The 72,089-nt window shown below is 42.5% G+C and overlaps 1 protein-coding gene across 2 annotated transcripts; it reads left to right on the top strand.

Annotated features, from left to right (window-relative positions):
• The first annotated feature begins 20,538 nt into the window (after positions 1-20,538).
• Positions 20,539-61,039, top strand: CAPN10 (calpain 10). Of its 2 annotated transcripts, none has more exons than XM_075861865.1 (13): positions 20,539-20,680; positions 20,938-21,068; positions 21,163-21,294; positions 34,608-34,804; positions 35,349-35,539; positions 41,114-41,255; positions 43,804-43,970; positions 46,705-46,967; positions 47,203-47,405; positions 51,531-51,780; positions 52,194-52,381; positions 52,565-52,610; positions 60,706-61,039. In XM_075861865.1, exons 2-13 carry the CDS (start codon positions 20,943-20,945, stop codon positions 60,730-60,732), a joined length of 1,932 nt encoding a protein of 643 aa, XP_075717980.1. In that variant the 5' UTR covers positions 20,539-20,680; positions 20,938-20,942; the 3' UTR covers positions 60,733-61,039. The 2 variants fall into 2 exon arrangements, with proteins under 2 accessions (XP_075717980.1, XP_075717979.1); XM_075861864.1 differs by having other exon boundaries at positions 20,539-20,857.
• The last annotated feature ends 11,050 nt before the right edge of the window (positions 61,040-72,089 follow it).

Raw genomic sequence — 72,089 nt, 5'->3', positions numbered from 1 at the left:
TGGTCAGACAGCCCTGGGGTCCGTCAATAGACCCTGGGCTGTCTGCCCATATATGGTATGGCCCTCGATCGCGTCACAGGAATTCCCTGTGATGCGATCCAGGGGCATCCCCCCTTCTCACTTTCCCCTGAATGCTGCAGTCAGCTGTGATCGCAGCATTCACGGGAATAACGGCGGAGATGAGAGGTTCTCTGATCTCCGGCGTTATAGAGCGGGGCTGCGGCTGTGTAATACAGCCATTGCCCCGCTCCTGACAGGAAGTGCGCGCGCGGTCAGCATGAGGAGATGCGGCCGGCGCTGCACTAATGAGCGGCAGTTCAGGCACTGAAGACAACATGGGGGTGCTTTGTAGCGCGCCCGCCATGTTCCGTCTTCAATGCCGCAGATCATTAGTGCAGCGCCGGCCGCATCACATGATGCTGACCCCGCGCGCATATGTCAGGACTCAGGAGCGGGGCTGTGGCTGAATTACACAGCCGCAGCCCCGCTCTCATAGTCATGTGTACTATACTGAGCTGTGCGGCTGCAACGTGCATCCCTCCCATAGACAGGTAGGAGCCCTGTCTGCGAGCCAGATACGGCCATCAAAAGAGCCATATCTGGCTCGCGAGCCATAGGTTCCCGACCCCTGCTCTAGACCCTGCGTCATCCATTTTCTAGCTGTCTCTGAGCACTAGGAGCTGCCAGTTGCTCTTATCCCCAGACTATACATATTCTGTGTCTCTTCCCTCACAGCTGGTGAGGTTTACAGCATCAAACAACATGTCATTTTTATTAACCTGACCCATGTTTACACATCACACACTGTCATTGGGGTAACATCCAATCATGGACGGCGGCATTCCTAGCCTGAGATCTGTTTTCCACAGCGCTTCCCTCTTTGAATATCTTACACGGGTAAACAGACGGAACCAATACCCACGCTGCTATTACAAGAACGACAACTCCAGGAGAGTGAGGGTTAAGCGCTAGAGAAAAGAGATGGGACTGCAAGGCCAATAACTTCATCTATCTTCAGATCTGGCATCGTTTTTGAATGGAGACATATACAACAGTCCAGCAATTTAGTCAATCCTGATATCACTTGATGTTTGATAAACTTGTCATTAAACTCTTCTTCTAGCTCATCATTTAGACAATAGGTAAAGTAGAGATGACAGAAGATGAAGGTCAGCTGGAGCTTGACGAGACCCACAGTTCATCATCGTGATTGAGGACCTTTCAGCAGTGACTGGCATGTCCAAGTTATTTCCTTCCAATGTAACGGATGTGGAAGTTGTGAGCTGGACTTGGTGCGGACGTCACAGTGCGGCTGTGGTGCTTTACGGTGTCTCTTTAAACACGCCAAGTCCCCGGCTGTATACAATGTCCTCCTTTCGCTTAGGTTCTGGAATGGAATCATAAACATATTTATACATCTGCGTGAGCTGTTTCTTCAGAGCTCCCACATAACGGGTGAGGTCAGAGGGCAATGGGCAGGCGCTCAGTCCAGGGTTTATGGGTTTCTGCCATGACCTTCTGGATTTTTAACTTAAAAGTCCCATTCCACCTTTCTACCTTCCCATTGCTCTTGGGATACAGGGTGTGAAAAGCTGCTCTATGCCCAGGACCTGCAGGATGTCTTGGAGTTCCTCTCCAGTAAAGTGAATTCCTCTATCACTTTCTATTGTCTCAGGGACCCCATATCTACATACCACTTCTGAGAGCCATCTTTTACTTTTGCTGTGGCCCACGTTACTGGCCACACCTCAGGCCACCCAGAGAACAGATTTACATGGACCGGTACATGTTCATACTGTCCCACCTTTGGTAACGGAGTCAATCTGCAATCGCTGATATGGGTAGTCTGCCTTTACCATATGCCTTTTTGCAACTCGCACAGTTTTGCCTATGTTATGGCAGACACATATCATGCACCTCTGGACAAATCTGGCAGCGGCACTTGCTGAAACCCCGGGGGTACCCACCATTTGGTCACCATTGCACTCATTCCTTCTCTTGACACCTGCATTGGTCCGTGCATTAGTTGGGTTATCATGGGGAAGAGGACTCTGGGTAGGCACATCCTGTTACCCACCTTCCATATTCCATCCTCCCCTTCACTGGCACCTTTTGTCTGCCAATGTCCTTTTTCCTCTTATATGGCTTGACTTTGTAATCTACTTAATATTATGATGTCTATGGGACCAGATACTATGCTGGTCAAGAACACTACGTCCTCCTCTATGAGGGACATGAGAGCTGCAGCATTCGCAGCCTTGTCTACTAGTCTGTTTCCCCTCACTTCGGGGGTAGCTTGCATTTTAGTAAGAGCTTGCACTTTACGTATATTTACCTGCTTTGGCAGTGTCAGAGCCTCAAACAGTTCTCTCACTCTCTCAACATTATGGGTTTACCCGTGGATCCAGCAAAATCTCTGCTCCTCCAGATTAGGCCATAATCTTGTGCAATACCAAAAGCATATCTAGAGTCAGTATATATATATTTGTGGTTTTACCTTCAGTCAGTCTACACACCTCAGCGAGTACCTTCACCGCCACCTCCTGTGCTGACACGGAGGATGGGAGTGGTTCTTACTTTATTACCTCTGTTTCGGTGGTGACAGTATATACCCAGTCTTGTAGCATCCTTCATGGTGGTACCTGTAACCATCTACAAAAGAAACTCAAAAGCTGGATTAGATATTGTATCCTTTGTTACATTTTCTAATATTTTCATCTCTATTGTTATTAATTCAAGACAATTATGTTGGTGACCTGTGTACTGGGGAATCAAATGTGCTGAGAAATAAATTTCCCACCAGGCTGGAAATTCACTGTCTACTGTTTCCTGTGACTTATCCCATTCCCTCAAGTCTCCCATTGACCATATATCCGTCTCTTCCTCTTCTGTTGAACCCTGCGGAAGCAATGAAGTAGGGTTTAACACTGTACATCAATGTATGGTTAGTTTTATATGGGGCCATGAGACTGGTCTTATACTTAGTAGACATGTGCTTAGTGTGTGCTTGATGAAGAATCTCACTAACAGCATGGGGCACCCTGAGAACTAGAGGCTAATCTTAGCACTATGTCTATTGTCTTGTCTTTGAGTAGAGCAGCTGCTGCTACTACACAGATACAGGACGGAAGGTACAACGTTGAGAGAGGGGCTTATTATAAGGACATACACATTTCTTCAGTACCTCGGCCTCCAAATACTGTCTTATCTGGTTATCAATACTTTTCAACTGTGGGAGGTTTAGAGGGCACTGCTTCAACTGAGGTTTGGGGATGTTTGCAAACAATTTTAAGTCACAGGGGCCACAGACATACGTCCTACATCTGTTTACCCTGCGCCCAGAAGGAGGGCAGGACCGCCCTCAATGCCTGAGATGTGAGGTCCTCCTCCTCTCAGTGCAATCCCCATAGAGTGCTGCACACATAAAATGTTGCATATCATCAGTAACTTCAATCTGTCCATCAGCCTTATATTGGATGACAACCTGAATTGCTGCAAGGATGTCAGAAACTATAAGATTGACTGGACAGCTCCTGTTAATGCTGTAATCTTATTTGCATTTTCATTTCATAAAATATATTGTGTGTGTGTGTGTGTGTGTGTGTGTGTGTGTGTGTGTGTGTGTGTGTGTGTCATGTGCATATGTAATGTATATACCATCATTCAACAGAAAGGATACTCTTATAATTAAATAATAGAACTTTGCAAAATAGCAAAATACTTGTTTCCTTAATTAGTATATATCAATATTAAATAAACCAATCCATTAACACAAATGATGAAACATATCGTGCACTATATGTGTCATCATATGTCAATAGAAACTTTTAATATCAAATAATCATAAACTAAAATGTAACAATGACATAAAAATCTTTCTTGTTGACTCACTTCTCATGTGGTGATTTCAAAGAAACCATTTCCCTTTAAAAATAGTTCAGCACACACACCAGTCACTCACAATACCAGCTGTTCCCAGACACTCTCAGTACTGAGAATCCAATCTCACACATTATATACCTTTTGTGTGTGACCTTATGTAAAACAAGTATATAACTAGAATGACTGTGTATAATCTCCTATTCTTGGATTCTTCATCCATTGAACTATAATCATTTAGTAATGCGCATCATATTAAATTTAAATATGAATGAAGTTTTCCATTGTGGTCGACACATAAAACACAAATAACATAACATATAACATATGAACATAAAACATATAATACTCAATCCTGTATTCTTATTAGGCTTTTTTTCCTTTCTTTTTTTAATCTTTAAGTCACAGTTCTTATTTTGCACTACATGTGCACTTTCTGCAGACACAGCTAAACTACAGATAACAGAGAATGTAGCATTAACCCCTTACTAGCCAAAACTTATGAGCTACAACGTCAAAATGTCACCATGTGCTCCTGTCAATCAATGACAAAACCTCTTCACATGTTTTTTTCCCACAATGGATATCTGAGGCATGCTCTTGTAAGTAACACACGTTCTCTTATCATTAGTTCTATTAGTCTAACACGGTTACTATAGATTAACAATAAATCTTGTTAGACATTCCATGCAATTATTAAAATGACTGTTAAATAAACCAAAAAGGAAAAAGATTTACAGTAAGGCCTCATGCACACGACCGTAGCCCGACCGTAGCCGTGTGCACGCCCGTGATTTTCGTGTCGGCCGGCTGCGGACTGTCAGCGGACTGTCAGCCGCAAGCCGCCCGCACATGCACATGGCCGGGCCATTGTTTTCAATGAGCCCGGACCGCAACTCCGGACCATAATAGGACATGTCCGTACTTTCTGCGGTCCGGGTTCCCGGGCCGTGCACGGACCGCAAAAACTAGGGTCGTGTGCACGGCCCCATAGAAAAGAATGGGTCCGCAATTCTCCCGTGGATTTGCGGGGGAATTGCGGACGCAAAAACACGGTCGTGTGCATGAGGCCTAAAGTTTAAAATGTCTTGGAAAACTCGTATAACGAGAGGAAATTTCATTAGTGACAATTTAGGACAGATGATATACAGTATATTCCAACAAGCAGATCTGGATAGAAATACATAAGAATCTTCACTTTATCAATCTCACGTCTTCTACTATCCGTGGTCATTACACTTACAATGATCCTATTGGCTTTAACTCTATTTCTAGCCAATTCCTAATCCACGTCCATCTCTCTATCAATAATCCCTGAACATTTCAACCAATGTTTCCTTTTTAGGAAGTGAAGAGTTAATTGATTCCTTTATGAATTCTGATGACACCTTTCTCTCTATGTTTAGCTAATAACTGATCGCCTGTCACCCCTGGAAACCTCTTGTTTCTGTAAACCTTTGGTTTATAAAGCTGTACATAGAAGAATTATATGTTGGCACATTCTTTTCTACTGGAATGTCTCTATCTATAGAATTAGACGCTGGTTAATTCTTACTGACAACTGTGCTTCCATGTGTTTTTTTTTTTTTTCCCCCTATTTTTATCTGGTTTATTCAATCACTTCTATCTGTTCTCTGCAACTCTGTCTACTAATCCAGGGCCCATCATCTCTCAAGAAACCATCCCATCCAGTATAGCTGAAAACTACCTGCTTGGACATTCTCGATTTCTACGTTATTTTCTCTAGGTTCTAAACTAAACCTTTTCCCACTTAGTTTCCTAACAATATCTGCTGCTGTTTTACCACACCCTGTACCTTGGGTGTTATGCCCCAATTCCCGGCTGGCCAGCACTTTACCTTGGGCATACTTTGAATCAGAAGTCCCCATGCCCTCTGCTAGACTTTCGGCTTTCTTAGTCTGTCAATGAGAATTCCCTAGGCACTCTGCTAACTCCTGTGTTTAGTCTGTCCGTAGGACTACTCAAAGCACTCTGCTAAATCCTGGGCCTATTTCTAGTCTGTCATGGTGGTTTCCCCCTCACGCGCTCTGCTAAATATTCTAGACTGTCATGGAGTTTACCCCCCCACGCGCTCTGCTAAATGTTTTAGACTGTCGTTGGGCAACCACGTCTCTGATCCGGTCTCCTAAACAGCAGCCAAATCACAACTATTGTCAACAAGATCACAATTATTGCAAGTCCCTCGGTGCAGTGTACGTTAACCTACTTTATGTTGTATTTAAAGGGATGGGTGTGATTTATAACTCACTGTCTCAGGCGCACATGGATATTCCATAAACTTTCTAGTTACAGAGATGTTACTTAATAATCAGCAACTCATTCAGTTCGGGCATCCGAGGATTAGCCCACATACGTACTCTTACTTCCGGCCAGGTGCGCCTCCTATGGGTCACAGTCTGGATATGCGAAAGTCCTAACAATCACTTGGGCGGGGATGGTTACCCGTCACTTCTGCAAGGATCAATTTGCAACCTGATCTTAATACATACTAAACCCAGGGGCCGGAGGGAACACTTCGGACAGGCCGTTTAGTGTTATCTCGGTATTTGGTTGTTTTTGTATGTTTTGGGATCAGAAAACAAACCCTCCCTTATCTCAGCCTCTCACAGATACACTCACAGATTCATTTCTACTCACACACCTATTCCTATAATTCATACATACAACTCATAGACAAATGGTGTTCATGGTTCCCAAATAGTCAAAAGAGACAATACCTGGACGGCAGCCAAAACAAGAGAGAAGTGCACAGTAAGAATAACATTTCTTACTCACCGGTTTTGTGTGCAGTTCTCCGTTATCTTAGCCGTCATCCACCTTCGATTGTCGCCTTCGATCTGTGTTGAGAATCCCGGACAAGAGCCCCCAAGTAATGTCGCTGCAGAATTTACATTGTCCATTAACGTTGGACATTATCTGCATTTGTCTATGAGTTCCAAATTAATGAATGCTCTCTCAATGGTGGATCTGAGAGAGGCCGGCCGGAGAGAGACCATGACACGCAGCTTCAGTGTTCAAACAGTCTCTGCCCACAGGGGGCGATCCATCTTTATTTATAAGAAATGAGAGTAGGTGGTAACTTCATACTTGCAAAGCATGAGCATTCTAAATATGGTAATATCACAAAACTCCACATATATCTTTAGCCATAAGAAATACAATGTCAGCACGTTTTCTCACGTTGCCTTTGTAACAGCTGAAATGCAAAGCCATAAACTAAACGACTTGAAATAGAATAGCCATCCCCCCATGTAGGCTCTTGTTTCAGCAGGTCTTTGAGCTTTAGTGACAACTCAACTGTCCATTTAAAGCAATATATGTTCACACATATAAAGATAATTAAAATATCTTTGACAATATGAAGAAAAGGCAGATGAGTAATCATGAGTTGATTTATTATGCAACGCGTTTCAACGCAGGACATGCGTCTTCGTCAGGCAAAGAAATCGGTATAACAGAGCAGCACAGTGTACAGTTTAAATACACAAAGGAAGATGGGGAGGGGTTAAAAAAAACGCCAAAAGACACATAGTAATCAAGAAAGTAAATAAGACCAGGTGTGTCTGACAGCATTAGGTACATATTCACATTTAAACATTGGATGCGTTTAAAAAAGTACATACATAGGGGTATATATGGATCAACAGCAGTGACAGCAGAGATAGAAACATAAAAACAGTCCCAACAAAGTGGAACAGAGTATTTAAGGAACAGATGATGAACGGATGTAGAAGACAAAACGGGGAGGGTAGTAGACCAGATGACATTTCAGAGCCTGAGGGGATTAGTACAATTAAGAGGCTTACCGCAGTTCAGAAGAGGCAATAAAAGGATGAACAGACAAATGAGAACACGATCGGCGAAGAACACCGAAGTGCAGAGAGATAAGGCAGCAGTAAACAAATGCCGGCATAAACGTAGTCAAGACGACCACAGTAGCTACGGTGGCCGCAAAGGGGAAAAAAAGGTAAAAGGCAAAGGGACAGCACAGACAGAGGATGTATCGCTACATGGCGAGGAGTAAGATAAAAAAGAATTATTACATTGTGATCATATTTTTTGGGGAATACAGAGGAAACAATGGTAAAGGGTAGTAAAATAGTTACAATAATAAGATTATCAATCCGATAAGAAACATTTTTTTAAAATAAAAGGGAAAATGGAGAAATAAGTTCATTCAGAGAAAGTGAATATGAAGGAAATATGAAATAAAGCATATATATAATAATAAATATATACCAATAAATACATATGAATAATAAATATAGAAAGATCATATAAGATTTGACATCTTGATGTATTAATAAAAATAGATACATAAATGTAATGCATAACTTGGTCAAAAGGAGCACAAATATAATTCGGATAGGCTAATAGCAATCAGTCCAATGCAGATTCTGAAATATCATTAAGACCGCAAGGCTGCAGACACGACAACTTAAAAATCCAATAATTCTCCCTTTGTTTAAGTCTATTGTACCTATCGTTATCACTAACCGGAATAACTTCAATGGGGGTGACACAAATATTACTAAAGTCCCTATTATGAACAGTTAAGAAGTGTCGTGAAACACTATGTTTTAAAAAAACCGGTTTTCACATTGAATCTATGCTTGTTGATTCTGCACCGCAGTTGTTGGGTTGTTCTCCCCACGTATTGCAGGTTGCAGGAGCATTTCAGGAGATAAATGACGTAACTATTACTGCAGTTGATAAACGTTTTGATAGGAAAAGATTCGTTTGTGACGGCTGAAGTAAAGGACGTGTAGCCATGGGTGATGTTACTACAGCACAAGCATCTCTGGTGGCCACATCTATAAGAACCAACAACAGGTGGAAAGGGGTTAGACTTTTTTACAGATACTTGTTTCAGTCTACTTGGTGCTATAATATTGCGTATAGTCCCCGATCTTCTATAGGTTATTTTAGGTTTATCTGGTAAAATTTCTTTGAGATAAGGGTCACTTTTGAGTATGTGCCAATGTTTATTTAAGATTTTAGTACATGCATTACTGCCACAATTAAACGAGGTGATGAAGTTATGATTAAAATTACTAGCAGAGGCAGATGCCGTTTTATTATCATTTGATGAAATACACAAATCTTGTGTCAGTAAACTGGCCTTGGACATGGCACCTTGGATGAGACTAACGGGATAATGCTTATCTTTAAAACATTTTTTTAGGATATGACACTCTGATTTGAATTGCCCATTATCTGAGCAGTTCTTCCTAATACGTCTGAATTGTCCAAACGGTATATTTTTTAGCCATGAGGGATGATGTGCACTTTTAAAATCAAGGTAACTGTTCACGTCCACGGATTTAAAATGCGTTCGTGTATTAAAAATACCCTTGTTATCCTTATTGATGGTAAGATCCAGAAAGTCTATTGAGGTGGTGGAAAAATTGTGTGTGAAGGTAAGACCAAAGTCATTCTGATTTAAAAAGTTAATAAAAGCAGTAGCATTAGTAGCATCACCCTTCCAAATAAAAAATAAATCATCTATGTAACGACGGTAAAAGATAATATTGTCACTAAAAGAATGGGAGTCACCAAAAATGTGGGCGTCCTCAAACTGTCCCATGTAGAGGTTGGCATAAGATGGTGCAAATCGAGACCCCATTGCACAACCTCTAATTTGCCTGTAGATTTGGGAATTGAATGAAAAAATGTTGTGTTGTAAAATGAAATCTATACAGTCTAAAAGAAAAAAAGATTGGGAACGAGGTATGTGTATGTCAGATGTTAAAATGGTTTCTATAGACAGCAGGCCCTTGTCATGTGGAATATTTGTATAAAGTGCTGATACATCAGCTGTTAAAAATTTTTAATCTATAGAGAGATGTGTTTTGTTCAAAATGGTTAGATCCCTAATTAATTGTGTTGAGTCTTTGAGGTAAGAGTGGAGTTTCAAAACTTTGGGCTGGAGGTGTAAGTCAATAAAATGAGATAAGTTACTTGTGAGAGAGCCTATACCAGATATGATAGGACGACCAGGAGGATTGATGTGGGATTTGTGGATTTTGGGAAGGTGATAGAGGAAAGGTAAATTTGGATGAGATATATTTAAAAAATTATATTCTTTTTTGGATAGAAGACACTCATCATGACCACGTTCAATAAGACATTTGTATTCAGTAATATAGGAGGAGAGAGGATTGCTAGACATTATTTCATAGAAGGAGTCATCAGACAATAATCTTATGGCCTCATTAATATAGTCGATCCGGTCTTGTATGACTATGCCACCTCCTTTGTCTGCTGACCGGATAATTATGGATTCATTTTGGGACAGGGTTTTAAGTGCCCCTCTCTCTAGTTTGGTAAGATTATCTTTACAGATGGTCAAGTGGTCAAGTAATTTGAATTCAGTATTCATTAAGTTGGAAAAAGTTTCCAACGCAGACCCACGATGGTAAAGGGGGTAAAAACTGGACTTAGGTCTTACATCAACACAAACATGTGGAGTAGGATGTGCTGTAGTCAGAGAGATGTTATTGGTGGCCGACGGTATTGGTGCCATGGCAAAATGCCTGGCTAAAGTCAGTTTCCTTACATACCTATTGAGGTCCATGAATAAATCAAAGCCTTTTGGGGTTGTAGTTGGGCAAAAAGATAGGCCTTTAAAGAGAAGATTTGTTTCGTTAGTGTTAAGTGAATACTTGGACAGATTGAAAATTTTTACGGTATTGATTTGGTTTGCTTTGTTAACTGTTGAGTTTTCTGTCTGATTTTTTGTGGTGGTTCTAGTTCTTTTCTTTTTACCTCCTCTGCATCCCCTGTATTTATGTCTATTTTTCTTTTCAGGGACAGTTTCTGTATTTTTGGAAAGAAATGTGTAATGGTTTGAGATTTTGGGCTCTTTAAAATGGGCATCAGAAGTGTAGTAGATTGGGTAGTCGGAGTTAAAGGTGGCATGGTTAGTTGTGATGGGAGTCCTAAAAAAGAAATGGATGAATGTGTATTGTTGGTAGCATCAGAAAAAACATCAATAGAGGAGTTATCGATGTAACACAAGGGTTCATCAGAGGGTAACGTGGTAGACAGCATAGGGAACATGGGAGTGGGTAACAGCTGGGATAATGTGGTAGATGTATTATCATGAGTAGTGAGGTTGAGTAATGAAGATGAGAGATGTTCCGACACGGCCATGTCCATGGACTCATTGAAAATGGAAGTATCAGTGTGAGGGGGCCCAGGTGTATGTGTGGGAAAATTGAGAAGTAAAAGTCTGGCTTCTAATTCGGAAGGATTAAATGCATGAATGGGAACTGAACAGGTGAAGATGGGAGATTTAGTAATAAAGGTGTTGGTGCTATGTTTGGAAACAGTGTTGCCTGTGTGTTCTGGCTTAGTATTGAGAGAGACAGAAGTATTAGTAGAGACAGAGATATTACTGACTGTAGTAGCAGACCTGACGTTATTAGCATGTTTATTGACGGTAACATTTAATTTAGGGTTCCTAAATTGTTTCTTATAGTGATAAGGTGTGCGATAGGCACTAGTGATAGAGTTTTGGTTCCTCATTGCAAAGTCAGCAGGGGCTGAAGTATCAGTAGTAGAGTTAGTAGTATAGAGACCCCTGGGGTTAGTAAGGTAATCAGACCTGTCACGAGTAAGTTTTTTGACTTTTTTTGAGGGTGATTTCTCGTTCATGTTTGTTCAGTCTATTTTTAGTGGATGTACACAGTTTTTCAAAATCAGGATGGTCTGTGTAAATTCTCAGGTTTTCTCTGATATTCTCTATGTCAGTAGCTAATTTTGTACACAAGGAGACCCTCTTATCCAAAATTTTTTTCAAAAAACCAGATGTGCAGAGGTCCACATAGTCGAACCAATCTTTGCTGAAGGTTGGATCCTTGGAAAAAGGTGTATCAAGCATTAGTCTAAGACCCCTAGGGGAAATATTCTCCGTGATATATATCTCAAGAAAACGTCCATCAATATTAGAGAAAGCTTCATCTTTAAGGCAATCCTCCAGTTTAAGATAAAGATCAGTCATTAATTTGGTGTCATCAGTGGAGAAAGGATTACTCACAGTCTCGCAGATATCCAGGGTTATTGTACCAGTTAGTTCCGAGATCAGGAGATCCCTAGAGAGGATTCTTGCATCGATGAAGTCCAACATAATTTCAAGATGTTCAAACAGATTCAGTACGTGGTGTTCAAATGGAAACAACAGATTGTAGTCGTCCAGAGGTAACTTGCATAGGAGAGCGGCAGCTAGTGATCTGAGGCAAGTGAAGGCTCACCAAACCATAAAGATATTGGAAGCAATTGGTTCACCTCAGCAGCGGGAATGCTGTCACTGCTGTTGATCCATATATACCCCTATGTATGTACTATTTTAAACGCATCCAATGTTTAAATGTGAATATGTACCTAATGCTGTCAGACACACCTGGTCTTATTTACTTTCTTGATTACTATGTGTCTTTTGGCGGTTTTTTAAACCCCTCCCTATCTTCCTTTGTGTATTTAAACTGTACACTGTGCTGCTGTTATACCGATTTCTTTGCCTGACGAAGACGCATGTCCTGCGTTGAAACGCGTTGCATAATAAATCAACTCATGATTACTCATCTGCCTTTTCTTCATATCAAGTAGCGCTCTCCAAAAAATATCCAGTTTTATTTATATATTTCACTGAAATATACTACCCAGTACATTTTATGGTACTTTAAATGGTGTCACTAGAAACTACAACTCATCCCGCAAAAAAATAAGCCCTCAAACCACTCTACTGCCGGAAAAATAAAAAACATTATGGCTCTTGGAAAGCAGGAAAGGAAAAACTAAAAAGAAAAAGCTAAAAAATGGATCAGTCCTGAAAGGGTTAATTAATTTCTAATGAGAAAGCAATTATGACCACGTGGGGTATTGCCGTACTTGGGAGAAATTGATTTACAAATGTTGGGGGGCTTTTCCTCCTTTTATCCTTTTGTAAAAATGAAAAAAATGTTTATTCATTTTCACTGCCCAATTCTAATAAATTATGCAAAAGACCTGTGGGGTCTAAATGCAAACTATACTCCTAGATAGATTCCTTAAGTGGCGTAGTTTCCCAAATGGGGTCAGTTTTGGGGTGTTTCCACAGTTTTGGTACCTCAGGGGCTTTGCAAATTCGACATGATACCCAAAAACGATTCCAGCTAAATTTGAGCTCCAAAAGCCAAATATTATTCCTTCCCTTCTGAGCCCCGGTGTGGGTCCAAACAGCAGTTTATTACCACATATGGGGTATTGCTGTAATCAGGAGAAATTACTTTACAAATTTTGGGGTGCTTTTTTTCTCCTTTATTCATTGTAAAAAGTAGATTTTCATTATCTCGACCTAATTCCACAAAAAATGGTGTCAAAATGCTCACTATACCCCTAGAAAAATTCCTTGAGGTGTGTAGTTTCCAAAATTGGGTTACTTTTGGTGGGGGTTTCCACGGTTTTGCTCCCTCCAGGGCGTTGCAAATGCGACACGACACTGAAAACCAATCCAACAAAATCTGTGATCCAAAATCCAAATGGCGCTCCTTCCGTTCTGAGCTCTGCCATGGGTCCAAACAGCAGCTTATTACCATGTATGGGGTATTGCTGTAATCAGGAAAAATTACTTTCCAAGTTTTGGGGTGCTTTTTTTTTTTTCTTACAAAAATTTAAATTTATTATTTTTTCAGAAAAAAAGTAGATTTTCACTTTTACAGACAAACTCCAATAAATATAGCAAAATACCTGTGTGGTCAAGATGCTAACTATACCCCTGGATAAATTCCTTGGGGTGAGTAGTTTCCAAAACCATGTCCCTTTTGGGGAGTTTCCTCTGTTTTTGCACCACAAGACCTCTTCAAACCTGACATGGTGCCTAAAATATATTCTAAAAAAAGAAGGCCCCAAAATCCTCTAGGTGCTCCTTTGATTCTGAGGCCTGTGTTTCAGTCCATTACCGTACTAGAGCCACATGTGGGATATTTCTAAAAACAGCAGAATCTGGGCAATAAATATTGAGTTGCATTTCTCTGGTAAAACCTTCTGGGTTACAGAAGAAAATGTATTACAAATGAAGTTCAGCAAAAAAAATTAAATTTGTAAATTTCCCCTCTAATTTGCTTTAATTGCTGTGAAACGCCTAAGGGGTTAAGAAACTTTCTGAATGCTGTTTTGAATACTTTGAGGGGTTCAGTTTTTAAAATGGGATGATTTATTGGGGGTTTCTAAGATATAAGGCCTTCAAAGTCACTTCAGAACTGAACTGGTCCTTGAAAAATAGCCTTTTGAAATTATCTCAAATGTGAGAAATTGCTGCTAAAGTTCTAAGCTTTGTAACGTCCTAGAAAAATAAAATGTTCAAAAAAACTACGCAAATATAAAGTAGAGATGGAATATGTGAAATAGTAACTATTTTGTGTGGTATCACTATCTGTTTTACAAGCAGATACATTTAAAATTAGAAAAATCATAATTTTTGCAAATTTTCTTTACATTTTGGTGTTTTTCACAAATAAGCAATGAATTTATTAACTAAATATGTCACGAGAAAACTATCTCAGAATCGCTTGGATGGGCAAAAGCATTCCAGAGTTATTACCACATAAAATGAAACATGTCAGATTTGAAAAAAAAGGGGCTGGTCCTGAAGGCCAAAATGAGCTCGGTCCTGAAAGGGTTAAACGTTTGAGAGCTACAAATCCTTTGTTCCATGGCCTTTCGGGACAGATTGAGGATTGTCCATGATGATAAAGCCATCTTCTCGTAGAAGATCACCACAGTGCTGAATTTATCCTTCATACCTATTACCAGACTGCCCTACATGAATTTCTCCAAGATCTGCAGGTCTGGCCCTGATATGGACGACATTCTCTTTTGGATAAGTATATGATATACCAGAATTATAATGCTTCCTTCTTGAGTTATATGTTTAAAAGTGTACACTCACTGCAGTTGCATTGCCTATATTGTTATTAAAATGTTCAAAGAAAGAAAGAGATAAATAGGTGCATGACCCAACCAACTGCTATTGCGAATATAAGTGGATGTAACTGTAGTTACCTGTCAGTAAAGAGCATGTCTATGTGAGAATAGGTTTTGTGTGTGTTGGAATAAAAGGTGTAGTCCCTTACTGTCAAATGCTGAGTTCTCCGAACATCCAGTAATCTGATACAGCTCTTATGGAGTATCTGGTGGGTTCCCTGCCGATAAATCTAAAGACTGCCGCATAGTTTTGTTAAAATCCCCATCCACGATCACTGCCCCTACCTTCTGTCTGTCAATCAATTTCAGTACCTTCATTAAAAAAAAAAATCGAACTTGGCCGGTGTTAGGTGTATACAAAGATTCTATAGTATAGGGAATGTTAGTGAGAGATTTTTTTAATCCATTTTGTGAACTTCAAAATTGCTTAAAGGGAATGTGTTGCCAGAAAAACATGTTTTTTTTTTAAAAATTAAACATTTAGTGTGTGGGTGATTAAACATTGTTCAAATTTTTTTTATTTTTTTCGCGAGTCAGGAAATATTATAAATTATTTCTAATTTATAATACTACCCATTTTTGGTCACTAGATGGAGCTAGTTCCCAAAATTGCAGCATTGCAACATTGGGTTAAAAGCCCTCGCTCTAGTGAGCTCTCAGCATCCCCCCCTCCTTTATCCTGGCTAGTGCCGGGATAAACGAGGGGTTTGAACGGTGTAACCTCCTACACTGTGTCGCCATTTTTTGAGCTAACACACAGCGTAGTAGGTTTACATACAGTAGTAAACACACACAAACACGAACATACATTGAAATCTCTTACCTGCTCCTGCCGCCGCGGCTCCCTCCGGCCCGTCCGCTCCGTTTGCTGCCGCTGGTCCAAGTGCACAAATCCGGAAGCCGCGACCGGAAGTAGTAATATTACTGTCCGGCCGCGACTTCCGGTCCACAGGAAAATGGCGCCGGACGGCGCCAATTTCGAATTGGACTGTGTGGGAGCGGCGCATGCGCAGTTCCCACACAGACGCCGTACACGGAAGTCAATGGGACGGGAGCCGTTCACAGTCCCTATGGGACTGTGGCTGCCGTATTCCATGTCTGTATGTGTCGTTAATCGACACAGACAGAAATGGAACAAAAAATGGCAGCCCCCATAGGGAAGAAAAAGTGTAAAAATAAGAAAAAGTAAAACACAAACACACAAATGAATATAAACGTTTTTAATAAAGCACTAACATCTTTAACATATAAAAAAATAATTTGTGATGACACTGTTCCTTTAACAGGATGGACAGTTGTAACTCTAAAACAGCCTACAGAGGAGTATGGGTATTCTATTCTAAAGGCCCTTTTAGAGACATCGTTGATTGGCGCTCGTTTGTTCCTGTCACACGGAGCTATGGATGGGGACGAGAGGTCGTTACTACCATCGCTCGTCCCCTTCCATTATGTCGGCAGCGTGTCTCCTTGTTTACACCGGGAGATGTGCTGCCGACAATGATATTTTACTTTTTTTAAACGATACGACCAGCAGATAATCGAGTGTTTGCTCGTTCATCTGCTGATAGTTGTCCTGTGTAAACGGGAACAATCGGCAACGAGCGTTCTATGAACACTCGTCTGCCCGATAATTGTCCTGTGTAAAACAAGGCTTCCGGTATATGACACAATGACCTTGTATTCACCTGTTACAAAGGCGGACGTGACAAGACTTGATGACGTTTGCATTTTGTTTTGGTCAAAGATATATACTAAAACTAGTCTGTATTTAACCATATGTGGAATGCATGAGGGTAACGCCTTATCTCATTTACTTATAAATACAGATGCATCTGCCCCCCCCAGGGCAGAGATTGTTTTAATAATAAACTTTATTTATATAGCGCCAACATATTACGCAGCACTTTACAATTTATAGGGAACATGAAACAAACCATATCAGACATTACATAGTGACAAATTTAATTTACAATTCAAACCAGAGGAGTGAGGACCCTGCTCGCAAGAGCTTACAATCTATGAGGAAATAAGAGATACAAAGTGTAACAGTGTTTGTTCTGTACAATAGTCCAGCCATTTTTATACACATGGGTTGGTACACATAAAGCTGCATGAGCCAGTATCCGTGTATGACAGACATGAAGAGAAGGAGTGTGAGGGAATCTTATTCTGATGACTAATCTAAAAGGGGGGCCATAGGAAGGGGTCAGTTCAGGGAATGTTAGAGGCCTGTCTAAATAGATGTGTTTTCAGGGCACGTTTAAAACTGTGGATATTGGGAATTAATCTGATTGTCTGGGGTAGCACATTCCAGAGGACTGGTGCAGCACAAGAAAAATCTTGGAGACGGGAGTGGGAGGTTCGGATTATGGAGGATTTTAATCTAAGGTCGTTAGCAGAACATAGAGCGCGAGTAGGGTGGTAGACAGAGATGAGGGAGGAGATGTAAGGAGGTGCAGCACTGTGGAGAGCTTTGTGGGTGAGAGTAATAAGTTTGAATTTTATTCTGAAGGGGATGGGCAACCAGTGCAGTAACTGGCAAAGATTAGAGGCATTGGTGTAGCGGTTGGTCATAAATATGAGCCTGGCTGCTGAATTAAGGATAGATTGGAGAGGGGAGAGTTTAGTGAGAGGAAGACCGACTAGTAATCAGTTACAGAAGTCAAGACAAGAGTGAATCAGAGCAACAATGAGAGTTTTGGCTGTTTCCTCCGTAAGAAAAGGGCGGATTCTGGAGATGTTTTTGAGGTGAAAATGATAGGAGCGCGAAAGTGATTGAATGTGAGGAGTAAAAGAAAGATCAGAGTCAAAAATAACCCTGAGACAGCGATTATCCTGCTTAGGAGTTATGGTAGTGCCAGACACTGAGATGGAGACATCTGGTTTAGGGAGGTTAGTAGATGGTGGGAACACAAGGAGCTCAGTTTTAGAAAGATTCAGTTTCAGATAGAGAGGACATGATGTTAGAGACAGCGGATAGACAATCACTGGTGTTTTGTATTAGAGCAGGGGTGATGTCACGGGAAGAGGCATATAATTGGGTGTCATCAGCGTAGAGATGGTACTGGAAGCCAAATCTGCTGATAGTTAGTTCAATAGGGGCTGTGCAGAGAGAAAAGAGGAGCGGACCTAGGACTGATCCCTGAGGAACCCCGATAGCAAGGGGAAGAGAAGTGGAACCAGCAAATGACACACTGAACGAGCGGTCAGAGGGATAGGAGGGAAACCAAGAGAGCAGTGTCCTTGAGGCCAATAGAGTGGAGCATGTTAAGTAGGAGTTTGTGGTCTACAGTGTCAAAGGCTGCAGAGTGATCCAGAAGAATCAGGAGAGTATTTACCATCCGATTTAGCCGCCAAGAGATCATTTGAGACTTTACACTCCACAGAAACTGTTGTTACTAGAGTGCGGAAACCAGATTGTAAGGGGTCTAGAATGGAGTTAGCAGAGAGATAGCGGATAAGGCGAGAGTAGACCAAGCGTTCCAGGAGTTTGGAGATGAAGGGCAGATTAGAGACTGGTCGGTAGTTAGCAGCGCTGGATGGGTCAAGAGTTGTTTTTTTCAGTAATGGGTTTATAATGGCATGTTTAAAAGAGGATGGAAAGATTTCAGAACAAAGAGAAAGGTTAAAAATTTTAGTCCGGTGACTAGTGAGAGCGGGGGAGAGGGACTGAAGGAGGTGTGAGGGGATAGGATCACTAGGGCAGGTAGTAGGACGAGAAGAAGAAAGGAGCCTGGAGACTTCTGTTATTGGGTCAAATTCTGAAAGTGAAGAAGAGGGAGTGCGGGAGGGAAGGGGATCTATGTTACTTGGGGACTGGGAGATAATATCATGCCGGATGTTGTCAATTTTAACTTTAAAATAAGTGGCCAGGTCTACAGCACTGAGATCTGTGATTGGCGTCTGCACTTTAGGACTAAGGAGGGAGTGAAAAGTATCAAAGAGGCGTTTTGGATTATTAGATTTTTGAATGCCAACCCCGAGTGTCATGGTCTCTCTCCGGTCGGCCTCTCTCAAATCCTCCAGAGAGAGAGTAATAATTAATTTTGAACTCCTATCCAAATGCAGATAATGTCCGATGTTAAGGGACAAAGTAAATTCTGCAGCGACATTTCGGAATAAGGAGACAAATAGGTATGATATCTTCCTTTAGGGTCCACCAGAATCCTGGTAAGAGGAAATGCATTGGAATGTTTATCAGCAATTGCTACACCTCGGGGAAGTGAAGATATGCAGGTATTGTTTATGTTTTAATCTATGAGAATCCGAGGGATTGAGGCGTCTCCCTGACACAGAGTATGTCTGCAACAGACTGCTTTGCGTCAATCCACAATAAGGAGGGTTTATACGGGATATCAAGACCCTTAGTAATAAGTATCAGCATCATTTTTAAAAGAGGGGGGGGGGGGGGGGTGGAGGCTGTGCACACAGCTTGGAGGGGCAAATGGAATCTCCAACCCCTGGAAGCAATGAGACCATAAGTGCAAATATTTTCAGGTTCAGAAAATAACCAGAATGTAACCGACCAAAACAATGAAATGAACCATGCATAGAATAGAAACACAGTTGTGTAATAATGAGTATGTGATTGCCGCAGGTGTAGTGCATAGGGGGAGTAGAAAACCTCTACCTAGCAAACGAAGACCGTATCCGGGCATGAAATAAAGTAGTAGCGGACCCGGAGATTATGTAGTGTAGGAACACACCGGTTCCCATAACTGCTATATACTACCATGTTTTAACAAGCCACATAGGCCAAACTACACTTTGAAAAGAAGCTCCAAAAACGGCTGGATGCAGAGGCCATTTTCTCTTGAAATCAGCCTCGTATTTTTCTGCATCACACACATGCCGTGTGAACATACCCCAACCTGGTATACGACCTGACTCAGTCCTTAGGACGATTGCTGGGGGATTTGCTCTTCCATTCGTTAAGGTCAGGATCACACACACCGTTTAGCTGTGGTTTTTGTGACCGTTTTAGCAAAGACCTAAAGAAAAGAGCGATACATCTTCTTTCTTTTGTGTCCACTTCTGTGTTTGGCTAAAAAAACTGCATCAAAACTGTGTGCGATCCTGGCCGTGGTTGAGGCTGCTGCGGGAACCTGGAGGTCGGTGCGGTGTCCATTAGATTCCATTCCTGAAACAGCTGTATGGCTGGAAATGGAGACTCAACGACGATCTTGGACCCATTTTTGGTGATCACCAATTATACAGGGGAGCCCCATTTTTATAAGATTTGATGGTGCCCTAGGGTTTTCGTTGCGATAGAAAACTCCCAACTATGGGACAGGGTGGTTGCTGAGAGATCGGCGAAAAGTCTGATATCCTGGAGTCTTCCTGGCAAGTACTTTGCTGCATACATTATCATACAGGCCAGCTCCTTAAGTAGTTGAAATACTTCAATGTTCTGCACCACAAAATTTCCGCTTAATAAATATGGTGCATTATTCAAATGTATTTAGCTACAGTTGCAAAACTGTGAAGTAGTCAAAAAAATACCAGTAATTTTTATACAAATAATTTGTGCCATTTTTTTCTTCACACTTTGAATGCCTCCCATACATTATCACCAGCACGACTACCTGGCGACTTCGATGTGTCTGAAGTCGCCGTATAGCCGGACCCTGCTCCACTGACAAAAGAGAATGACAACTACACAGCAGTTAATAGCTTCCCAAAGGATTCTGGGAGGTGAACAGCTGGAGGACTGCAGCTCCCGCCTTCAGTGTAGAAGCCTATCCGGCCGTGGCCTGCGACTGCATGACGCTCGAAGGATGAGGATGTCTGCAGCGGCCCAGTCAGCCAGAAACGGGTGAGGGCGCCGATGTGTTGTGGACCGCGCCTGTGTGTGGGCGGGGCTTATGTGCTGTATGTCTATTAGAATCATGGGATACTGCTGTCGGGATGACTGACGCTCGGTAAACACGGAGGACGGGCTGCTCGTTGTCGCATAGGTCTGTACGTCGTGGTGAGCTCCATGTTGTGTCAGGTGAGCTGCCCGGTCCTCGTTCTCCATGTCTGTCACGTAGTAGGCCGTGTGTAGACGATACACTTGTATTCTCTCCGCAGATAACATGCCTCCGCCCGCTACCGGGCTGTTCGTGGACCTGGAGTTCCCTGCTTGTGTCTCCTCGCTGCTGGGTCGTGGTAACACCCCACTGACTCCATTATGTGACCGCATTACATGGCTGAGACCTCAGGTGGGAACAAATACATTGTTCTGTCCATGTCTCCACACAATCCTGTGCCTGCTGTACAGACTGTGGTTCTTATTCTTGTCATTTTTACCCCTAGGAGATTTGTCCATCTCCCCATCTTTTCCCAGAGAACAGGAAAGATGCTATTGGAAAACAAGGCATTCTGGGAGATTGTTGGTTTATTTGTGCCTGCTCTGCTCTGCAAAAATCTCCCTCTCTTCTGCATCAGGTAAATTTGGCGCTGCAGCCATTTCTTTTATTTTTTGTTCGTTCGTTCTTCCCCGCATTTCTAAAAGCCATAACTTTTTTTTATTTTTTTATATCGACATTGCTATATCAGGGCATTTTTTTTTTTTTTTTTTAAATCTTTTTGCAGCAGCATTTATTGTACCAAATAATGTAAATTCTTTGCAGGGTTGAATGGGGGGAAAAAAAAAATGATTCTTCTGTTGTTTTTTTGGGTCTTATTCTTACAACATTCACCTTGAAGTAAAAACGGCATGTTAACTTTATTCTGCGGGTCAATACAATTACGGAGATCCCAAATATATATAGTGGGTTTTTTTAAGATGCCGTTTAGATGCTGTGGTCACTATGGACTGGGGTATCTAAGTGTTTGAACCGCCGGGATCAGAGTGAATGGCCGTTACAGTAAAGTGTCAGCTGTAACACAGCCGACACCCGCTGCGTATAGAGCGGTGTCCACCCATGAACCTGGGGCCCCCCCCTTCCTGACCCTGATGTACAGTTACATCAAATGTTGGGAAGGGGTTAATAGTCATCTATTTCTGAAAGGGATGTTTACGAAAGATCATACAGCAGCACATATTCAGTTGTGGCAGATTTGTTGCAGACATTTTTGCGACTTAAAGGGGTTATCCGGGGACCAAAAATCGCATTGCAATAATATATTTATGTGAAACGAAGTAACTTAAAAATTGTGTGCTAAATCGTGCAGTTAAAACCTCATGAATTATTCAGGAAGTGCTGGAGCTTTTCTAAAAGTGATGATGCTCCGACACGGCCCCACGTCACTGCACTCTTCCTTCATGTGCTGTTCCTGAACATGACCGCAAGTGGCTGTCACATTGCCTATTGCTTGAGTCCCGATCAGAGCATCAGCTAGCGCTTTACTCGGGACTCCAGCATTGCTCCCGACGTCCGTATTAATCAATTCAGGGGTTTCCTATCGCTGGAGTCTCCAAGCAGAGCATCAGCTGATGCTCTGCTCTGGGGCTCCAGTACTGCTCTGCCGACGTCATTGTCCATATATGGACAGTTACAATGACGTGGGCAGAAGTTGTGGAGTCCCTAGGCAGAGCATCAGCTGATGCTCTTCTCTGGGACTCCAGCGATAGGAAACCCCTGAATTGACCAAATATGAACGTCGGGAGCAGTGCTGCAGTCCCGTGACACATTGGACTTTATGTTACTGGCAAAATTTGCTCGATATGTTCAGTATTTAATTGTGAAAAACACCAAAATTTAGCGAAAAATTAGCATTTTTCTCAACTTAAATGTATCTGCTAGTAAGACAGGCAGTTATACCACACAAAATTGTTGCTAATTAACATTCCCCATATGTCTACTTTAGATTGGCATCGTTTTTTGAACATTCTTTTATTTTTCTAGGACGTTACAAGGCTTTGAACTTTAACAGCAATTTCTCACATTTTCAAGAAAATTTCAAAAGGCTATTTTTACAGGGACCAGTTCAGTTCTGAAGTGGCTTTGAGGGCCTTATATATTAGAAACCCCCAAAAAGTCACACCATTTAAAAAACTTCACCCCTCAAAGTATTCAAAACAACTTTTAGAAAATGTCTTAACCCTTTAGACTTTTCACAGGAATTAAAGCAATGTAGAGGTGACATTTACAAATTTCATATTTTTTTTTCAGAAATTAACTTTTAATCCAATTTTCTTTATAACACAAAGTTTTACCAGAGAAATGCAACTCAATATTTATATCCCAGGTTCTGCAGTTTTAGGAAATATCCCACATGTGGCCGTAGTGTGCTACTGCACTGAAGCACCGGCCTCAGAACCAAAGGAGTACCTAGAGGATTTTGGGGCCTTATTTTTATTACAATATATTTTAGGCACCATGTCCAGTTTGAAGGGCTCTTGCAGTGCCAAAACAGTGGAAATCCCCCAAAAGTGACCCCATTTGGGAAACTACACACCTCAAGGAAATTATCTAGAGGTATAGTGAGCATTTTGACCGCACAGGTTTTTTACAGAAATTATTGGAAGTAGGCCGTGAAAATTAAAATCTCCATTTTTTTTCAAAGAAAATGTAGGGTTAGCAATTTTTTTTATTTATTTTTTTTTTCTCATGTTCACAAGGACTAAAGGAGAAAAAGCACCGCAAAATTTGTAAAGCAGTTTCTCCCGAGTAAAACAATACCCCACGTGTGGTAATAAACGGCTGTTTGGACACACGGCAGGGCTTAGAATGGATGGAGTGCCATTTGGCTTTTGGAGTTCACATTTAGCAGGAATGGTTTGCGGAGACCATGTCACATTTGCAAAGCCCCTGAGGGGACAAAACATTGGAACCCCCCCCCCCCACAAGTGACCCAATTTTGGAAACTACACTCATTGAGGAAATTATCCATGGGTATAGTGAGCGTTTTGACCCCACAGATTTTTTGCAGAAATTATTGGAAGTAGACCCTGAAAATAAAAAGCTAAATTTTTTTCAAAGAAAATGTAGGTTTAGTTAATTTTTTCTGATTGCCACAAGGACTGGAGGAGAAAAAGCACCGCAAAATTTGTAAAGCAATTTCTCCCGAGTAAAACAATACCCCATATGTGGTCATAAACAGCTGTTTGGACACACGGCAGGGCTTAGAATGGAAAGAGCGCTATTTGGCTTTTGGAGATCACATTTAGCAGTAATGGTTTGCGGAGGCCATGTCACATTTGCAAAGCCCCTGAGGGGACAAAACAATGAAAACGCCCAAAAAGTGACTCCATTTAGGAAACTACACCCCTTGAGGAATTCATCTAGGGGTATAGTAAGCATTTTGACCCCATAGATTTTTCATAGAATTTATTAGAATTGGGCAGTGAAAATAATAAAAACAATCCTTTTTCTTCAATAAGACATAAATTTAGCGCAAAATTTTTTATTTTCTCAACAAATAAAGGAAAAAAAAGAATGCAACATTTGTAAAGAAATTTCTCCCGAGTATGGCAATACCCCATATGTGGTCATAAACTGCTGTTTGGGCACACAGCAGGGCTCAGAAGTGAAGGAGCGCCATTGGAGTGCAGATTTTGTTGGATTGGTTTCTGGGCGCCTGTGGGACCAAAACAGTGGAAACCCCCCAGAAGTGACTCCATTTTGGAAACTACACACCTCAATGCATTTACCTAGTGGTGTATTTACCATGTTAACCCTGCAGCTGTTTTGTAGAAATTAGTGTGCACTCGATGTTGCAGAGTGAAAATGGGATTTTTTCCCATAGATATGCCAATATGTGGTGCCCAGCTTGTGCCACCATAACAAGACAGCTCTCTAATTATTATGCGTTTTTCCCCAGTTTTAGAAACACCCTACATGTGGCCCTAATCTTTTGCCTGGACATTCGACCAGGCTCAGGAGTAAAAGCGTACCATGCGAAATTGAGGCCTAATTTGGCAATTTTACAAAGTATTGGTTCACAATTGCAGAGGCTCCGATGTGAAATAATAAAAAGAAACCCCTGAGAAGTGACCTGATTTTGGAAACTACACCCCTCAAGGCATTTATTAAGGGGAGTAGTGAGCATTTTCACCCCACAGGTCTTTTCCATAAATTAATTTGCTGCGGATGCTGCAAATTAAAAATTTATATTTTTCCCTAGATATGCCATTTCAGTGGCAAATATGTCTTGCCCAGCTTATGCCACTGGAGAGACACACCCCAAAAATTGTTAAAAGGGTTCTCCCGGGTATGACGATGCCATATATGTGGAAGGAAACTGCTGTTTGGGCACACAGTAGGGTTCAGAGCGGAGGGAGCGCCATTTGGCTTTTGGAGAGCGGATTTTGCTTGGTAGTAGATTTGTTTGAGTATTGCCGGTGTTTCCATTTATAATGTGAGGGTACATCAGGGGCATAGTCAGGTGGTATAATAATGGGGTAAAAAAAACAATAAAATGATCCATAGATGTGTATTACGCTGTGATCGGTCTTTTCTGCACAGGCCAGTGTCGCACTGATAAATGTCCTTCGTTATCCCCCTTTTCGTCCACACTCTGCCCCTTTTCAGTTTGGGGAATTTTGCTGGGAAGTGTTGTCCTGGTATAATAGGGGCACCCTCGCTTCCAGCGGATATGTTTTGGCCCTCCCTTTCCTGGTTCCCTAATTTTAGGTCCTTGATAAATCGCCTCTTGAAACAGAAGAAATGTTCCCCTCAGGCCGGCGCAACTGCATATTTTTTATTTCCTGACTTATTGGAGCCTTAACTTATTTAATTTTTTCATAGACGTAGTGGTATGCAGGCTGTTTTTTTTGCGGGACGAGCTGTAGTTATCATTGGTACCATTTTGGGGTACATGCGACTTTTTGATCACCTTTTATCCTATTTTTTGGGATGCCAGGTAAACAAAAAACCGCAATTCTGGCATAGTTTTTTTAGGGTTTTTTTTATACAGCGTTCACCATGCGTTATAAACTACATGTTCACGTTATTCTGCGGGTCAGTACGATTCCGGCGATACCTAATTTATAGAACTTTTTTATGTTTTACAACTTTTTGAACAATAAAATTACTTTTGTAAAAATGTGTTTTTTCTGTCGCCAAGTTGTGAGAACCATAACTTTTGAATTTTTTTGTCGACGGAGATGTATGAGGGCTTGTTTTTTGCGAGACGAGCTATAGTTTTTTATAGGTACCATTTTTGGATACGTGCGACTATTTGCCCTACAAATATTGGAATAAAAAGTGATCAAAGTGACCAAAAAACAAACTCTGGTATAGTTTTTTACGGGTTTTTTTTTACGCTGTTCACGGCGTGCAATAAATAATATAATACTTTGATACCTCAGGTTGTTGCGGTCGAGGCGATACCAAATACGTATGGTTTATTTTATTTTTTTATAATAAAGGACTTGATAAGCGAAAAAGGGGGATTGTGTTTTATTTTATTACTTGAAACTTTTATTTTTTTCACTTTTTTTTTTCACACTTTTTTTTCAAGTCTCACTAGGGGACTTGAAGGTCCAACTGTCTGATGTTTTTTTTCTAATACATGGCACTACCTACGTAGTGCCATATATTAGATCTGTAAGTTATTCACTGACAGCAAGCCGATTAGGCTTCGCCTCCCGGCGGAGCCTAATCGACTTCCGTAATGGCAGAGCGGGAGGCCATTGTGTCTCCTGTTACCATAGCAGCAGTCGCAAGTCCTGATTGCCTGTCAGGGCTGGCGATCTGCTAGTTACTGCTACGATGCAGCAATCTCTTTCGATTGCTGCATCGAAGGGGTTAATGGCAGGGATCGGAGCTAGCTCCGGTTCCTGCTTACAGGTGGATGTCAGCTCCACCGCTGATGACGCCGGATCAGCTCCTGAGCCGGCGCCATCTTGCCGGCGGCTACGGAAGCCGATCAGGCTCCGCCGCCGGGCGGATCTTGACTGGCTTCCGTGCTAGGCAGACCGGGAGGCCAGTATTAGGCCTCCGGTTGCCATTGCAGCCACCGGAACTCTATGAGCTGTAAACCCCTTAAGTGCAGCGATCGCGTTTGAGCGCTGCACTTAAGGTGTTAATGGCATGGATCGAAGCTAATTTTGGTCCACGCCATTACAGCCGGATGTCAGCTGTAAGATACCACTGAGATCTGGCGATGATGGCACCGGCTCAGCTTCAGAGCCGGTGCCAAACATTTGGTGTATGGATAGGGCAATTTGCGGGAAGTCATGGCTTTCCTTGGCGTACCCATACGGCAAATGTTGGGAAAGGGTTAATAACACCTGAATGGGGTTGTTGCAAGCCTTTTTCAGATGAATGGGACAGTCACAGAAATGTCCGCAACAAATCTACCATGTGTGAATATACCCAAATAATGCGAGCTAGAGTTTACCCCCTATTGTTGAAAGCGGATTTTCTGATACCTGCTCCCCTTCATTTGCAGATGACAAAATGCACTGCTCGTTCAAGGGAGGAAAAATAACAAGGCTATGTTCCCACCATAAATTTCCAGATGTATACTCCGATTAAGTCCATAGGTAATGGACCCCCTGACCGCTTCCTTGATTAACCCCTTCCTGACCCATGACGCTCAATACACTGCAGGTATCAGCTGTGTTTTACAGCTAACACGCTGCTCTAGGGGCCAGCAACATAGAACTATTTAACCCTTTCAAGACCAAGCTCATTTTGGCCTTCATGACCAGCCCCGTTTTCTCAAATCTGACATGTGTCAGTTTATGTGTTAATAACTCTGGAATGCTTTTGCCTATCCAAGCGATTTCTGAGATTTTCTCGTGACATATTGTACTTTATGTTAGTGGAAAAATTTGGTCAATAAATTCATTGCTTATTTGTGAAAAACACCAAAATGTAGAGAATTTGCAAAAATGATGATTTTTCTCATTTTAAATGCATCTGCTTGTAAAACAGATAGTAATACCACACAAAATAGTTACTATTTTACATATTCCATATGTCTACTTTTATATTTGCATTGTTTTTTGAACATTTTATTTTTCTAGGACGTTACACGGCTTAGAACTTTAGCAGCAATTTCTCACATTTTCAAGAAAATTTCAAAAGGCTATTTTTACAGGGACCAGTTCAGTTCTGAAGTGGCTTTGAGGGCCTTATGTACTAGATAGACCCCATAAATAACCCCATATTAAAAACTGCACCCCTCAAAGTATTCAAAACAGCATTCAGAAAGTTTCTTAACCCTTTAGGCGCTTCACAGGAATTAAAGCAAAGTAGAGGTGAAATTTACAAATTTTATTTTTTTTGCTGAAATTCATTTGTAATACATTTTTTTTCTGTAACACAGAAGGTTTTACCCGAGAAATGCAACTCAATATCTATTGCCCAGATTCTGCAGTGTTTAGAAATATCCCACATGTGGCCCTAGTGTGATAATGGACTGAAACACAGGCCTCAGAAGCAAAGGAGCACCTAGTGGATTTTGGGGCCTCCTTTTTTTAGAATATATTTTAGGCACCATGTCAGGTTTGAAGAGGTCTTGTGGTGCCAAAACAGTGGAAATCCCCCAAAAGTGAGACGGTTTTGGAAACTACACACCTCAAGGAATTTATCTAGGGGTATAGTTAGCATCTTGACCCCACAGGTCTTTTGCTATATTTATTGGAGTTTGTCTGTGAAAGTGAAAATCTACTTTTTTTCTGAAAAAATATAAAAAAAAATATTTGCAAGGAATAAAGATTAAAAAAGCACCCCAAAACTTGTAAAGCTACTTCTCCCAATTACGCCAATACCCCATATGTGGTACTAAACTGCTGTTTGGACCCACGGCAGAGCTCAGAAGGGAAAGAGCGCCATTTGGATTTTGAAGCGCAGATTTTGCTGGATTGGTTTTCAGTGCCGTGTCGCGTTTGCAACGCCCTGGAGTGAGCAAAACCGTGGAATCCCCCCTGGAGTGAGCAAAACCGTGGAATCCCCCCAAAACTGACCCTATTTTGAAGACTACACCCCTCAAGGAATTTTTCTAGGTATAGTTAGCATTTTGACCCCACAATTTTTTTGCTGAATTTAGTGGAATTAGGCCTTGAAAATGAAAATCTACTTTTTTCGAAAAAAACATAGAAATGTTTAATTTTTACAATGAATAAAGGAGAAAAATCACCGCAAAATTTGTAAAGCAATTTGTCCTGATTACAGCAATACACCATATGTGGTAATTGCTGTTTGGACCCACGGCAGGACTCAGAAGGGAAGGAACAATATTTGGCTTTTGGAGCTCAAATTTAGCTGGAATGGTTTTCAGGTGTCATGTCGCATTTGCAAAGCCCCTGAGGTACCAAAACAGTGGAAACCTCCCAAAAGTCCCTTTTAGGGGATTGGAACGAGCGATCATTAGGTCGCTGGTACAATACACTGCAGTACTAATGTATTGCAGTATAATGTCGTTTTTACAGGCTCCTGTAACAGCGCGATCGCTGTTCCTGTCCGTTAGTCCCAGGTGTCAGCTGTAATACACAGCGGCCACCTGCATAATATGGAGCGGGTGCAGCGCGTGAGCCCGCTCCATATATGACCCCTCGCACCACGACATGCTATTAAGTCGTGGTGCGCGAAGGCGTTAATGCGCAGCGGATGGTGCAAATTGAAAATTAAAATTTTCCATTGATATGCCATTTTAATGCACAATATGTTGTGCCCAGTTTGTGCCACTGAAGACAAATACCTCATACAATGTTGAGCGGGTTCTCCCAGATATAAAATATCATATATGTGGACGTAAGCTGGTGTTTGGGCACGCTCTGGGGCTCAGAAGGGAGGGAACACCATTTGGCTTTTGGAGCGCAGATTTTGCTTGGTAACTGTTCTGTTTGGGATTTTGCTGGTATTTCAGTTTATAATGTATGCGTAAACTGGGCAGAGTACATCAGGGCATAATAAGAGGGTATAATAATGGGGTAAATAAATAATAATTCGCAGATATGTGGCCGGTGTCGCACTGATAAATGGCGCCCGATCTCATCCGCTTTTGGAACACTCTGCACATTTTGCATCGCCATATTCTGAGAGGCAGAACTTTTTTATTTTTTCTCCAACGGAGCCTTGTGAGGGCTTATTTGTTGCGGGACAATCTGTACTTTTCATTGGTACCATTTTAGGGTACATGTGATTTATTTTTTTTATTTTTTTTTTAATCACTTTTTATTAGATTTTTTTGGCAAGCAAAGTGACAAAGAAACAAATTCTGACAATTTTTTTTTTGTATTTTTTTTTTTTTTTTTTTTTACAGTGTTCACCGTGCGCTATAAATGACATTTTACTTTATTCTGCGGGTCGGTACGATTACGGCGATACCATATGTATATACGTTTTTTATGTTTTGTGGCGATTGCGCAATAAAATCACTTTTCGATAAAATTATTTATTTTTTTGTGTCACCATATTCTGAGAGCCATAATTTTTTTATTTTTCAGTCAAAAAAGCGGTGTAAGGGCTTGTTTTTTGCGGGACGGGTTGTAGTATTTATTGGTACTATTTTGGGGTACATGCGACTTTTTGATCACTTTTTATTCTATATTTTGGGAGGGTTGATGACCAAAAAAATAGTGATTCTGACATTGTTTTTCAATTTATTTATTTTTGCGCTGTTCACCGTGTGGGAAAAATAATATTATAGTTTTATAGTTTGGGTCGTTATGAACGCGGTGATACAAATTATGTGTACTTTTTTTTTTTTAACATTTTCATTTTTTTCCTATAATAAAAGACTTATAGGAAAAAAAGCATTTTTTGTTTTTGTAACTTATAGCTTGTTTTTACACTTTTATAAAACCTTTTTATTACTTTTATTTTTAACTTTTTACTTGTTTTACTTGAAGACTGGCAGCGCTGATCGCTGCTATAATACATTACACTACCTAGGTAGCGTAACGTATTATAAACTGTCAGTGTGACGCTGAGAGTCACACTGACAGGAAACTTATGAGGACCAGCCTCCGGCTGGTTCTCATAGGCTGCTGTGCATGGCAGACCCGGGGGCTGTTGTATAGCCTCCGGTTCTGCCTTATAACCGATTCCAGCACCCGCAATCGGTCCCCGGGAAAGTTTGTTGTAGCAGCAAACTTTCCAGTTTGTTATAGCAACAAACTTTCCAGTTCGTTGCTACAACACACTTTCCCTGCGATCACATGACCGGGACCTGAACTAATCAGGTCCCGATCATATCTCCGGGACCAGAGGCAGGTGACAACAGCGCGATCCGGGTGTCAGCGCTACTCTGAGACACCCGGATCGCGCTTTTAACACCCACTGTGAATTCACGTCGGCGCTGCACAGAGCCCAGCAAGCGCCGACGTGAATATACAGTGGGCGGTCGGGAAGCGGTTAAATGCTGAGGTCAATAGCGACTGCCGCATTTATAGGGGTTTTCCCATGAAGGACATTTAGGACATATCCACAGGATATGTCCTAAATGTCAGATAGATGCGGGTCCCACCTCTGGGACGCACACTAATCTCTAGAATGGGGCCTCCTAAACCCCGTTCTAGCTTTTTGTGCTCTCTCGGCCACTTAATGATTACATGGTTGAGTTACAGAAACCGCGCAATTCGCTGAGCTACTCTGTTTCCGTAACTCCTATAGAACTGAATAGTAGTTATGGAAACAGCGTAGCCTGCATGCTGCTCTTCTTCCGTAACTGCCATTCACTACTTTGGGAGTTACGGAAACAGCATAGCTCAGCGAGTTACGCTGTTTCTGTAACTCGACCATGTAATCAGTAATCGCATGCGCTGTAGTGTCGATTACAACGGCAAACATATTGCTTATACTGCGCATGCGCCTATTATAGTAGGGGTGCACGCTGTCACTTCACTACGGGGCGAGTACGCTGCCTGGCCCCAGTCAATCATATCAAGCAGGGAGGGACAGGGGTTGAAAAAGGCAATGACGTGCTAGCATTTTGGAGCAACGGAGGCGCCCTTGTTGCTCCAAAATGCTAATTTGCATAAAAGTTAATAAAAAAGTTTTTAATGCAAAGCAAGCATGCTGGGGAACAAGGAAAACAAAGTTAAAATTAGGTTAGCATAAACTATATTAGCATACTTGATAGTTAAAAACGAAGTTCTGGCGACAGACTCTCTTTAAGTGGCCGGGAGAGCACAAAAAGTTAGAACTGGGTTTAGAGGGCCCCAATCTAGAGATAGGTGCGGGTCCCAGAGGTGAGACCCGCACCTATCTGCCATTTGACACATCCTGTGGATATGTCATAAATGTTCTTCATGGGAAAACTCGCAGGGTCCAACCGCCCCCCACCCCGCAATACAATTGACAGGCGCCGATGGTTGTCATGGCAGCCCGGGGGCCTAATGAAGGCCCCCAATGTCTGCTTTCTGTCTGCCTCTGCTAAGCAATGCCTCCGTCAGGGCTTAGCAGGAGCCTGTAAAAATGACAATCTACTGCAATACATTTGTACAAAAAATATAAAAAGTTAAAAAAAAAAATTTCCCCCCACCCCAAGCACAATGTAAAAACGAAAAAAATAAATAAATTTGGCATCGCTGTGTCCGTAAGAGTACGAACTATTACACTATACCACTACTTAACTCGCACGGTGAACGGCATAAAATAAAACACCAGAATCGTTGTTTTTTTTGGTCACCTTAGCGCTAAAATAAAATGAAGTAAAAAGTGATCAAAAAAATCATGTGTGTTCTCAATAAAACGGACTCTTCTGGCTTACTCCTTAGTTTGGATGCTGAGAAGGCCTTCGATCGATTGGTCTGGTCCTTCCTCTTCGCCACATTAGAAACATAGGCATCTCGATCTTTTTCTTACTGCACTACACTCACTATACTCCTCTCCAAATGCAGTGGTTAAACTACCGCACGCGACCTCCCAGCGTCTCAATATTTCCAACGGCACTCGTCTGGGTTGTCCTCTCTCCCCCCTTCTTTATGTGTTATGCGTAGAGCCACTGGCCGTCCGTATCAGGAGTAATCCCTGATGTCTATCGTTACTATTTAGCTGTACATCTACGTAGGATCCCTAGTTGGGCTTCGCTACGTGCATATAATAAATGGACTGAGATTGAGAAACTCTGGATTGCCCCAATTCATCCGAATGTTATGGTCTGGGGCTGTAGACATTTTGCCGTTGCCCTTACTTAGCTCAATGTAGTTTACTAAGAACATTTGGAGGCTTTCTAACACCTTATATTCTTTGTCCTCTTTCAAATCTCTGATGACATTCTTCCTTACCCGACTGCAAGGATGACTCATCCTTGGTCGCGAGCTGGCCTATTTTATTTTGCTGACGACATAGACCCGTGCTCGAGAATTGTTTTACCATTTTCAACGTTGTAATCTTAATATAGTCTAGAAGTTAACGCGTTCTTCAGCTATCTACAAATTACCCACTTTGCCAACTCTCTTCCTGCAGATAATAGTTTCTCTAAACCTATGCCCTTTGAAATTCTCCGCAAAACTCCCACCTCCACTAGTGGTCTAATCTCTGAGATCTACAATATTCTCTCCTCTCCAGGTGTGCGTATGGCTCCCAAGCATGGTTATATGGTTAAGTGGGCGACCTATCTAAGTAGGGAGCTCCCCCTGTCGCTGTGGCAAATTATCTGGTCTCATGCAGCAAAGTCACTTCTTTGTGCTTCCTATAAAGAGAACCAATATAAGATTCTACCCTCTAGTCTCACACGTGTTGGAGATGCCACAGTGACAGGGGGACACTTCCTCATATCTTCTGGGATTGCCGATTGCTTCGTCCCTTTTGGAGGGAGGGCAGTAATTTAGTACATACAATCCTAGGTGTCCGGATTCCACTGACAGCTATGACTTTTCTCCTCAATGTACTGCCGAAAGGCTTACGGAAGGTATACTCCCGCTTGCTATTACATGTGCTTACTGCTGCTAAATGTCTTATAGCGGCCCACTGGAAAAGAACTAGTCCTCCTACGTTGACAGATCTACATACTAGAATTAGGGAGGTTAGAAGAATGGAGTCCTTGATGGCTTCCATGAACAATCAATTGGATCGCTTCCATACTGTTTGGTCACCGTGGGATATGTATGATTCTTCTAGACCACCCTGATACTGCATACTGCCTGTACTAATCTCCTTTTATTTACCCATGTACGACTAGGATATCTCTTTGCTCCTTCCCCTCTTTTCCTTGTTGTGCCAGTCTATTGTCTTGTTCTATATGTATCATGTGTTCGCTGCTTTTTGTTGACAGACTCTACCTAGATAGTAGGGTAATATGTGGAGTTTATGCCCGCCCCCCCCCCCCCCCCCCCCACAACATGTTCTTCACTGGGTGTTTCTGCAACATTATCGGTTTATTATATAGAACCCATTGTAGAATATGCATTGTTTTGGCTTTAACCATGTCATACCTTCCTACCATTATTGTCTTGAACTATACTCTGTAGTTTTGAGATATCATGTATGTTATGTTCTTTTCAAAAACAAAAATACATAATTATAAAAAAAATTAAAAATCTTATTTACCAAAACATGGTGCCAATAAAAGCTACAGCTCGTCCCGCGAAAAATAAGCCCTCACACCGCTCAATCGATGAAAAAATAAAGTTATGGCTCTCAGAATGTGGTGAAACAGAACCATTTTTTATTTTTTTTTAACAAATAGTATTTTCTTTGTAAAAGTAGTAAAATATGATTATTTTTTTTCCCTATTTTCTGTTGTCTAAAACCTGGGTACGTCTTACACTCAGGTGCGTCTTATAGTCCAAAAAATACGGTACTTCTATACCGCTCTTCTTTTAATTTTGCAAGCTATATTGTTCTATAAAAACAGACTGTTCAGTTTTTGCAGCCTTTTCTGCTTTACTTCAGTTTAATTTATTTTCCATAAAGGTTTTTCCTGCTGATCAGTGCACCTGGGAGGATCAAGGGTACACTGGATGCTTCGTATGCCGGTTTTGGAGATTCGGTCGCTGGGTGGAGGTGACCATTGATGATCGTTTGCCATGTCTTGGTCACAAACTCTGCTTCTCCCATTGTCAAGATCAAGGAGCTTTTTGGCTTCCACTCTTAGAAAAGGCATATGCTAAGTATGTGTAGAAGAAGAAAACTCATTGTGGCGTATGTATCCATCACTGTGAAAAAATATTTTTTCCATTAAGTACCATCTGCTAATGGAGTAGCTAATAATTTGTATTAGAGCAACAGATGTATCAACCAATTCCACTAGTTATGTGAGCCGAAATAGTGTTCATGTGCAACAGGCTAGAACTAGAAGATCTGATAATGCACAACATTTTCGATAAATGTGTCTATTTTTGTGTTCAGCTTTTGTAAGTGATATTTTCATAGCTTAAAATCCATTTTTATGTTTTCATGATCATACTCATAAGGCTATGTGTAAATCCAGTTGTAATACAGTTTTTGAGCCAAAGCCAGGAGTATATTTTAAAGAGAGAAGTGTCAGTCTTTCCCCTATATCTTTTAGAGCCACTCCTGGCTGTGGCACAAATAAAATTGTATAAAAATTGCAAATGTGACTTCGGTCCAATTTGATCAAATCATTTTAGCTGTGCATTTTGACACTTGTGTACAAATGGTTCAATATTTAACTGTAAATGTATGTGTCTACAGGTTACATGGCTGCTATGAGGCTCTGTGGGCTGGCCAGGTTGTCGATGCTTTAGTAGATTTAACTGGGGGTTTGGTGGAGAGATGGTCGTTGGAATTTGCAGAAGAGAGTTTCAGAGAAGAAATGCTCAGTAGGATGCTAGATTTAAAGGACAGATGTGCAATGAGTTGCTCTGTGCTCCACAGCAAAGAAGGTGAACATCAATTTACATCACCAATTTCTGTTGTGCTACTGCAGTAATTTACTGCTACAACAAGATTTTACGTTGTAGTGAACAAATGTCACAATAATTCCTTTTTACAGTGGTGATGGACTCCTGAACACTTTTAAATCAATCTCATGCGTATTCTGACTAGGGTTGTCACGATACCAGAATTTGGACTTCGATACCGATACTTTGTGTAGTATTGCGATACTCTATACCAAAACGATACTTTGTCAACAATAATTATAATTTAAAAAAAGTTCTTCCATTTTCTGATGAGGCACGTGGCGTGATTAATTTTGAACCTCCATGTGCCTCGCATTAATAGTAATTAACCCCATCATGTTTCTCAGTCATAATGGACAACATTGGGTTAATGTGCGAGGTACATGATTGGGTTAATTAATTACTATTAATGTGAGGCACATGGACGTTCAAAATGCAGAACACCTCGTGCCTCACGTTAATTAGTGAAAAAAAATAGCAGTTTTTGTTATAACAACGTAAACCTACATTACGCTATAAATGTGTTATGGTCGCAACAATAACGAATGTGTATATTTTATGTATTGAGACTTATCTTAATGGTTATTGTAAAAAAAAATTGTTTTTTTTTATTTATTTAACATTACTTTTATTTTTTTTAACTTTTTATTTTTTTACTTTAGTGTACTTTCATACATCTGTCTATATGCCAGTACATTAGCCTGTGTACGGATAGTAGACAGGCAGTTGTTAGGACATAACTAAGTATGCCCTAACAGGAAATATGGTCAGACAGTCCTGGGGTCCTGTCCTGGGGACCCTGGGCTGCCTACTCATATATGGTATGTCCCTCGATCGATCCACAGGATTCCCTGTGACGCGATCCAAAGGACATTCCCTTCTTATTTACCCTTTGACTGCTGCAGTAAGCTTTAATCGCAGCATTCAGGGGAATAGCGGCAGAGATGAGAGGTTTCTCTGATCTCCATCGTTAGAGCGGAGCTGCGGCTGTGTAATAGTCATTGCCCCGCTCCTGACAATAAGTGCGCGCGCACAGTTTGGCAGGAGACTGCGCTAACGGCTCAGTACTGCATGAGAGGTAAAATAAGTACATATGAAGAGGTTCTCAAAACCTCTTATGTGCTTATTTAAACGCCTGTACTAAACCGCCAGCACGGGACTGGCAGGCGGCCCATAATGACATCTGTGTGACATCATGGCAGTTCAGTGAAACGGTTCACAGAAGCAATTATGAAGAAATGTCTCCTTCCCCCTCCAAGTAAAAAACGGCGCCTTGCTAATGAAAGTTAGTACACATAGATATATAATATATAGCTCTCTATAAATAATGCATTTGCACCACACTGTGGACTGACCGCAGCGTCCACAGCATATATATGTGTCTGCATATTAGTAATACAGTGTCTACTGTAAGTGCTGCGTGAAATATATTTAGTGCTACCTGGAGATTCTAAAAAAATGGTTAAAGAGGTTGTCCACTACCGGACAGGTCATCAGTATATAATCAGTGCGGTATAAATATAAGCAAAACAGAGTCTGTAGCCGATATATTGTCATTGGGGCGCACACAGTAATCATCAGGACATAGCTTAGGACACTTCATGGGTAAGAATATCCTGGCCATCCCTGCCTTTCAGGGTATGGTTTAGTCTCACTCTTCAGCACACTGCTTTTTATGGACTATTTATGTCCCCTACTAAACATTAACAGATGCAGTGAGTTTTACTTTCTATACTTTATACCAGTTATATTCTTACTGCTAACCTATACAACTAGGGTATACTATGTATGACTTCAACTTACCTGATGTATTCCTATGTCACTTACTACTGAGTCTCTCCTGTTATACATATCTTTTTAAATGTTTGTTATCTTGCATATTTAAATAAAGTTCTGTTTTGATACTTTTTTGACAATATCGGCTACAGACTCTGTTTTGCTTATATTTATACATCTATTATAGAGTTGCGTTTCACCGCCTGGAAGAACGATTAAAAAGTAGTTTATTAGTTAAAGAGGCTCTGTCACCAGATTTTGCAACCCCTATCTGCTATTGCAGCAGATAGGCGCTGCAATGTAGATTACAGTATCAGCGTTGCAGGTAAGTCGATGTAGCTACTTACCTGCAAACGCCGATACTGCTGCAGAATCAACTGTAGCCTCTGGTGCCGGTGTCCTCGCTCGTCTGACACGATGCAGGACCTGTGAGTGACGTCACAGCGTGATCTCTCGAGAACACGGCTGTGACTGCACTGCCAGAAGCTGGGCGTTCTGAAGAGAAGTGGATGATACTTCTCATCAGAACGGCCAGCTAGTAAAAGAAGTAAAAACGCCCCGATGTACGCACCTAATACACGCCCACTTGGACTTTTACTTTTAAACACACCCACTTGGACTTTTGCAAGCCTCATTTGCATAAGTACAAAAATGGTCATAACTTGGCCAAAAATGCTCGTTTTTTAAAAATAAAAACGTTACTGTAATCTACATTGCAGCGCCTATCTGCTGCAATAGCAGATAGGGGTTGCAAAATCTGGTGACAGAGCCTCTTTAATTTCATAAAATAGTGGCTCTACCAGCCGTTGATACCAGACCAGGCTTAAGCAAGTGATTAGCGACAAGAAAGGTGGTATAGAGTGATTGATGTCTCCTTTCCACCCAAAACACCACCTATCTGTTTGTAGTATAAATAACGCTATCTCTTTGCCATTGATAAATGTCTATCTAAATCCTACGCGTTTCATCATCACATACACGGTGATGCTTCCTCAGGGATTGATAGATGTAGATTTATTTCAAATCTCGTTAAATTCAAAAGTAGTGAAATAACAATTTTGCAGCACTGGATAGCACTGTTTATGTGCTGATTCGTAACCTCCAGACGCATGCACGGCTCTGATACACTGGCCGTACACGCGCCGGAGATCCTAAGGACTTAAAAGGCTGAGAGCCCGCCCTCCAAAGGTCTTCCCCTGAATGAGCCGCCAATCCGCATATTACACGCCAACCAGTGACGTGCCGGAGGCGGCGTCCTGGGAACCTAGCAACCTAGGAGGGTTGCTGGACGATCCCAGCGTCCATGGTAACTAGGGGATGCTAGACGCGGCTCCTTGGTTGTCAGTAAACAAAAATACATCGTGTGAATATAGTGGTAACACAAGGCCCTGTGATCAGACAAGGCCGTGTGGATGCAGGAGGAGGGACTCAAAAGTGCGGAGAACCGTCTTGTTCAAAGACTATCTTCTCAACTGTGACACCACATGTGTCTTTATAGTATCCTAAATACGCCCGGAATCACAAGGAATAATGTCCCAGGGCATCGTGGTCCGGAATAGAAACGGGCAAGACCAAAAGGGAATTTAGGAGAAGGATACGGGGACCACATTGGGGATGTCAGAAGGAAAGTGGACACCCCTGTATCAAGACATGTGTGGTCCTGCCATGACGGAGATGCCAAGGCTCTTGTGTTCCAGGGTATAGAACAAGTGAGACCCCTCCCTAGAGGTGGGGACCTGGATAGGAAAATACTCCAAAAAGAGGCAGAATGGATATTCAGAATGCAGACTATCAACCCGCTTGGAATAAATGAACAAATCTCCTACGCGTGTTTCCTTTAACCGCACCACCTGAATATTGGTCTGGTTACCCATTAATGTACCGTATATCTTATTCCAACACATCTATGCCTGCTAATCTTATGTCCTCATGCACACTGTGCGTTTCTGATCGCGTTTTTTATCGCGTTTCATCGCGTTTTCTGTCGCGATTCTCCACTAGGTCTTTTGCTGGCTCTTAACACAACATATTCGACACCCTATTATTCCACCTATGACACCGCTATCGCTGGTTATATTTGCCATAGGTTCGCCATGGGATAGGTTAATATGAGCTACGAAGTTAATCCGGGCGCTGTACCCTCCCGTGCATTATTCGGTACTCTATGGCCGCGTTCTCCTTTTCTATTCCTGACCACGATGCCCTGGGACATTATTCCTTGTGATTCCGGGCGTATTTAGGATACTATAAAGACACATGTGGTGTCACAGTTGAGAAGATAGTCTTTGAACAAGACGGTTCTCCGCACTTTTGAGTGCCTCCTCCTGCATCCACATGGCCTTGTCTGATCACAGGGCCTTGTGTTACCACTATATTCACACGATGTATTTTTGTTTACTGACAACCAAGGAGCCGCGTCTAGCATCCCCTAGTTACCATGGACGCTGGGATCGTCCAGCAACCCTCCTAGGTTCCCAGGACGCCGCCTCCGGCACGTCACTGGTTGGCGTGTAATATGCGGATTGGCGGCTCATTCAGGGGGAAGACCTTTGGAGGGCGGGCTCTCAGCCTTTTAAGTCCTTAGGATCTCCGGCGCGTGTACGGCCAGTGTATCAGAGCCGTGCATGCGTCTGGAGGTTACGAATTGGCACATAAACAGTGCTATCCAGTGCTGCAAAATTGTTATTTCACTACTTTTGAATTTAACGAGATTTGAAATAAATCTACATCTATCAATCCCTGAGGAAGCATCACCGTGTATGTGATGATGAAACGCGTAGGATTTAGATAGACATTTATCAATGGCAAAGAGATAGCGTTATTTATACTACAAACAGATAGGTGGTGTTTTGGGTGGAAAGGAGACATCAATCACTCTATACCACCTTTCTTGTCGCTAATCACTTGCTTAAGCCTGGTCTGGTATCAACGGCTGGTAGAGCCACTATTTTATGAAATTAACTAATAAACTACTTTTTAATCGTTCTTCCAGGCGGTGAAACGCATTTATTACTGAACGACATTCATTACCTATTTTTCAGTGAATCTATTATAGAGTTGCCTTACCAATACATATGGGAGGATGTTCCTTGGGCCAATACCTAGCCCAATATACTTGTTTGCTTCTGGAGGCTATTAGTTATAATCAGTGCGGGTTTGACACCCGAATCCCGCACCGATCAGCTGCTCGTTTCCTGTGGGCACCGGTTGTCATTGCACCGTATGCAATGTACACAGCCGGAAGCAGTTGGCTCTGTACATTGCATAGCGTCCGTGCTTCAGTACTGCAGCTCGGCTGCTATTCCGTGGCTGGAGCCATCTGCTTCCGGCATGGACATCCGGTTACCAGAGGTAGCCGGAGTAGCTGATCGGTGCTGGGTCCGGGTGTCGGACCCCCACAGATAATGTACTGATGACCTATCTGGTGGATCATCGGTAGGTCATCGGTAGTGGACAACCCTTTTAAGAAAAAGTTAAATACCTCAAACCGATTATTAGACATCACTTTCCTCCTGGTGATGGCCCTATAATTTTGTCCTCTGTGGGCCAAAGACACCGACCTAAACCTGTAAAATGGTTATACATAAAAGTCTCTTTTTAGGTGTTGTATTGGAGAATACAGATAAGGGCAAGGGTTCTTCATTCTATACTGTAAAGGCTATTTTTTATTTTTGTATTCGTATATTATTGTGCAGTTGTGCTTGACATAGAGTAAAGGTTTGGCACATATAAATGTTTTCCTCCATCTTAAATTATTTATCTGATTTAATTTATATGTAGGGTCTAGAGATTTGGGTCAATTTCATGCCTTCACAATCACAGATATACAACATGGATTTACAAAGGATGGACAGCCTTTGCTCTTGTTCCGTATACACAATCCCTGGGGCAGAAGCTGCTGGGAAGGATCCTGGGGGAAAAGGTTTGTGTTAACAGAAATTTATGTGTTATTTTTTGGATAGTAGGTAAAGCCCAAACCTATAGTTACAATTATGCTATTGGGAGGCACTGATGACTATTCTGTTTAAAGAGGCTCTGTCACCACGTTATCAGTGGCCTATATTGTACATGATGTGATCGGCGCTGTAATGTAGATTACAGCAGTGTTTTTTTATTTAGAAAAACAAGCAATTTTGACATTTATGACCTATTTTAGATTTATGCTAATAAGTTTCTTAATAGACAACTGGGCGTGTTTTTACTTTTTAACCAAGTGGGCGTTGTGGAGAGAAGTGTATGACGCTGACCAATCAGTTTCATACACTTCTCTCCATTCATGTATTCAGCACTTTTCCACAACGCCCAATTGATCAAAAAGTAAAAACACGCCCAGTTGTCTATTAAAAAAAGTAATTATCATAAATCTAAAATAGGTCATAACTCTGTCAAAATGATCGTTTTTCTAAACCGCGCCGATCACATTATGTAGAAGCTAGGGCACTTATAATGGGGTGACAGAGCCTCTTTAAATACATAGTAGCATTTTGTTAATTATCGCCTGGAAAAAATGCATAGGGACAATAGAAATTAACAATATATTCTGCAATACAAACACTACTTTTCACTTAAGGCCCTGTCCCATCAAGTAAAGTGGTTAAAAAAAAAAAAAATCTGAACATTCGTCAGGTCTTAGCCACGTTTTTACGTCTATGACCAGTTTGATAGTTAAAAGTCCAAGATCTTTTAGACTATATACAAAAGCATGATGAAAATAACATGAGGCAGGAGGAGTGGTTCTCTGTAGATAACGTTCATTATATATAATATGTGATGTAAAATTCCATCTCTCTCTCTATTTCTCTCTACATATACACTATATGGACAAAAGTATTGGGACATCCCATTCTAAATCCATAGACTCCATATTAATGCCTATCTCCCCTATTTTTCTGCTAACACATCTTCAACTCTTCTGGGAAGGCTTTCTACAAGATTTTGCAGTGTGTCTGTGGGAATTTCTGCCTATTCATCTAGAAAAGCATTTGTGAGGTCAGACACTGTAGATGGACAAGGGGGCCTGGCTCAGAATCTCCGTTCTAGTTAATTCCAAAGGTGTCATGGGGTTGAGTTCAGTGATCTGTGTGAGCCAGTCAAGTTCTTCCACAACAAACTCACCCAACCATGCCTTTATCGACCTTGCTTTGTGTAATGGGGGACTGTCACCGTGTTTTCACACGGGCCAATTTTGCCCATTTTTCAGGCTGCAAACGGCCAAAAAATCGGAGGCAGAACGCCTCCAAACATCTGCCCATTCATTGCAATGGGAAAAACGGCGTTCTGTTCCGACGAGCTGTTTTTTTACGCGGCTGTTTTGAAAAACGGCCACGTAAAAAAACGGCAGCGAAAAAGAAGTGCACGTCACTTCCTGAGACGTTTTTGGAGCTGTTTTTCATAGACTATAGAAAACGGCTACAAAAACGGCCGTGAAAAAAGGCAGCGAAAATCGCAAGTGGCTTAAACGTCTGAAAATCAGGAGCTGTTTTCCCTTGAAAACAGCTCTGTATTTTCAGACATTTTTTTGCTAAGCGTGTGAACATACCCTTATACTGGAACAGAAAAGTGTCTTCCCACAAAGTTGGAAACTACGGTTGTCCAAAATCTTAGTTCCAGTGAAGGGAAATCTTAATGCTTCAGATACTAAGGGGCCTAGGCCAACTCCTGAAAAACATCCCCAAAGCATTCTCTCTCCACCAAACTTTACAGTTGGCACAATGCAGTCAGGCAGGTAACATTCTCTTGGCATTCACCAAAAACAGACTCATCCATCAGACTGCCAGATAGAGAGAAGCGTGATTCGTATCTCCACAGAACACGTTTCCACTGCTCCAGAGTCCAGTGGCGGCGTGCTTTACAGCACTCGATCTGACGCTTGGCATTGTCCTTGGTGATATAAGGCCTGCATTCAGCTACTCGGCCATGGAAACCCATGCCATGAACTCCCGGGGCACACTTTTTGTGCAAATGTTAATGCCAGAGGAGGTTTGGAACTCTGCAGTTATTGAATCAGCAGAGCGTTGGTAACTTTTATGCACAACGCACCTCCGCACTTGGCAACCCCTCTCTAACTTTACGTAGTCTGTAAAGTTGCTGTGGCTCCTAAACGCTACCACTTTGCAATAATACTACTCATAGTTGATTGTGGATTATCTAGGAGAGAAGAAATTTCACAAACTGACTTATTACAACGGTGGCATCCTATTACAGTACCACGCTGGAATTCAGTGATCTCCTTAGAATGACCTATTACACAAATATTTGTAGAGGCAGACTGCATGGCGAGGTGTGGATTTTATATACCTGTGGCAATGGGACTGAATGAAAAACCTGAAAGAGGTGTGTCCCAATACTTTTTTCATAGTGTATTTGTAATAAAGTTTGATAAGCTATTGTTGTTTTTTCAGTTAGACTGCATCATATCTTTAGCTCCAAAATATCATAAAGTCAACTCTTCTCTTTTTCCCTTCCCTAAGTGGTAATAAATGGGCTTTGATGGACCAGACAGAAAGTTCGCGTTTTTTGTCTCAAATTCAAGATGGAGAATTCTGGGTGGACAAAGAAGAATTTTTCAGAGAATTTAATGAGGTTGCAGTGGCATTTCCGGTCATTAAGACAGATCATGTTCAAAGTATCTGGACTGGTGAGTGCAGGTAAATTTGTGCAGATTACAACTTGAGTGTTTAGACTATAGTTTCGTGTATGGTTATTGGAAGACAGCGTTACGTGCACATGCGTAAGTCAGGCATTTTTATGATGTGGAATTTTATAGGTATGACCCCTTGCACATTAAATTTTTGCCTAAGCATGTGCGTCAGAAAAGCTTCCGACGTACTTTATACGCTATACGTGCCCATAGGGCTCCATTGGCCCACTAGAGGTCAAGAATGATCTTTTGGAGTCTGTCGGGCTGGTTTACGTTGGTACACATTTTTTTTAAAGCATGGAATAGCAGAGTAGACGTCACTATTCCAAACTTATACTGTGCAGTCAAGTTTTTTTTTTTTAACATGGGAGCCTATAGGTGATGTATGCCATACAGTGGCATACATCACAGGCATGTATACGTTTAATGTCATGGGCTTTTCAATGTCCTAATTGCTGAAGGAAAATATCTGGCTACTTGAATGTGTGACACCTATTTCGCTCTCATGTGAGCTTAGAGGTAATGCTGCGTTCACCCTTCCCAGAAGAGGGAATGTGTAATATTAGGCCCCTTACACATCATGTTATTTAGCCTACATTTGGTGTATACGAGCTCCCAATTAACAGATTAAATGTAGTCTGTGATGGATGCCTGACCGTGGCATCCGCCACCATAGACTATAATGATATACGTTTCACGTATATGTCTGAGCAAAGTCATGCGTTCATAAGGTATACATTTAATGTATAGTCTTTTAGTGATAGTTGGCATTTAGTTATTCGCCACAGATGAATTTATTAAGACTGCCTTTTCATACGCCAGTCTTAATAGAAAGTTGGAGTGAGATGCAACAAATTTATTTAGAGCCGAACACATTAATGCATCTTTCGGCCGGCCGTGCACCGCAATTGATTCTGAGATAAATTGCTCTGAACATTTTTCACATCAGTGTAATACAGCTATGGATTCTGTAGCTTTTTTTAGCCTTCAAATCATGCCCCGGTTAATTCATGGCACCACAACCGCTGAGTGAGAACCGCTGCAAAATGGCAATTTAGTAGATGCTGTTTTGCTGCAATAGTGGCTATGTTTTTTTGTTAAAAGTAAGAGTTCTGCAAAATATTCCTAGAACTGCTTCTATGGATCCGATGTACGACTGTTTGGCCCCTTGGTGACAGATCTTAACCTAGTGTGTATGTCCACCCTTTCATACCATTATCATTTTTAGGTACAACATTCTGTGCTAAATAATATCTTTAGTGGTCAGTGCTCGGTTTTTCTAATACACCGCATTGAATCCACTGTGTTGCATAGATTTAAAGGGTAAATTTTTTACTGCCTTCAACCACCACTTATAGAGAGCTCTTAGGAGCTTATTGAATACTGCATTGTTATTGAGTTCAATGTATAAACCAGGGGTGGGGAACGTCTGGCCCGATCATTTGGTCCTGCCCGACCTCCCTTAGACCGTGCTGCCGCTGCGTCATTTGCTACTTGGCTCTGTCCGACCTTCTCACTTGCATTTAGGAGCAGGAGGAGGGCGGACGGAGTCAAGTATAATGGCGGCGGTCTGAGTGAGGTCGGTGCGTGCCGGCCCACGAGTGAACCAGTCCGGTCACCTGACCCGAGTCAGTGAGGTGAGGTCAGGTGACTCAGATCAGGTGGCCGGACAGGTCCAGTCCCGTCACAGCATGCCTCGACATGGCTCCGTCCGCCCTCCCTACTCACTCGAAGTGAGGTCAGGTGACTTAAAGGGTTCTTTTTTTTTTTTATTTTTTCATCAAGGGCATTTATGATATATCCACAGGATATGTCATAAATGTCCGATAGATCTGGTACCCAGAGGTGGGACCAGCATCTATCTCTAGAACAGGGCCCCCTAAACCCCGCTCTACCTCTTTGTGTTGTGACTGAATCTTATGATTTTCGAGCATGAAAAAGAAAACTGCGTAGCTTGCTGAGCTATGCTGTTTCCGTAGAACTGAATAGTAGTTACGGAAACAGCGTAACTTGCATGCTATGCTGCTTATGTAACTGCCATTCACTACTATGGGAGTTACGGAAACAGCTCAGCGAGCTACGCTGTTTTCTTCTTCATGGTTGGAAATCCTACACAGAGAGGTAGAACAGCATTTAGGGGGCCCCGTTCTAGAGATAGGTGCGAGTCCCAGAGGTGGGACCCGCATCTATCTGACATTTAGGACATATCCTGTGGATATGTCCTAAATGTCCCTGATGGGAAAACCCCTGTAAGTAAGTAAGTCGGAACAACTTGCTGCTGCGAGCATTTCTTTTCAAAACTTGCCAAAGAGTCGACTGCTCCAGACTGACCGACGCAACATCATCAATACCGGCTAACTTTACACGCCTCACCAAAGAGAAGCAGTTCCATCCATCACAATAGGGGTGAGTTAATTAAATGTTTGACCAAATATAGTAGGCTAATTTTTAAGTTGATCATTCGCGGGCCATACCAAATTGTCATAAATGGCCCTTGGCAGAAAAAGGTTCCCCACCCCTGGTATAAACAGTATCCAGTAATCTCCCTCTAGTGGTGGCTGAATGCAGCAAGAACTCATGTCTACACGGGATATGGAGTTCTGTATCCGCATAGAATTTCAGACCTATGTAAAACAAAATGTTGTTCAAGGGTATACATTCACTTTTAATGTTCTCTAAATACTATAGGGATCAAAAATCCAACATGCATTTTTTTCCCTTCTGTACATAGGTTCCGTGCTGTCCCACACACAGCAGATTTATGGTTCTTGGATTAAGGGTCAGAATGCAGGTGGATCACGCAACAACTCTAGCTTTTCTAATAACCCAAAATACTGGTTGCGTGTAAGGAAACAAAGTGAGGTGTATTTAATCCTAATGCAAATTTCACCAAGGGGTGAAATAGGAACCTCCAACAACATGAGCAGCCGGAAGTTACAACGTGAGGGCTCATATAGTATGGTCCCAATTGCTGTGGGACTGCACCTCTGGAAGGTAAATTTGAAAATCACATTTGTTTATATGAATGCAAGTAACCTAAGTCTATGTATGAATGCAAATAATATAGTTTTGTGGATGCTGGAGCAGATATGGTTTCTGCAATGTAATTGTTTTTCATAAGCAGTAACGATTATTGCAGTGTAATATAATGCTATGTATGTGAAACATTTTTCATGTATTTTCTTTTTTTTATAAAAACGTTCGTACTCTTACTTTTTCTTGTCTGTAGGTGGAAAAACGTCGCTTTAACCTTCAGAAGACTATTTTGACAACCCCTGTGGCTGGCACCTCCTCACACAGTTATGATAGACAGCTGCATCTGCGGTGCAAGTTATCTCCAGGATATCATCTACTTATCCCCAGCACGTTTCTCCGGGACACCGAAGGGGACTTCTTACTGCGCGTTCTTTCTATTGGACCAATCACACTCAGGTTACATTGAACAGTCAATATAGCTCAGTATTAGTCATGACATTTGAGTTTAAACACACACACACTCATACCCACACACATTGAGTTGTAAACTGTTGCTCCAAATTTAATAAGCCTTAATCACCAGCATAAAATGGAGTGTTACTTCTCTTATTGAGAATATCAATGTGTAAAGGCCAAGCAAGAATTGTAGAATGCTAAATTAAATTGCATTTCTGCAGACTAAATTTTACATTTAGGTCACCCAAAGAGAGCTGTATCTGTAAAGGTATATTTACACAAGCAGATATTCGTATTAGTGATCTTTGATACGATCGCTGTAAGTGATCGAAAAGCGTTTCCAAAAAGTATTTACACACCACTTTATGGTCTCAATAATCGTTAAAACTTGATGATTTGGTCACCTATTTAAAGGGATAATCCCACAAACTGTTAGGCCTTAGCCCTTATTCACACGACAGGGTTTCCCGGCCGGGTGACGGCCGTTCGTAAATCGGCCGTCACCCGGCTGCAGTAGGAACAATAGACCCCTAATGGGGCTATTCACACGACCGATTTTTTGACGGCCCGGGAAACCTGGCTGTCAAAAAATGGGATATGCCCTATTTTCGGCCGTTGACCCGGCCTCCCGGCTCCCATAGAAGTCTATGGGGCCGGGTAATACACGGCCATCACCAGAATGTGTCCCGAGTGATGGCCATGTATTCAGTCTCTCTCCCTCTCTCGCACTCCCTCTCTCGCACTCTGCGCTCTGCGGAAGAGTGCAGGTGAGGAGGAGGGTCTTTTTTTTTTGCTTTATGTAGGAGTCGGAATCCCCAATCCCCGGCCGGGGATTGGGGATTCCACTACAGGAGTGAGTGAGTGACTACACTGTCCATATATGGACACAGCGAAGTCACTCACTTCTGTAGCGGAATCCCCGACTCTATGGCCGGGGATTCCGCTACAGGAGAAGTGAGTGACTACACTGTCCATATATGGACACAGCGAAGTCACTCACTTCTGCAGTGCAATCCCCGACTATGGCCGGGGATTCCGCTACAGGAGAAGTGAGTGACTACACTGTCCATATATGGGTGGCATCTCCTGCAGGGGGCTGGGTGGCATCTCCTGCAGGGGGCTGGGTGGCATCTCCTGCAGGGGGCTGGGTGTCATTACCAGCAGGGGGCTGTGTGGCATTATCTACAAAGGGCTGTGTGTGGCAACAAATTTAAATGAAATTCATCCGATTTTAAAACTGACAGGGAAAAAAACGGGTCAAAATCGGCCGTTAAAAACGGCAACACGGCCCGGAACGGAATCGGAACGGATGCAAACCGGCTGGGAAAAACGGCCGATTTTATCGGCCGACTATCGGACCCTGTCGTGTGAATGAGGCGTTATTCACACGACAGGGTCCGAGTGTCGGGCGATTTGCCGTTTTGCATCCGTTTCGGGCCGTGTTGCCGTTTTTAACGGCCGATTTTGACCCGTTTTGCATCCGTTTTTTTTCCTGTCCGTTTTAAAATCGGATGAATTTCATTTGTATATTTTTTTTTACCCACACCACCCTCTGTAGATACTGCCACAGCCCCCCTGTAGGTAGTGCCACACAGCCCCCCTTGTAGGTAGTGCCACACAGAACCCCCCCCCCCGTACGTAGTGCCACACAGACCGCCCCCCCGTAGGTAGTGCCACACAGCCCCCCTGTAGGTAGTGCCACACAGCCCCCTTGTGCATAGTCACCCCCCCTACTTTCCTGTAGGGGACGGCTTCATATATGGACAGTGAAGTGAGGGACTTCTCCTGGATCGAGATGCCCGGACACAGCGGTGGGGATTCCGCTTCAGAAGTCCTTGACGTCACTGTCCATATATGGACAGTGAAGGCAGGGACTTCTCCTGCAGCGGATTCCCCGGCCACATCGCCGGGGATTCTGCTTCAGAAGTCGCTGACGTCACTGTGTCCATATATGAACACAGTGAAGTCAGGCACTTCTGAAGCAGAATTCCCGGGGATTCCGCTCCTAAAGGGAGCAAAAAAATACCCTCCTCCTCCTCCTCACATGCACTTTGCAATAGGAGGAGGAGGAGAGAGTGAGCGATGGAAGACATGTCCGTCACTTGGAGCTCATTCCAAGTGATGGCCGTGTATTACCCGGCCCCATAAACTTCTATGGAGGCCGGAAGAGCGGCCAAAAATAGGGCATGTCCCATTTTTTGATGGCCAAGTTTCCCGGGCCGTCAAAAAATCGTTCCTTTTTGAATAGCCCCATTTGGGGTCTATTGTTCCTACTGCGGCAGTGTGACGGCCGTTTTTTGAACAGCCATCACACGGCTGGGAAACCCTGTCGTGTGCATAAGGGCTTAGGCTACAAAGAACGCCTTAACACAGATTGAGACAATCTGAGAATTGAGAATGGCAATGAGCCTAAAAATATGTTTTAAAAAAGCTGTATTTATGTAATCTTTCCTATTTTCTGAACAAGGCACTTTGCTGGCTCCGTATCTGGCTGGTGGGCGGACGCAGCGCCGCACCACGTGATGGTAATAAGCCAGTCTAAAGACTCGAGTTGCAGCAGTGTTTTTGAACAGACATACACCCATTCTAAGAAAGTGCACATAAAAGTCTTTGTTCGCTGGTGAAAGTAAATCAATGCCAATTAAGCTGACCGCAGCGCTGTGTCCACCTCGGCACCGTTACTAAGGTGAACACAAAAAAAGGAAGAGACCTTTAAACAGCAGGTGGCGCTCAACACGTGTTTTTTTTGTTGAATATCTCATAAAATAGGCTTTTTAAGTGTGAATTGTAAATAGACTCAGATTTTTTTGCTTAAAGGGGTTTTCCCATGAGAGACATTTATGACCGCTCTGTGACCCGCACCTATCTCCTAAACCCCATTCAGCCGCTCTGTGTTGCGGCTGAAGGAGGTGAATTGCGAGCATTTAAAAGGTTATATGGTCAGGAGTTACAAAAACCAAATAGCTCGCTGAGTTACGCTGTTTTCGTAAGTCCCATAGGAGTGAATGATCGTTACGGAAACTTCGTAGCTCACATGCTACGCTGCTTCTGTAACTGACATTCACTACTATGGGAGTTACGGAAACAGCATATCTCAGCAAGCTACACTGTTTTCGTAACTCCCGACCATATAACCAGGAAGTGGCCGGGATGTGGCGAGAGCAGACAAAGCTAGAACGGGGTTTAGGGGGCCCCGTTCTACAGATAGATGAGGTGGGACCTGCATCTATCTGACATTCATGACATATCCTGTGGATATGTCATAAATGTCTCTCATGGGGAAAACCCCTTTAAATCAAAGAAGAACAACAATATTTCTCGCGGGACAACCCTTTTAAAGGCTTTTTTTTTTTTTTTATATAAACAGGTTAGTCCGTGTGTTTGGTGTAACTTTATAAATCGTTTTTATTAAAAATTAGTATTACTTTTTGAGATACATCTGCTCTGTATTCTCCGTACAGAGCAACTGAAGGTAGCGCTACATCTTGTTGCTGTCCGGTCCGTGGAAGTGACGGGTTCAGTGTTTGTGGGTCAGATGTGATGGATAACAGGTGGATCCTGCGTGTCTAAGTTCATAACTTAGATGTGATAGATTACAGGTGGATCGCAGGACCCGCTGACACTGAACCAGTCAGGTCTGCGGGACTGACATATTCAGGTAATAGCAAAGGATACAGCTGCTCTGTATAGAGAATGCAGAGCAGCGGTATCTCCAAAAAGTTAAATTATTTTTTTATAAAAACTAATTATAAAGTTACACCAAACACACTGACCTGTTTATATTAAAAAAAAAAATTGCCCTGCAAAGGTGTACGTAGCCTATTCTTATCTTTACGTAACCGATTATTAGCACTATCAACGAGAGTTTTATCACTAGTCATTCAGTCGCTATATCTATTTACATTAAGCAACTATCGTTAATGCTTTTGCAGGAAAAATTATTATTTTCATAGAAAATAGTCTCACTTATATACTTATCACTCTATCATTCAACTATTAAAAAAATTATAGGATGGGCAACACTTTTCCAGTGTCTATATTTCACTTTTTGTTTCAGCAACTAGAATCTAATCATTTTAGGTTAAAACGTGAGCTGATATATTTTTTTTTACTCTTCTGATTAAGGGAAATAACCTCCAATCCGCCTTTGGAGTGGGCAAGTAATGATATGATGCCAGGGACATGGGAAACACAGGAGCTAAAAGGACAGTGGAAGAAGAGTAACAGTGCAGGTGGCAGCAGGAATTTTCCTTCTTACCATCTTAACCCAGCCATTCCTTTTTGTGTGCCCACTAATTCCCAACTGGTAAAGTTTACACTTCGGCAGCACAATCTGGAGAATTCGTGCCACGCCATTGGTTTTCATGTGTACTTGGTGAGTGTCGTATGTTGCCTGTACTGTAAACTTACATCTAAATTTACATGAACTTAAGTATTAACAGCTGGCAATGTCAATACAGAATTAATAATTCACTGGTCCCATACATTTAGAGAACATCAAAGGAACATATTCCTTAGTTTGCAGATATGTATAAGTATAGTGCTCACACTAATGTTAACATTTTGGTCCCTGTAGATCTAATATTGGGGAGCACCTACTTCAGTCTGTAGGCTGTAACCCAGTCACATACAAAGATGGTGAGATTCTGACTGCCCCTAATAATAATAATCTAATCGTAAATTGCTGTTTAGGTAATGAATTGCTTAATGTAGCCTTCAAAGTACTAATACAATTTAGCTTTTATAGGTTTAAAATGTACATTTTAGTTTTTTTAAATTTTTCTTTAGGTACCAACTGATGGCAGCCTCTCCCCATTTTCACAAGTACCATGTGCCAGCTGTATTCCACATAGTCACTCCTTAGAAGTATCCCAAATCTGTGATCTTGCCCCTGGACAATATATTGTTGTGCCTTCCACTTACCTTCCTGACCAGGAGTGCACATTCTCTATATTTATCTCTACCCTGACTGAGAGGTAAGTTGTGCATGTTACCCATTGCTAGTAAATTCTTTGTAATACACCACATTTCAGCACATTTCTTTTTATAAATGCGCCCGCCAGAGTGTGATAAACACTGAACTGGGGTGCTGTTATGAAAAGTAATGTTTACACTGGAGGTTTTCTTTTTTTTATATCTTAACTTTTATGTTTATTCAGAAAACCTATCCAGAGCGAAGAGACCCTAGGCCAGATCCTGAAAGAGGTATGAAAATAAGTAAAAGAACAATTTGCATGTTTTTTGCCAGAATGAGGATTCATTTAAATGGGTTATCCGACCCCATACAGTTTTTCAAATAACATACATGGCTACAAAATAACAAAAAAGTAATAATCACCTCACTGATCGCTCTCGTGCCAATGCTTTCCTAGTTCCCTGCCAATCTGTTCTTCGGGCTTCAGCGATTCATTTATTAGCTTGCAGCGGTCACGTGTGTTGTTACAACGCTGGAGCCAGGTGAACAGAAACGGGTTCGGGACCAAGGAAGTGTTGGCACGGGAGCCGCAGGTTTTTCAATTTCTGGACAAAAAAAATGAATACGAAATATACCACTGAAAATGCGAGTAAACATGTGTGAATCCAACCTTAAAGAGGCTCTGTCACCACATTATAAGTGCCCTATCTCCTACATAAGGAGATCGGCGCTATAATGTAGGTGACAGCAGTGCTTTTTATTTAATAAAACGATCTATTTTTACCACTTTATTAGCGATTTTAGATTTATGCTAATGAGTTGCTTAATGCCCAAGTGGGCGTATTTTTACTTTAGACCAAGTGGGCGTTGTACAGGGGAGTGTATGACGCTGACCAATCAGCATCATGCACTCCTCTCCATTCAGTTCCTCAGCACATAAGGATCTAGCAGGATCCCTATGTGCTGTCTTATACTAACACATTAAAGGAACAGTGTCACCAAAAAATTTTTTTTTATATCCGTTTTATGTTAGGGTTTTATTAAAAACGTTTATGTTTGTGTGTTACTTTTTTCTATTTTTACACTTTTTCTTCCCTATGGGGGCTGACATTTTTTTTTCAATTTCTGTATGTGTCGATTAACGACACATACAGACATGGAATACGGCAGCTCCAGTCCCATAGGGACTGCGAACGGGGCCCGTTCCATCCACTATGGTGTACGCCGTGTGTGTGGGAACGGCGCCATTTTCCTGTGGACCGGAAGTCGCGGCCGGACAGTAAGATTACTACTTCCGGTCGTGGCTTCCGGACTTGTGCACAGCAGACGGAGCGGACGGACCGGAGGGAGCGGCGGCGACTGGAGCAGGTAAGTGATTTCTATGTATGTTCGTGTTTCAGTGTGTGTTTACTAGTGTATGTAAACCTTCCACACTGTGTGTTAGCTCAAAAAATGGCGACACACAGTGTAGGAGGTTAGACCGTTCAAACCCCTCGTTTCTCTCGGCACTAGCCAGGATAAAGGAGGGGGGGATTCTGAGAGCTCACTAGAGCGAGGGATTTTTTTCCCAATTTTGCAGCATAAAGCAATGTGGTTGCTTTACCACATGCAATGCTGCAATTTTGGGAATTGCTCCATCTAGTGACCAGTGCTGGGAAATATTATAAAATGAATCCAATTTATAATATTTCCTGACTCGTGAAAAAAATAAAAAAAATTAGAACAATGTTTAATCACCTACACACTAATTGTTTAACTAAAAAAAAAAAAACATGTTTTGCTGGCAACACATTCCCTTTAACAATACTGAAGTGTTTAGACAGTGAATAGACATTCCACGGGATGTCTATTCACAATCTCTGCACTTCTTTACTCTGTCTGTGGTAGTTACAGCAGAGGAAGCGTGATCTTGCGAGATCTCACTGTAAATGACAGTTACAGCAGAGGAAGTGTTATCTCATTGTAACCTACCATAGAAACCGTAACGAAGTACAGAGATTGTGAATAGACATCCCATGGAATGTCTATTCACTGTCTAAACACTTCAGTATTGTTAATGTGTTCGTATAAGACAGCACATGGTGATCTAGCAGGATCCCTATTCGCTGAGTAAATGAATGGAGAGGAGTGCATGAGGCTGATTGGTCAGCGTCATACACTCCTCTGTACAACGCCCACTTGGCCTAAAGTAAAAATACGCCCACTCGGGCATTAAGCAACTCATTAGCATAAATCTATAATCACTAATAAGTTGGTGAAAACCGATCGTTTTTTAAAATAAAAAGCACTACTGTCACCTACATTACAGCGCCGATCTTCTTATGTGGGAGATAGAGCACTTATAATGTGCTGACAGAGCCTCTTTAAGAAGATATATTACTGTGTATACGGCTCTGTTTACACTGGCCTCACGGTTTCCATTTTTACGGTAACTATGTCAATGACAGGTTCATTAAAAGCTGGACGACCACCCACCGTATATATGCGGCATGAAGTGCAGGTGCTTAAAGCCTGCGCCTTTTATATAAGGCACAGGTTTAAACTGTCTGCCCGACCGATTGGGCAATTGAATGTCTGGTGCCCAGCAGTCTGACTGCTGGGGACACTGGAGAGATGACAGAAGCGGTTTTCACCGCTTCAGTCTCCTCTGTTCTCCGATACAAAGCACACAATAACTGCTGTGGCAGCAACTCTTCCTCTATTAGTCCCAGCAGTCACGTGATGGGTTATATGATTGCCGGGATGCAGGTAGTAGGAAGCTGTTGCTTGGTATAACGAAGTATTTAGTAACTCCTCTTACAGGCTATACCCCACAGACACAGTTCAGTTTTAACTTCCAAGAAGTGGAATCTGCCTGACAAAGCATATTCTCATACCACTCCGCTCGATCTTATGTACCCCTTTCTGAAGAAAATCTCTTCCAAGTGGTCGAAACTGCCAGCCGTGGACCCCCCAGTATCTCGCTTAATCAAAACTTCTACTATCCCCATGGCAGATGCAGTATCATTAAACAATCCACCGGACTGCCGCACTGACCCTAGAAGATAACGTTTTTTCAGGCCTCCTCCCCCCCCCCCCCCCCCCCCCATAATTTTTTTTGAGTCCACTCCTCCCTGATTTCCATGCAAGGTGGCCTCATTTTTTCAGTCAAGACTTTCTGCAACATCAAGGCCCTCAGACCAAAGATATCAATGTTTTTACTTCACCCTCTTTTACGTTCCAAAGAAGGACCGATCAGTTCACCCTATTTCAGACATCAAACGTCTAAATTCTTACGTCTGGGTCTGTCACGTCCGCACGGAGTCCCTTTGATTGGTAACTGCTACTGTTTACATATGGCAATTATCGGAAACGCAGGGCAGTGATCAACCGATGAACGTGTAAACGCGCATTCATCAGCTGATCGTATCGTTTTAAATACTGAAAATATGATCATTGTCGACATCACAGGGAAATGCGCTGCCGACATGATAATGTATGGGGACGAGCGATTGGAGTAACGAGCGCACGTCCCCATACTGGCTCCTTGTGAAAGGAGCAAACAAGCTGTCTCGTTGATTGGCGCTCATTTACACGCCCATGTAAAAGTCTTCCTGGCTGGAACGATGTCTATTTACTCTCAAGACACTTCAGTAACGTTAATGTGGGTGTAAGTGACGATGTGCTGAGTACATGAATGGAGAAAAGCGTATGATGCTGATTGGTCCGCGTCCTACACTTCTCTTTACAACGCCCACTTGGTCAAAAGTAAAAACACGCCCAGTTGGGCATTAAAAAAGGCATTTGCAGAAAGCTAAAATATGTCATAACTTGGTAAAAATTTATTGTTTTTCTAAATAAAAAACACTGCTGTTACCTACATTACAGCGCGTATCACATTATGTAGGAGATAGGGCACTTTATAATGTGTTGACGGAGCCTCTTTAACCCCTTCCTGACATTTGTCGTAAGTATACGTCATGGAAAGCCAGTGCTTCCTGCAAAATGTCGTATACTTACGACAAACGGGAAAACAGTTATAGAAAAAAATGAGAACGGTTTAAAGTAAAGATGGCTGCTGTTCATAACAGCAGGCCATCTGTACACTATGCCCAGGGGGGTGTCGCCTTCCCCCTGCATCGGCGTTCGCCGCCATTGGCCGGTCAATTCAGACCGGCCGTTTGCGGCTTTAGCCAATTACTGTGCCACAGGGCACAGTGATATGGTGGTGATTGGTGCTGTCTAGGACAGCACCAATCACTACCATGTTCCATGTAAAAAATGGCGGTGATGCCAGCCCCCCGATCGCTACGCGACGAGGCCTTCTGTGCTGCGATCCTGCTGTGACGTCTTCATCCGACTGCTTCCTGCTGCAGAGTGAACCGTCATCATCATTATCTGTGCTGCTGCATATTTTTTATTTTTTTTTAGCAGCAGCACTTGTTTTTTCCTAAACTTCTTATCCCTGTACCCTCCCCCTCTTTCCCTTTTTACGTCCTGCGGCCGCTGAGTGCGGATCAGTGACCGCCATCACTGACCGCCAATTTTTGGCACAGGACTTTCTTTTCTTTGTATTTTTGCATCTCCCTGTGTGCGCCTTGCGGCCACTGAGTGCTGATCAGTGACCGCCATCACTGATCAGCATCCGTGGTAATTTTTTTTGCCGCAAGTTTTTTTAATTTTTTGCCCTTTTTTATTACTGCATCTTTTTTTTGCGTGCGCCCTGCGGCTACTGAGTGCTGAGTCTAATAATCAGCCTCAGTGGTAATTTGTTTACGCAAGTTTTTTTTGTCTTTTTTTTTTTTTTTTTTTTTTGCTTTTATAAAACTGTAAAAAAAAGAAAAAGTAGCATTAGAGTAGCAGACGATTACTGACGTCCGTTTTGTAAAAAAAATATATAGCAGAAGTTATAGCTATATATTTTTTATACAGTTTGAATAAATTTACATCTTATAGTCAGCGTCCATTTAGTGACGGACATTCAGTTCGTTCACTAAATTTTTGACAGTGTAGCGACAGTTTTAGTATAAATTTATATCTTTTAGTCAGCGTCCGTTTAGTGACGGACATTCAGTTTTTTTTTTTTTAACTGAAGTTCGTTCACTAAATTTTTGATAGCGTAGCGACCGTTTTAGAGTAAATTTACAGCGTTATAGTTCGCGTTAGTTATTTGTTAGTGTCAGGTAGTCAGGAATTTTTCTTATTTCTCCTTTTTTTTTTTTTTTTTTCAATAAATTTAATTAACACGTGTAAAAGCACAACACACACAACCACCGCTATAAAAATAAATTATTACATGTGTTGAAGCACTACATACCCCCCTAATAAAAATGTCCCAATCATCCCAAAGGGTCTACTCAGCCGAGGAGGCATACGCCATCCTGGCCTCTGACACTGAATCGGCCAGCGAGGGAGAAGAGGAAATTGCCCCATTCCTCTTGAGCTCCTCCTTATCATCCTCATCCAGAGATGAGGAACCCCCACAAAGGCGCCCCAGTACATCAGCTCAGGCAACCCCCAAAATTAGTGATGATATGTGGAACCCACCCCCTGAAAATTATGAGCCTCACATTGGGGATTTCACAGGGAGCTCAGGAATTCCGTTAGAGACTGCAGGCCTCACAGAAATTGACTTTTTCAAGGTCTTTTTCTCTGAGGATTTTGTTAATTTAATGGTGGCCCAAACAAATTTATACGCCCAGCAATTTTTAGCCCAAAACCCCACTTCATCATTTGCTTGGTGGACCCCCATAGAGGCAGCAGAAATGATGAAATTTTGGGGCCTTGTTCTACATATGGGCCTAGTAAAAAAGCCAGAGATTAGGCAATACTGGAGTGCGGACATTTTATACAGCACCCCATTATACCGCATGGCAATGACCCGGACACGATTTGAAATTATTCTGAACTTTTTGCATTATAGTGATAATGCACAGTGCCCACCCCGTGATGACCCCACATACGACCGCCTATTCAAAATCAGGCCAGTCATTGATCATTTCTGCACCAAATTTCCTGAAGTGTACACCCCTGAAAAGAATATAGCAATAGATGAGTCTCTTGTACATTTTAAGGGTAGACTAAAATTCCGCCAATACCTGCCAAGCAAGAGGGCGAGGTACGGAATTAAAATGTACAAGCTGTGCGAGAGCAGCTCAGGGTACACCTACAGGTTTAGGGTTTATGAAGGGAAGGACACCAGGATAGAACCCCCAGAATGCCCCCCTGTCCTGGGAGTTAGTGGGAAAATAGTGTGGGATTTGATGCACCCACTGCTGGACCAGGGTTATCACCTTTACGTGGATAACTTCTACACCAGCATCCCACTATTTAAATGCCTCTCCACCAGAAATACTTCAGCATGCGGCAAGGTGCAAAAAAAACAGAGGCCTCTCTAAAAATATGATTGGGCAACCATTAAGAAAGGGAGAAAGCGGGGCACTACACAGCGATAACTTGTTGCTGGTCAAGTATAAGGACAAGAGCGATGTCCTTATGTTGACCACAATACACGGTAGCGGCAGCACCCCTGTACCTGTCCGAGGTACCACCACAATGACCCCCAAGCCAGATTTCATCCTCGGCTACAATAAGTACATACACTTCTCATTGTTCCAGCCCAGCTTCTTTCACTGCACAATCTCACTGTGCTGTGGATCATGCTGGGCTGGAACAATGAGAAGTGTATGTCACTGATTGGTCAGCCTCATACACTTCTTTACAACACCCACTTGGTCAAAAGTAAAAACACGCCCAGTTGGGCATTAACTGGTTGCCGACACAGGACGAGTATGCTCGTCCTGAGCGGCGAGCACTTCGCGCATTAGGACGAGCATACTCGTCCTGTGTGACAGCCGTCCCTGCGCGTCTGTGCCTGCGATCGAGAGCGGGGCAACGGCTGTAATACACAGCCACGGCCCCGCTCTGACAGCGGAGAGAAGAGAAACATCTTCTCTCCGCTGTTAACCCTTTGAACGCCGCGATGACAGCTGATCGCGGCGTTCAAAGAGGGGGGACTGCACATTGATCGCGTCACAGAAAATAACTGTGACGCGATCAAAGCCCACAACTCGTATGGCCAGACAGCCCAGGGTCCAGTGAAGGACCCCAGGGCTGTCTGAACCTATTTCCTGTTGTTAGGGCATACTGAGGTATGCCCTAACAACTGCCTGTGTACAATCAGTACACAGGCTAATGTACTGGCATATAGATCTATGCCAGTACATTACAGTTACAAAATAAAAATCAAAATGATAAATCCCTTTATGGGATTAAAAAAAAAAGTAAAATGAATGTAAAAAAAAAATAATGGTAAATAAATAAATAAAAAGTAAATAAAATACACAGAAACACACATTTTTTATAATAAATCAACTTTTTAAAATATAAGTCCCAAAACATGAAATAATATAGACATATTTTATATCGCCACGACCGTAACAACCTGTACTACAAATGTATACCATTATTTATTATGATCGGTGTATGGTGTAAAAAAAAAAATATTAAAACTGCTGCACAACTGCTTTTTTTCTGCATTTTAATCTAATTAAAAATTTATAGAAATTAAACGATAATGTATTTGTACCAAAAAAATGGTACGTACATAAAGTACAACTCGTCCCGCAAAAAACAAAGTCTCATACAACTACGTCGTACAAAAAATAAAAGCGTTATGAGCGTCGGGATGCAAAGAGGGAAATGTAAAAAAAATTGCTCTGTCCTCAAGGCTAAAATTGGCCGTGTCCTTAAGGGGTTAAGAAACTAAATCTAAAATTGCTCATAACTTGCTCAAAAATGATCGTTTTTCAAAATAAAAACCACTGCTGTTATCTACATTCCAGCGCCGATCAGATTATGTAGGAGATAGGGCACTTCTAATCTGGTGACAGAGCCTCTTTAAAGTCCAATGTGTCACGAGAAAACAATCTCAGAATCGCTTGGATTGGTAAAAGTATTCCAACGTTATTACCACATAAAGTGAAACATGTCAGATTTGAAAAATGAGGCTCTGTCAGGAAGCTCAAAAGTGGATAAAGAGGGAAGGGGTTAAGAACGGTCACATTAGCTTACCTTTTGTTACTGCTTCTCCTACTGCTGAATTGGCTCAGTGTTTGGGTATATCCTGTTGGAGGAGTTAACACTTTTAATACTTCGTGTCAGCCTCCTAGTGGCAACAACATATATCCATGGTGTCTGTCTCTCCTAATGAACTGGACAAGAAAAGGGTTTTATGATGATTACTCAAAAAATTTCATTATTCCCTGTCGTCTGCATATTTAAAAATTCCCAGTGTTAATTCTGCTCCTAGTGCCTCGATAAAAATGTAAAAATATGTAACTGCTTGTGTATATTCAAACTTTTGTTTATTTACAAACTTTCTATTTTTGTCTTCCTAATTTCTAGGTTTCCGTTATATCACTGATGAAGTAAAAGTAGGAAAATCCATCTGTGAATGATGTTTTTTTGTTTTGTTTTTTCATTTTGCTTTTTCTAAGCAAGATGACCAAAAAAAAAGTTCAATTTCGGGCAACATTTTTGTAAACTGACAGGGTATTTAGCTGATCACAGGACCGGTTTGGCACTAACCCAGAACTTGAGGTGAGACTGCCATAAAAATATAAAACAGCTGCTATTAAAGGTGATTTTTGCTGTTTCTATGTTGTTTATACTTTAAGTGCTATAGATCTGAATAGTGTACTGTGATCATACAGTAGAATAAATTGTATATTTTTCTATCTGTCCTGTCATTGTCTTTTCCTTGCTTTGTAAAATTGATATGATTTGGGGCACTACTTTTTGCCAGACCATAAATGGTTAAGTGTCTCCTTGACACCTAATTGTTGATAATTTCTCCAGAGGAAGGTTACTGTATACTGACTTTATACTAGGGATGCACGATGCATCGAAACTTAGATACTGTTTTGATACCGTGCATCCCCAAACGGTTCGATACCGTTATTTCATGTATTTCGATACTTAGCTGTGCGGCCGCACTGCTCAGTATTGTAACACATGAATGTGTGAAACCGCGGCTGTGTGATAGTCATTGCTGCGCTCCTGAGTCCTGATAACAAGTGAGCGGGGTCAGGATGATGCAATGCGGCCGGCGCTGCACTAATGATTACTGGCAATGAAGACAGAACATGGCGGGTGCACTGCAAAACACCCCCATGTTCTGTCTTCAGTGCCTGAATCGCCGCTCAGTACAGCGCCGGCCGCATCACCTCATGCTGACCGCGCGCGCGCACTTCCTGTCATGAGCGGGGCGATGGCTGTATTACACAGCCGCAGCCCCGCTGGCGGAGATCAGAGACACCTCTCATCTCCACCGTTATTCCTGTGAATGCTGCGATCACAGCGGACTGCAGCATTCAGGGAATAATGAGAAGGGATGCCCCTTGGATCACATCACAGGGAATGCCTGTGACGTGATTAAAGGACATACCATATATGGGCAGACAGCCCAGGGTCCATTGTTGGACCCCAGGGCTGTCCTACCATATTGCCTGTTGTTGGGGTATACGTAGGTATGTCCTAACAACTGCCTGTGGATGATCAGTACACAGACTAATATACTGGTGTATATCTGATATATGCCAGTACATTAAAGTTTAAAAAATAAAGTAATGTAAAATAAAAATACACATACACATTTTTTACAATAAACATTAAAATAAGTCTCAATACATAAAATATACACATATTCGTGGCCGTAATAACCTGCACAACAATTTTATTTGCATCATTTATGATGTATACGCTGTAAATAAAATAAATACTGCTTTCTATAACTTATCGTGGGGCACGAGGTGTGATGAATTTAACCTCCATGTGCCTCACATTAATAGTAATTAACCCCATTATGTACCTTACACATTAACACATTATGACTGAGAAACATGATAGGGTTAATTATTAGTTTTTTCATTATCAAAGCATTTTTTATTATAAAATAAACAGAGCATATAAAACATTACACAAAATTGCAAAGATTGGCACATAGTGCAATACAAAAGTCAAATTTCAAGAAATGGTACAAAAATATGAGTAACAGCAGAAGGTAGCCTCCTGAACATCAAAGTAATATGAACTACATAATAAAACCTAAAGGTGAGTAATAATATCATAACTACGATAAAGGTAGTGCAATATGTAGGGAAACCAGTCCCAAAGGCAATAAGTATTGACACGCTTAAGTGCAAAGTCTAACACGAAGTTACACAAGACAACGAAGGGAAACACAGACGGACAAAAGCACACAGAATTTGGCGAAACGAATGTTCAATAGAGGCCATCTAACCAGAGAGGCATATCAGGACCCCCCTGGAATTCAGACCAAACTGACCAAGTTCGAACAAAAACCTCGGGCCTACCACGATCAGCAGACATTAACTCCTCCATTCTCATAATCCCATTCAATTCCGTTACCCATTCCTTCAAGGAAGGCACGGTACTGGACTTCCAATGACGTGGAATAACAGTTCTAGCTGCAGTCAAAAAAAATGTCTAAAAATCCCAGTTTTGAGGTGTGGGAGTAATCCGGGGACCATGGAGAGCAATCCAACAGAAGGCGAGGCAGGAACGTCAGTACCAAAAAGTTTGTTGCCAAGATTAAAAAAAAATTCCCAGAAGGGACGGAGCTTGGGGCAATCTCACCAAATGTGCAACATGGTTCCAGGAGCCTCCCCACACCGCCAACAAGCTGCAGACACCTCAGGGAATATCCTATGCAAAAGGGAAGGACAGCGGTACCATCTGGTAAGTATTTTATAGTTTTTCTCTTGAGCAATACAGGAAGTCGGTAACTTATGGGCCAAGATGAAAGAAGTTCCCCACTCTTCCTCGGAACGCCGGACCCCCATGTCCTCATCCCACACTGTGGTGAATGTTAATTGAGAGGAGTAATCCGGTTGGAGGATCCCATGTAAATAGGACAGCACATGAGAAGTAGCAGAAGTCGAGGACAGAATGTTCCAGAGGAGTCTTACCCTGCAGTAACACAAGACAATCACCCATGGAAGAGAGGTAGGAACGTAGCTGAAAATAGGACCACCAGATTAATCGTCTCCCCGGGCAGGCCTCAGAGACAGCAGTAAGTGGCAAAATTGCACCTTCAGGTGTAAGGGTTTGCGCCAAGTATCCGACGTCCTGTCTCCCCCAACAGAGGAATGTGTCAACACCCACCGCCGGAGGGAAGGAAGGGTTATCAAACAGAGGAGTCAAAGGACCCGGACGGTGAGCAATGTGCCGCTCCCACACCACAAGAAACTGACGTGTGAGGAAAGGCAGAGAGGACGTTGGTCTCTGGAAACCAGACAACCAAGGTAAAGAGGACAATGCAAGAGATGACCTTTTATTCTCGATTCGCACCCATTGCTTACCCGCAGCCGCACGGAACCAGTCAACCAAGCTCATGAGAATCGCAGCATGATGGTAGTGCTTAAAGTCCGGTAAGCCCACACCTCCCTCCGCCTTGGGCCTACTGAGAGTAGAAAATCTAAGCCGAGGCCGAGATGAGCTCCAGACAAATTTGGTTATGGCCCTATGCAAGGTCTTAAAGAAGGACGCAGGGACCACAATGGGGACAGTTTAAAATATGTACAAAAATGTAGGTAAAATATCCATTTTGACCGCGTTTATACGTCTGAACCACGACATGCGCCGACCCCCATATGCCTCCAACTCTCGCAAGGTACGCTGTAAGAGAGGTATGTAGTTCAGGGTAAACAGGTCAGACAACTGTGTGGGGATATGTATCCCTAAATATTTTAAAGATGAAGTTTTCCACTTGAACGGGAAAACCTGAGCAAGATGGGTAGCTAGAGGGACATCTAGAAATACATTCAGCGCCTCCGATTTAGAATAATTGACCTTCAAGTTACTCAAGTGACTAAATCGCTCAAACTCCCCCGTCAAAGATGGCAAAGAAATCATTGGAGTCGTGAGGTACACTAGAAGATCATCAGCGTACAGTGCTAACTTGTGATGATGAGCCCCAACGCAAATACCTTGAATGTTAGGGTTATTCTGCAGTGCCACGGCCAGATGTTCCATGACTAACACATATAACAGAGGTGAAAGTGGACACCCCTGTCTTGTTCCATTTGTAATAGGTAAAGAATCAGATAAGAGACCATTAAATCGTACCCGAGCTGTAGGCCTGTGATATAGTGCCATGATCCTGGCTACCATGGTAGAGCCAAGGCCAACCTGATTCAGGACACTGCGGAGAAACACCCAATGTACCCTGTCAAAAGCCTTTTCGGCATCGACAGAAAGTAGACACATCGGTATCTGTCGTGACTGACAATAAGATGTTAAAAGCAAGGTCTTGTTAGTATTGTCACGGGCTTCTCTACCCCGTACAAACCCTACCTGATCGTCCGTGACCAAGCCCGGTAACAGCGGAGAAAGTCTGGCTGCAATCAACTTCGCAAAGATTTTAACGTCTACATTAATCAATGAGATGGGCCGAAAGTTTGCACATGTCGTGGGGTCTTTGCCCGGTTTCGGTAGGAGTGTAATATGAGCCTCAAGAGACTGAGGCGCAAAGGGACAAGAGGAAGACACAGAGTTAAAGACTTTCGTTAAAAAAAGGAGCGAGTGGATCCTTGAACGTCTTATAAAATCTATTGTTGAACCCATTAGGTCCTGGACTTTTGCCCAAAGGAGAATCACCGATCGCCTGTAAGACTTCGGGTTCCAAAAATTCTTCCTCAAGTCCCAAGGCGTCCCCAGCCTCCAAAGACGGCAAGGCCGTGTCTTGTACATACTGATCGATTTTCTCTCGCAACGCATCCGCCTGCATGACCTGAAAATGACCTTTGAGGTTATACAAAGTGGAGTAATATTGCCTAAAACATTCAGTGATACCGACGGTCATGAATCTCGCCGCCAGTGGGAGACGCAATTTTAGGGATATATGATGCTTGCGTACGGGGATGCAATATCCGAGCTAAAGTCCGACCACATTTATCCGCAAATTCATAGGAGTGTTTGCGCATCCGATCCCGAAATCTAGCATGCGACTGGTCTAGCAAGGAACGCAGAGATTCTCGCGTCGTAGTGAGTTCAGAAAACACCTGTGAGGAGGAGGGAGCACGCTTATGACTGGACTCCAACTCTCGTATCCACTCCAAAAGCCGCGCAATAGCTACCCCCTTTCCCTTGTCAAACGAGCTCAGTTTTGAATCATGACACCCCTAACCATGCATTTCAATGCCTCCCACTGTAAAGGTAGCGGAGTAGAATCATGAGCGTGTACAGCGAAAAAAGAGCTAAGCGTATCTCTAAGAGTGGATAGACATACCGTATCGCGTAAGAGATTATCATTTAGCTTCCAAGACTGGAACGTGGGTGCCGAGTCAGGGAAGGTAAGAGATAAAAAAAACGGTGCATGGTCCGACCAAAACATGGGGCCCACCTCAGAAGTAGGGTGCCAAGTAAGCAAGTGATGGCTAACGAGAAAGGCATCTAAACGACTGTACATATTGTGCAGTGGAGAGAAATAAGTATATTCTCGTACCTGGGGATTGAGAACCCTCCACACGTCAAACAATTGCATAGAGTGCATCGTAGTCTTCAAGGCTGCCAATTGTGTCTTAGGAACAGCAGACCTGCCCGAGGAGGTATCAAGCCTGGAGTCAAAGGTTAAATTAAAGTCACCACCCACAAGTAAAACACCTTCCGAAAACGCCTCTAATTTCTTGAGAAATACACGACACACCCGAGCCGGGTCCTGATTAGGGAGATAAAAGTTAGCCAATGTGAAAATGTTATTCTTAATAGACAACTTAAGAAAGACAAATCGACCACCCGGGTCGATCAGAACATCAATGGTCTTATGAGCAAGTGATTTATGGATATAAATACTAGCCCCTTTGGATTTACCGTCCGGGTTGGCACTATGAAACCAAACCGGATAATACCGGTTAGTAAACTGAGGGGTATGGCCCACCTGAAAATGGGTTTCCTGTAGGTACAGGATCTGCACCCGCTCTTTGTGCATGTGATATAGTACCTGTGAGCGTTTTTCAGGGACATTAAACCCTCTGACATTAAGGGTACAGACTTTCAACTGTGCCATAGCGCCGTAATCAGAATGAGCAAGCCAATACTGTGTACTATCGTACCAAGGACAAAGACCAGACAAACCAGGAAGGTATAACACGACAACAAAGACAAACAAAACGGGTGAAATGATCACCCACTCCCTGAACTAATCAAGGAGAAACAATTCAAATACAGTAAACACCGGATACAACCAGTGAATCCCTAAGAGGAGAAGTGTCAGGACAAGGTCTAGCCAGCGCCCTGCACTCCCCAACCCAGTAGTAATATAAAACATAGCTGAATGGATAAGAAAGAAATGATGAAGAAAAGGAAGACAAGCCAGGTGATGACATAGTAGGGCCAAGGACAGAGAGCATATAGCCGAAGGCACATGACCCAGTCAAAAACAGTCTGAAAACCCCAATAACGAACCACCCACCATACAGGTATCGACAGCATATATGTACATTTAGGTATTCAAAATATGAAGTAAGCATTCGTATGGGATTAACATCAATAATCCAGCAGGGGCTGTGAATTAGCAAGAAATGGCAAAAAACATAAAGTCCACCTAAAAGAAAAGAAAATTAAGCAGGCAACAGGTGTATCAGAGAAACATGTGAGCAGCAGACAACCGCCTCGCAGGGCGTAGGCCGAATTGATGAACCAACAGCAGATTTCACAATATGTCTCAGGAAGGACTCATAATGGAGCAGCATCCCGACCTCCATTATGCCTCACAGGAGAAGCAGGGGAGCGGCCACGTCTTCGGAATCGTGGACGCGAGGGCGGCTGAGGAACATAAGGCCATTCAGGGATAGAGACTCGCGGCAAATGAAGAGTGGCACAAAAATCCGGGATATCCCCGGGATCCCGAACAATCAGCAACCCGCCGTCTTTCCGAACCTGTAACTGAAAGGGGTGTCCCCACGAGTAGGCTATTTCATGCTCTCTTAGCACATCCAACAGAGGACGCAGCACTCTTCGCTTGTCTAAAGTCATCCTAGACAAATCAGACATGAATTGGATCTTGACACCATTCACTAGAACATCGCCTTTGTCACGGGCCTTCCTCATAATCCGTTCTTTAAGGGCGAAGAAGTGAACTCGGCATAAGATATCTCTAGGTCTGTCAGGATCCGGGTTACGAGGACCGAGAGTTCTGTGAGCTCTATCCAGCTCCAGAGGATCATCAGCGGGGCGCTCCAGTAAGGAGTTAAACATGGACTGTAGAGTGGGTATAAGTTGCCCAGGGGAGACATCATCAGGAATACCCCGGAGCCGAATATTGTTACGACGGTTCCGGTTTTCATGGTCTTCCGACAGATTAAAAAGCATGTGAATCTGGTGGGAGTGTTGCTCCAAATGATCAGCATGTGAGGCCTGTTGCACTGAGACAGGAGAGATATCGCCTTCCATGCGCTGTACTTGATCAGACAAATGAGAAAGATTATTAGTGAGCGATTGAATCTCAGATTTATAAGTGGTCTCCAGGCGATTAATATAACGCTCCATGTCCTGCTTAGTAGGTAGGGCAGATAACTGTTGCCGCAACCCCTGTAAATCATCCCCTGGTGCGGTGAGACTGTGAAACGAGTGGTCTGCAGTATCGCTGAAGGAGATGGGGGGTAATGATGAGGGCCCCGACATAGAAGAGGAAAAAGCAGATGAGACCTGGCCGCCATGACCGACACCACGTGGCGAGCGCTCCAGAGCGGGAAACGCCATGACAGTCCCCATAGAACATTGCTTCTCTCCAGCCAACTTGGATGGAAACTGACCCACAGGACCACAGAGAGAGGAGAGGGCACAATCGATACCTGGAGCAGCAGCGGTGGCCGCAGATGAAAGCCCCTGAACGAGCGGAGTCTCCACACCATCATGTCTCCCCTCTGGCGGCGCCATCTTAGAAGAAGCTCCAGCAGCCGTGTCCGTGAGGAAACGCTGAATTGATCCGGTCGACGACATCTGTCTCGTCTGATATGGGGTCCCAGAGGTTGCCTTTGATTTCCTCACCATCAGGTATGAGTATTTCAGCTTCTAACAGTGCTTATGATCGGGTTAGGGAAGTGCCGGGACGGAGCTCTCAAGCAGCACGTCTGGTCAGCGCCATGTCCAAGCCACGTCCCCCGGGTTAATTATTATTAATGTGAGGCACATGGAGGTTAAATTCATCATCACACCACGCGCCTCACATCAGAAAATGGAAGAACTTTTTTTTATTACTGTTGGCAAAGTATCGAATTGGTATCGAAATCGCAATACTACACGAAGTATCGGTATCGAAGTCCAAATTCTGGTATCGTGACATCCCTACTTTATACTGCTGCAATTGAACTCAATAATCCGTCTTGAGTGAACTCCCTCGTCCCCGGCATCCAGGATCTTATAATTTAAAACTGATCTGTCAACATACTATGGGGACAGGTCTGCTCTACAGTTAGCTCAATTGGTGCAAAAAAATATTGTACCTAATAAAGAATACAGCGGACTTGTTAGGGTAAGGCCAGACATGGCAGATATTTTCAGCTGCAGATTCCACTGCAAATCCCCAACAGGGATTGACATGTGAAAATCCGCAAAAAGCACTCCATTCCGCATGTTTTGTTTTTTTTTGTCCCCAACTTCTTTTCAAGACTGACTGCCATAGCCCACCTGTAACTTTCAGCTGGGTCTCTTTAAGTGCCCCATTGATGCAGCACTGGCAGCCTGGGGCGTGGCAAGGATCTTAAAAGATCAAGGGCACAAGTCCCAAGACATGTTTTACCCAAGCCAAATTAGAGTTATGTAACAGCTGGACAGGCAGCAAAATTCTTGAATTATCAGTAGGGAATACCTCTGCGCTTAGGTAAGCTTCCCTGGACTCACCCATGCGAAGAAGTTCTGCCTGTTGTCGCCTAGAATAGGCGATGACTTGGTGTCCGGTCTCAACGTAGTAGAAGCAGAGACATAGATTTCTATGACTAAATTAGGGTAGCAAAACCTACAACCATCAGATGATTGCACCACCCAATATCCCTGCCAACTCCGACAAGAGTCTCGTGGCAGCTGTCAGGGAGAGACGGGGCTGGACCACATAGAGGTAAGCTCATTACATCAGGACTTCCCTTTCCAGAGGAACTGTATTGTTAGCAAAGAGGGAAATTGGGCCATGAGCCCTGGAAAGGGCATTAAAGGAGTAAAAAATAGCACGCCCTTCTTTTTTGAGTTCTAAAATCAAAAAACATAATGGCCGGGCCCATGTTGATCTTTGTTATGGTGCTCCCTGTCGTCTAAGTGTGCTACAGATGACAAAAATACACAGTCGAGACACATTATGACAACCTCCTACTTTCGACGTCGGCAGCGCGTAGCCCATGAAGGAAGTGATTTCGTGGGCTGGCTTGGTGGCTCTAAAAGGTGTGTGATCGGCTGTCTGAACACATATCACTCGTTGTTGCCATGGGTAAAAGGGGTGATTTATCAGAGTTGCAAAAAAGAGGATTATTGGTTTTCAGGCCAAGGGTGACTATTTCTCAAACAGTGCAGTTTGTGAACTGGTCGTGTGCTACTGTGGTGAAAGTGTATAGTAAGTGGACAAATGGCCTCATTGGGAATAACTGACCTGTAAACTACGGAGCATCACATGCCATTGTTGCGAGAGGTGAACGTCGGCTACGAAGGTGCCCGACACGCTACAGTGGAGCAGCTCACCGTGAAAATCAACCACAGGGCTACGCGACGTGTGTCTAACACAACAATTGTGTGAACCCTACTGCGTATGGGGCTCCAAAACATGGTCACTGCTCCTATGCTAACAAAGGTGCATTGGAAAAAAAGGCTTCAATTTGCACGGCAGTATCGTAATTGGACCACCGATGATTGGCAAAGGGTTGCCTTCTCCAATGAGTCACTTTCTGCTTGATCGAATGGATTGACGTTGTGTATCAGGCGAGAAACGTCAGTGCACAAACACCCTGCAACCATTGCTGGAAGAACACCAGCTGGTGGCAGCCGTGTTATGGTCTGGGTAATTTTTTCATGGCTTTGTCTCATCCATGTGGAGAAAGAGAAGGCTGGCACTGCCCTGATTCAGGCACAATATAATCACTGCATAAAGATCCTTGTGGGCTAACACACGTGGAATACAGCTGACAAATTGTTGCTCATCGATAGAAAACAGCACGTATAAAACTTGAATAAAGAATGTAGAAACACGAGGCACTCACCGTCTGTGGCAGAAAAAAAGGGATTTATTGAAAATGATCTTGGTCTGTCAGATGTGGAAAGGCCTACGACCGTTTCACGCTACAAGTGCTTTATCATGCTCTTCATGAGCTTACATAATTAATTTATCCAAAAAGTGTGCAACAATTCGCAACAAAGTTATACAATATTCTGCACGTGAAATATAAAGAAAATGTAACAACATTTATGTTAAGAAGTAACGGAGATCGTTGCGGTCATTAAGCCCCAGTGTCTCGGTTTTTTAAATAATCGCAGCTTCCTTTTGTAATAGGGTACAATGTCTATCTCCCCCAGATGGGGCTTGTTTAATCTGAACTATACCTGAAAAACGCATACCCCGGTAATCATTGCCGTGGCACTCGTTCATATGTTGCATAAGTCTCGGACAGCCCTTACCTGTGTCTAAAGAACGAACGTGTTCGCCAAATCGCTGTTGCATTTGGCGTATGGTTTTACCTATATAAAATTTCTGACATGGGCAAAAAATGACATAAACTACATATTGTGTTTTACAAGTTATCATATCATCTATACAAAACGTACAGCCCCCTATCTTAAAGGAACAGTGTCATCACAAATTTATTTTTCATATGTTAAAGATGTTAGTGCTTTATTAAAAACGTTTATATTTATTTGTGTGTTTGTGTTTTACTTTTTCTTATTTTTACACTTTTTCTTCCCTATGGGGGCTGCCATTTTTTGTTCCATTTCTGTATGTGTCGATTAACGACACATACAGACATGGAATACGGCAGCCACAGTCACATAGGAACTGCGAACGGGTCCCATCCACTTCTGTGTACGGCGTCTGTGTGGGAACTGCGCATGCGCCGCTCCCACACAGTCCAATTTGAAATTGGCGCCGTCCGGCGCCATTTTCCTGTGGACCGGAAGTCGCGGCCAGACAGTAATATTACTACTTCCGGTCGCGGCTTCCGGACTTGTGCACTTGGACCAGCGCAGCGGACGGGCCGGAGGGAGCCGCGGCGGCAGGAGCAGGTAAGAGATTTCAATGTATGTTCGTGTTTGTGTGTGTTTACTACTGTATGTAAACCTACTACACTGTGTGTTAGCTCAAAAAATGGCGACACACAGTGTAGGAGGTTACACCGTTCAAACCCCTCGTTTATCCCGGCACTAGCCAGGATAAAGGAGGGGGGGATGCTGAGAGCTCACTAGAGCGAGGGCTTTTTACCCAATTTTGCAATGCTGCAATTTTGGGAATAGCTCCATCTAGTGACCAGCAATGGGAAGTATTATAAATTAGAATCTAATTTATAATATTTCCTGACTCGTGAAAAAAAGAAAAAAAATTTGAACAATGTTTAATCACCTACACACTAAATGCTTAATTAAAAAAAAAAAAACATGTTTTTCTGGCAACACATTCCCTTTAAGGTACCTTGTATCTAAAAGTAGATTGCAAAATCTGCGCTGACTGCATCTATGGTTGCCCTTCTGCATTGCTGTTGATAGCCAGTCTCCTGTCTTAGTACCTGATGTAAACC

This window comes from Rhinoderma darwinii, chromosome 4 (assembly GCF_050947455.1).
Source record: "Rhinoderma darwinii isolate aRhiDar2 chromosome 4, aRhiDar2.hap1, whole genome shotgun sequence".
Classification (NCBI taxonomy): domain Eukaryota; kingdom Metazoa; phylum Chordata; class Amphibia; order Anura; family Rhinodermatidae; genus Rhinoderma; species Rhinoderma darwinii.
The sequence above is the reverse complement of the archived record's forward strand: the minus strand, read 5'-3'. Positions and strand labels throughout refer to the sequence as shown.

Coding starts and splice junctions, on each gene's coding strand:
- CAPN10 (XM_075861865.1), top strand. CDS start 20,943: ATGCCTCCGCCCGCTACCGGGCTGTTCGTGGACCTGGAGTTCCCTGCT. Junction 21,069..21,162: donor TTACATGGCTGAGACCTCAG/GTGGGAACAAAT, acceptor TTTTACCCCTAG/GAGATTTGTCCATCTCCCCA. Junction 46,968..47,202: donor TGGGACTGCACCTCTGGAAG/GTAAATTTGAAA, acceptor TCTTGTCTGTAG/GTGGAAAAACGTCGCTTTAA.